The 71079-nt window shown below is 45.7% G+C and overlaps 3 protein-coding genes and 1 non-coding gene across 10 annotated transcripts; all 4 read left to right on the top strand.

The window, feature by feature from the left end:
• The first annotated feature begins 5896 nt into the window (after nt 1-5896).
• On the top strand, nt 5897-10803 carry LOC109731746 (putative disease resistance protein RGA4). Of its 2 annotated transcripts, XM_073511368.1 has the most exons (4): nt 5897-9287; nt 9447-9490; nt 9668-9921; nt 10330-10803. In XM_073511368.1, the coding sequence occupies exons 1-3, from the start codon at nt 5897-5899 to the stop codon at nt 9698-9700; spliced, it is 3468 nt and encodes a 1155-aa protein (XP_073367469.1). In that variant the 3' UTR covers nt 9701-9921; nt 10330-10803. The 2 variants fall into 2 exon arrangements, with proteins under 2 accessions (XP_073367469.1, XP_045089921.1); XM_045233986.2 differs by lacking the exon at nt 9447-9490.
• A 2328-nt stretch (nt 10804-13131) lies between these two features.
• On the top strand, nt 13132-29287 carry LOC109731744 (uncharacterized). The gene is made up of 10 exons (XM_073511369.1): nt 13132-16937; nt 18134-18218; nt 18835-18938; nt 19535-19594; nt 19819-19909; nt 20181-21106; nt 23083-23688; nt 25633-25812; nt 26530-26592; nt 27112-29287. The coding sequence occupies exons 1-10, from the start codon at nt 13284-13286 to the stop codon at nt 29026-29028; spliced, it is 7686 nt and encodes a 2561-aa protein (XP_073367470.1). The 5' UTR covers nt 13132-13283; the 3' UTR covers nt 29029-29287.
• Nucleotides 29288-35667: 6380 nt separating this feature from the next.
• Nucleotides 35668-42165, top strand: LOC109731742 (BTB/POZ domain-containing protein FBL11). 6 transcript variants are annotated; one of them, XM_040386050.3, is made up of 19 exons: nt 35668-35996; nt 36088-36214; nt 36496-36631; nt 36711-36760; nt 37455-37543; nt 37635-37743; nt 37898-37934; nt 38055-38200; nt 38575-39109; nt 39205-39288; nt 39397-39477; nt 39592-39737; nt 40134-40472; nt 40552-40792; nt 40865-40920; nt 41237-41317; nt 41488-41532; nt 41629-41697; nt 41803-42165. In XM_040386050.3, exons 1-19 carry the CDS (start codon nt 35764-35766, stop codon nt 41992-41994), a joined length of 2796 nt encoding a protein of 931 aa, XP_040241984.1. In that variant the 5' UTR covers nt 35668-35763; the 3' UTR covers nt 41995-42165. The 6 variants fall into 6 exon arrangements, with proteins under 6 accessions (XP_040241984.1, XP_040241985.1, XP_020146507.1 ...); XM_040386051.3 differs by having other exon boundaries at nt 39676-39737; XM_020290918.4 differs by having other exon boundaries at nt 38575-38748; nt 38869-39109; nt 39205-39477.
• Nucleotides 42166-42345: 180 nt separating this feature from the next.
• On the top strand, nt 42346-42429 carry TRNAL-UAA (transfer RNA leucine (anticodon UAA)). The gene has a single exon. It is a non-coding gene; the product is annotated as a tRNA-Leu (tRNA).
• The last annotated feature ends 28650 nt before the right edge of the window (nt 42430-71079 follow it).

Below are 71079 nucleotides of genomic sequence, written 5' to 3' on the forward strand. Positions count from 1 at the left end.
GTAAGTGTGTCATGTGGCTGTTAACCCTTAATCATGTCCAATGTATACAATCAGACACCGTGTACTTGTATCAGCCCAGCCAACCCAGGCAACCAAACGCTAGGCAAAATTTGATCCCGCAATGCAGCCAGCCTACATGCATGTAATCAAACGATGTGCAGATCATGATTATTTGTCTGATGCCTAACTAGGACAAGTATGCAAGGAGCAAAAAGATGCAGGTAACCAAACATGTCCATTTTTTAAAAAATATGGTAATTGTACCGGGCGAATGTTCGCTGTAGGGGAGATGGTAAGCGGACCATCTTTGCTGGCAGTTTTAGTTGTAAAACAAGACCAAACGACGGTAGATTTTAAACAAAGATTTGCCTTCTCGGGGAGAAAATTCCATGTCGCTGAAGAAACTGCCACCTCTCCCCACTCCCTCAACTAAAACTGCCACGGAATCGTGAAGCAACTTGTGGTTGGTTGGTTAGAGCAATTCTAGCAGACCTCGCATCCCGCCGACCCGCAAAACGCGTTTGCAGTTCGCGCAAAACAGCTTTTGCGGGCCGGCTCGGGCTGGCACAGATGCAGAACCCCAAAACGGATCCGTAAAAAGGTATATTCGTGGAATATGTTATTTTACGGGTTGGCTATGCGGGCTCTGCTCTTTGCGCCGCTGCATCCCGCATATCATCAGCCCGCAAAAATCAAATCCAACATAATTCAACAATCGAAAACAAACTGAATTATTCAATCGAACATAAAACAATAATCATCCGCATTACAATTAATTATTCAAATCACCGTAGCAAACTTGAATAATGCAAATACAAAACTTAGTCACTTGTCATGAATACAAATACAAATGAATACAAAAATTAGTCACTGTCCAGCCCTTTGCCAATGGTGCTCAATGAGATCTTCCTGAAGTTAAAAGTGTGTGTCAGCATTTTCAATCTCCTTGTATGTCTGAAGAAAAGCTCTAATGCGATTTGGGTCTCTTGCTGGTTTGACACGGCTACCCACATTGTCGTAAAAGAATCCTAAGTTCATTCCTCTCTCATTTTCAAGAATCATATTGTGCGGAATAACACAGCATGTCATGATGTTCTTCAAGGTTTTCTTATCCCAAAAACGAGCAGGACCACGGACAATGGCAAACCTAGATTGCAAAACACCGAATGCTCTTTCAATGTCTTTTCGGGCTGCCTCTTGCACCCTTGCAAATTCACATTGTTTTTTTTGTTTTGGATTCTTTGATGCTCTTGACAAATATGCACCAAGGAGGGTATATACCATCTGCAAGATAGTACCCCTTTGTGTATTCATGCCCATTGATAGTGTAGTTGCAAGCAGGAGCATCACCACTAGCAAGCCTAGCAACACAAATGAGAGTGTTGCAAAACATTGATATCATTGAGAGTGCCCGGCATACCAAAAAAGCAATGCCAAATCCATAAATCCTCGGATGCAACGGCCTCTAGCACAATTGTTGCATCACGAGACTTGCCACAATACATTCCTTGCCAAGCCTTGGGGCAATTTTTCCAATTCCAATGCATACAATCAATGCTACCTAGCATGCCAGGCCAACCTCTCCTCTCATTAGCCGCCATCAATTTCTTTGTGTCATCTTCATTGGGTGCCCGAAGATACTCAGGACCAAAGACACGGACGATCACTTTCGCAAATCTACGCATAGACTCAATTGTGCTATCTTCACCAATGCGAAGATACTCATCGGCATAGTCAGCCGGAACGCCATATGCAATCATCCGTATCGCTGCGGAGATTTTTTGATATGCACTAAATCCCTTTAAGCCCGCGGCATTTCTTCTTTGGGTAAAATACCGGCAATTTGCCTCGCAAGCTTCAACAAGTTTCACAAAGAGGGATCGGCGCATTCGGTACCTTCTGCGGAAGAGGTGTGCAGGATAGGTAGGATTCTCCGCAAAATAATCTTGCATCAACATCTCGTTCCCAAGATGGCGATTCCGAGGAATGCACAGACGCCCGACAGTAGATCCTCGTCTCCTCTTCCGGTATACTTGTCTTCATGCTCCTTCACGGCAAGCGCCATGACTAATGTTAGCTGCCGAAAGGTCGCAAGCATGGTCTCCACATCCGAGTCGTCCGAATCGGATAACAAGAACTTCTCGCACGGGGTCAACTCAATCTACACGCACACCGGCGCGTCAATCTACCACACAGCTCGCAAAAATCACAAAAAAGAGACTAACCGGTGGCGGGTGATCCCGGGCGGCGACGAGGGGGGTGCGCTTGTCGGTGGTCGGTCCCCAGCGGCGGCGGCGACGGGGGGAGGCTCTTCTCGCCGGATCCGGAGGGGCGGTGCAGCGGACCGGCGCGGGAGGGTGTGGGCGGCCCCGCGGAGCGATTCCGCTCGCAGATATGGCCGGAATCGCCGGCGGCGGGTGGGCGGAAGCAAGGGCCGGCGGCGGCGGAAGGAGGGGGAAAAGAGCGCGGGGCTGAAATGTCCCTCCCGCTAACTGCTTCTCTGTGATGCATGGCACCGCAGCCGCGGGGGCGAAACCCGCGTTTTCCCGGGTTGGGGTCGGGAATTTGCCGCGCCCCCTAAAAATTTTTGCGGGCCGGGGCGGGATGCGGGGTCTGGTCGGGCAGGCTTTCCGGCCCGTACCCGCATTTTGGCGGTTATTTTGCGGGTCGGAGCCGGATGCGGGGTCTGCTAGAGTTGCTCTTAGGAGGACAGTGGTATTCCAGCAAACCAGGGTTCACGTGGTTATTCCTGGGTTTATTCCAGACTTCTGGTGATGTTCGTTCAGTGAGAGGACACGTTTCCATCGACTGTGAGGCACCTATAATGACTTCGTAAAATCTCAATATGCTATGCCGGCACAGTCTCTTCGAGGTGCTCTATACGTGCGTGTGTTCATAGAGATGAGTGTATGCTCGTGTATGTGAACGACTTTAATTTTAATGTGTTAAGAAAACTGCGAGGAAATCATTCGCGAATGCCCCTCTCTCTGGCTAAGGGGTCCAAAATAAATAATGTTATCAGCTTGGAAACATTGGCTAAGATAAGATTCTTTTTGATTGGTATATACATACGTGGATGGATATGGTGCTTCCCACACAAAAATCCCCTTCCAAAAATCTCGTGCCGCCCGCCGCCGGACGAATCGGAGCGCGGCGCCGCCGGGTAGGGAGCAAGCCTCCGACCTCCTCGACAGTGTCGACACCCGGACCTCACCTAGCCCCTGGAGCTTGTCGGCGAGCCGGGCGCTGGGCCAACCACAAGGCAGCGCCGCCGGGTTCGGCACGAGACGGCCGCCGGGTTCAGCGCCAAGGTTCTCACCGTTGGGTGCGCGAAGGTACTATCCTCTGCTTCCATTTTTCTTCAGAAGCAATCATAACCAATTATTCACTGATAAGATGCCACTGAGATCCCGATATCTTCTCATGAAATCATTTCACTGAAAACAAAGGGCTCTATGAACTGAATTCACAGAATAATCAAGACAGATTGAACCGTATTAACACTGGTATATGTTGGTGCCTGGGAATATGGTTGAACTAGAATTTTAGTGTCACTCTTGTTGTACCTGGACCCTACGAAAGTGTGGCCATTTAATGGCATGTTCTAGCTTCGTGAGCGATGAAATTGTAACCTTTTATTCTAGTTGCCATGTGATTCCAAGCCTCACACTTTTGTTTTTCTTATTCACACGACGCAATTGTGCGATCTCAACTTCTACAAGCACAGTGCTGTGGAACTGTTCTGAAACCAGAGGGGCGTATAGTATGCTGGGGATGGCTTGTATTGTATCTTCTTCTATAGGACCGGTTTCTGAATGTTTACAAATACAGGCAAATTGCACAGTATGCGGTTCTATTTTCCGTTGAACTGAAAGTCTGAATCCACTTAATGTGCAAAGACCTAGGACCATCAGAGAATCAGTAGTACCATCCATTCTGTTCGAACAGACACATACCCTTAAAGTTACAAACTGCTACTACCTTTTATGAGGCACCAGATATTTCATTGCTTGCGGCAGTTGTTGTGGCTCCATGGCATTCACCTCCCAGGAGTACCTTCACTCTGAATATTCTCGAATTTTTCCAGCTCAAGTGTCATGCTATTTTCTGTTTGCACATGTGTCGCAATTACTTTGTTAGATCAGAGACAGTTCATTTGTCCCAGGCGTACGCTGTTCATTTGTGCGTTTCACCGAAACCAGTTAATGCAAAGTATAGAACTACAACCATCAGAGAAGTGCCAGTATAGAACTACAACCATCAGACTGTATCGTTGAACTGAAACCAGTTAATGCAAAGTATGGAACTGCAATCATCAGAGAAGTAGTGATCAAACTGCTAGCTGTAATGAGGCACCAGCTAAGTCATTGCTTGCTGCATTGGTTGTTATTTTGCATTTATTTCCAGGAACTACCTTTGGAGATGTTCTTTACTTTACTAGCTTGGACACCATGCTATTTGCCTATGTGTTACAGACTTACAGACTTACAGTTACCATGTTGTTACATGATCTCCCTTTCGTTTGCATTTCTGTTTTGCTAGATAACCCTGGATTTTGAGCTAGATGCAGCCTCTAAATGCAGGGAAATAATAGCTTGTATGTTTTCTGTAGAACCGGGTTTTGAGTGTTTACAAATACAAGGAAATGTGCAGTATGCTGTTCTATTTTCCGTTGAACTGAAACCACTTAATGTGCAAAGGCCTAGGACCATCAGAGAAGTAGTACCATCCACTCTGTTCACATAGACGCATACCTGTAGGGATACAAGCTGCTAAGTGCTATGAGGCACCGCACCACATATTTCATTGCTTGCTGCAGTTGTTGTGGTTCCATGGCATTAATGCCCCAGGAGTATGTTCACTATGAATATCCTCGAATTTTACTACCTCAAGTGTCATGCTATTCCCTATTTACCTATGTGTCACAGTTCCTCTGTTACATCAGAGAAGGTACATGTGTCCCAGGAGTATGCTGTTCGTTTGTATGTTGAACTGAAAGCAGTTAATGCAAAGTATAGAACCATCAGAGAACTAGACAAGTGTCGGTATCATCGTTCTGTTCACATGCCTGTAGGAATACAAACTGCTAGCTGTAGTGAGGCACCAGGTAAGGCATTGCTTGCTGCATGGGTTGTTATGTGTCATTTACGCCCAGGAACTACCTTTGGAGTTGGAGATGTTCTGGAATTTGCTAGCTCAGGGCTCAGGCACCATGCTATTTTCCTATGTGTTACGATACCATGTTACATGACCCCCCTTTGGTTTGCAGTTCTACTTTGCTGGATAACCCAGGGTTTTGAGCTGAATGCAGCCTTTTAATCCACAGGCAGTAAATCCGCTACATTCCAAGCGATGCTATTAATGCATCATTTATAGTAACATCCTGGTAATCTTACTTTGAGTACATATGTTTTGCAGACCCAGGCGACCAAGATACGCAATAGAGTATTCCAGTGGATCAGGAATCTACACCACCATTTTTTTCTCCTCCATCTTGGACTGCAGTTGTGTGTTGCGAGCTCAGATGGCAGAGCTGGTGGCCACCATGGTGGTCGGGCCATTGCTCTCAATCGTGAAGGACAAGGTGTCCAGCTATCTGCTTGACCAGTACCAGGTGATGGAGGGCATGGAGGAGCAGCACAGGGTGCTCAAGCGCAAGCTGCCGGCCATCCTGGACGTCATCGATGACGCCGAGCAGACTGCGTCCCACAGAGCAGGGGCCAAGGCTTGGCTCGAGGAGGTCAAGAGGGTGGCCTATGAGGCTAACGGGGTCTTTGACGAGTTCAACTATGAGGCGCTCCGCCGCTAGGCCAGGAAGAACGGGCACTATGGCGAGCTTGGCTTCAATGCAGTAAAGCTCCTCACTACCCACAATCGTTTTTCGTTCCGCGACAGGATGGGGAAGAAGCTGTGCAGGATTGTGCAGGCCATCGAAGTCCTTGTGGCTGAGATGAACGCCTTTGGGTTTAAGTATCAGCAGCAAGCACCAGAGTCCATGCGGTGGAGGCAGATGGACCATGTTATCTTCGATCCGAAGAAAATCATCAGCAGATCGAGAAGCCGAGATACTAAGAATATTGTTGGTACACTACTTGGTCAAGCCAACAATGCAGATCTCTCGGTCGTTCCCATCGTTGGAGTAGGGGGCCTAGGCAAGACCACCTTGGCACAGCTAATTTACAATGAACCTGAAATTCAGAAGCATTTCGAGTTGCTGATCTGGGTTTGTGTCTCTGACAGCTTTGATGTGGATTCCCTGGCTAAAAGAATAGTTGCATTTCATCTAGAAAAAGATGTAGTTGAAGCAGCAGCTTCCAAGAAAAGCCCACTGGATAGTCTTCAAGACGTACTAAGCGGGCATAGGTACCTCCTTGTATTGGATGACGTCTGGAACCGAGAAAGTGATAAGTGGGAAAAGCTCAAGGACCGCCTTACACATGGTGCCAACGGCAGTGTGGTTCTGACAACTACTCGTGATGAAGGAGTCGCAAAAATAATGGGTACAGTTAAACCCTATAATCTCGCAGCTTTGGAGGATAACTTCATAAAGGAAATTATCGAGACAAGAGCATTCAGTTTGCAGAAGGAAGAAGAAAGGCCTGCTGTGCTAGTTAATATGGTTGATGAGATTGTGAAGAGATGTCGTGGCTCTCCTTTGGCCGCAACAGCGCTGGGCTCTGTGCTGCGTACAAAGACAAGTGAAGAAGAATGGAAGGCTATATCAAGTAGAAGCAACATTTGCACCGAGGAGTCTGGAATTTTACCAATACTCAAGCTCAGCTACAATGACTTGTCATCACAGATGAAGCAGTGCTTTGCTTTCTGTGCTGTTTTCCCCAAGGATTACGAGATTGATGTAGACAAACTGATCCAACTATGGATCGCACATGGCTTCATCCAGGACCACAAAGAAGTTAGTCCTGAAACCATTGGCAACCGGATTTTCAGCGAGTTGGCCTCAAGTTCATTCTTTGTGGATGTGAAGCAAGGAAAAGCCACATCCTATGAACGCATGGTGGGGGGTAGTTATTACAAACGTACATGTAAAATCCATGATCTTATGCATGATGTTGCGCTGTCTACAATGGAGAATGAATGTGGTTTTGCACCCGAGGAACCAAATCGGATTGAGTGGCTTCCAGATACAGCTCGCCACTTACTTTTGTCTTGTGAAAAACCAGAAATTGTTTTGAATGATTCTCTGGCAAGAAAATCTCCAGCTATTCAGACACTTCTGTGTGATAGTTATATGGAACACCCACTGCAGCATTTATCAAAATATAGCACCTTGAAGGCACTACAGCTCCATACGCGGAGAAGTCCATTCCCCTTAAAATCAAAGCATCTTCATCACCTAAGGTACCTTGATCTCTCAAGAAGTGATTTTGAAGCACTTCCTGAAGATATAAGCATTCTATATAACCTGCAAACATTGAAAATCTCTGGCTGTCAAGAACTGTGTCGGCTTCCAAGACAAATGAAGTATATGACTGCCCTCCGTCACCTCTACAGTCATGATTGTCCAAAGATGAGCAGCATGCCTGGTGACCTCCGGAAACTCATGTCCCTTCAGACGCTTACGTGTTTTGTAGCAGGCCAGACTAGCTCTGAGTGCAGCAATGTTGGAGAGTTGCAGCATTTAAATCTTGGTGGTCAGCTAGAGCTAAATCAGCTAGAGAATGTGACAGAAGAAGATGCAAAAGCAGCAAATCTCGGAAAGAAGAAGGAACTCCGAGAACTGACATTAAAATGGACTATTGGTTCTAGGGATGATGCAAGGGTGCTTGAGTGTGTCAAGCCTCATGATGGCCTGCAGTCTCTAAGGATAGAATCCTACGGAGGCACCACATTTCCAACATGGATGGCTATGTCGCGAAACATGGTTGAAATCCATCTTTCCTATTGTAAAGACCTACAATGGCTATTCAGTTCTGGTGCATCCTTCAGTTTTCCAAATCTGAAGGAGTTTACACTTCGAGGTCTGGAATGTTTGGAGGGATGGTGGGAATCAAGTAACATGGAACAAGGAAAAGAGGCAGTATTTCCTCAGCTTGAGAAGTTGCATATTCTTGACTGTGCAAAGCTGACAACATTACCAGAAGCAACACTGCTTGGAGAATCTTACGGTAGAATGGAACGGCCAGCATTTCCTATGTTGAAGGTTCTCGAATTGAGATACTTGAGGAGCTTTAAGAGATGGGATGCAGTCGAAGGACCTCAAGGAGCAGAGATAATGTTTCCTCAGCTTGAGGAGTTGTATGTTGCACACTGTGGAAAAATCAAAGCATCATCAGGACAACAAAAGGTTTGTCCAAAGCTGACAATAAAAGCTGAATCACCAAAGCTACGTGTTTTAGAGATGCAGGGCAGTGAGGAAGAGATGTTCCTGTGGATAGCTAGAAATGTGACTTCACTGACCAATCTGAAGCTGCAGAACTGTGAAGGCTCGGAAACAACCTCGGCAGCAGCGGCTGATAATAGTTTGACACAAGCGATGAGCGCCATGGAGAATTGGAAACATCACGATTTCCCTCTGGCAGACATGGAGTTAATTGGCTTTAAGTCAGGCGTAACAGAGCTATGTGCAAGCTTTGTACAGCTCCAACGCTTGTGCATCAATGATTGTGCCGCACTTGTCCACTGGCCAGAGAAAGAGTTCCAAAGCTTGGTATCCTTGAGGAGTCTGAACATTATGTCCTGCGAACAACTGGTTGGATGCGCAGCCGAGCCATCAACAACAACATCAGAATCCTCGAGTCAGCTCCTGCCACGCCTGGAGTCTCTCAAGATATATGGCTGTACGAGTATGGTAGAGGTCTTCAGACTCCCCGCGTCCCTGAGGAAGATGACGATTCGCGATTGCGCGAAGCTCAGGTCCCTATTCAGCAGGAGGCTGCAGCAGCAGGGACAACCATCAGCATCATCTATCGTTCAAGGCTCACCAACTGTATATTCAGAGGTGCTCCCATGCTTAGAAGAGATAGACATACGTGGCTGCGACGGATTAACAGGGGCCCTTGATCTTCCCCCATCCCTCAAGCACATCAGCGTTTATCGGTGCGGCGGGTTGAGGTCAGTGGAATCTCACTCGGGAGAGTTCCCGTCGCTGAAGGTCCTCTCCATCGGGCTCTGCGAGACCCTGTCATCCCTACCGGATGGCCCGCGAGTGTACCCGTCTCTCAGAGTGCTCAAGGTCTATGACTGTCCTGGTATGAAGAGACTCCCTGCTTGCCTGCAGCAACGCCTAGGCAGCCTCGAGGGGGTAACTCTAGATGCCCATCATCAAGGTCAGTGTCCTCTATTTTAGCTGTTGCATTTCAGCAATAAATTCAGACATCCCCCCTTTTTTTCTTAGTTCCTTACAGATATACTACCGCTACTCCTAGAGCTGGATTTATTGCTCCCTCCAGCTAGCGAGATACCTAACTAAAAGAATCGTGTCTCAGTTTTTCCATGTAACAGCAAACATGTGTTGCGAAGGCATGTACAAGTGAGTATCATTTAATTGTTTGATATGAATGGTAATAAGTACTGCAAAACCCAAAATCAGAGCAGATGTCCTTCTCATGTAAATCCTTTGTTCCTCCAGCACACACTTTAATTTCATTGTAAACTTTGATGCTACGTTAATACTTAGAAATTTTCTCATGACATCATTTGTGACCAGGACCTATTCTGTCGAAGCCCAAGACATGGATAAATGGCATCTGCAGAGGTTAGTTGAGCTGCCGACATGTGTGTGACACCATCACCGTGTGAAGCTATCAAACAGTGGCAGGAGATGATGATGCCCCATACATATATTTTGAGTTACGGTGGAACTGTTTCCTCACACACAACCTAGGTGGAGTAGGACTCATGTCTGGATAAAGTTGGAGTATTTCGCGCTTTATGGCAAGAATTCCGTGACACTTGGTTTAGGTATGTCTCTGCATTTCTTGTTCCAAATAAGTTTGCCATGACGTTTATACGTCTCCTTCAGTATTGTTTCAGTCAGAGCTAGTATGTATAGAACTGACCTGGAACGTTCATATTTGTGTGCTAATTCTCAGTATATATACAACTCCTTTATCTTGGACTTGCTGGTCCAGGATTTACCTCCTGCTAGCCTTGCAATTGATTCCTGCATGACGTGTACAGCTATTGTCTTACTTTCTGAAAGAGAAAAGGTGCTTGAACAACGTTCTCAGAAAAAATGTACATATTATCCTTAATTGCGATGAAAGTAGGCAAAATATTTGAAATTCTCAACCAAATGCAGGGAGTAATATTAGTTTTATTTGCTCAATTTTCATCGCAGCCTAATTATTTTCTTTTCTGCATCATCAGGGCATCCATCATGTCGTCATCTCTGTTACAAGAGATATCCATTTGCTGGGATGCTACATGATTTCTGTTTTGCTAGGAGAAATTTGTGAGAATGTCACTGGTCTCCTGTCGAACTCTGGCACGTGCCTCCTGTGACGACCCATGGCCGGGGATGGCCGGCCTGAGCTCCACCTCTGCCCCCCTCCGATGTGCTGTTTGTCAGTGGTTTCCTCCTTGATATTTGGCCATGACAAGCGTATCATTCAATTATGTTGCTCACCTATGAAATATTGGCAAGGACTTTGGGCTTCTAGTGTAAGGTTACAGCCCCACAAAAAAAAATCCCCTTCCCAGAATCATTTTTTCTGAATGCGGTAAGGTTGTCGCAATGGCACATTGAGGGGTTAAAAAGTGGAATATACTCTGGTGAACTATCATAATATTATTAGGTTTCCAAAGATGTGGTAATAAAATTAGGGGTTTAATATTTTTTGGTAGCTGATATTTTCTTCCAATGATGCTTATTTTACCGTCTGATTAGACTATGAATCACCTTTTGTTTCTTCTCCTGGTCTAATTTTTTTCACTAGCAAGAATCCTCTGCTCCTAAGAGATTCCTCTATTTTCAAGCGCGCGATGGATATCTGACGGCTTCAGAATGCTCTGTTCTTGTGCCACAAAAAAGAGGAAAATAATCATAGTTTTAAATAGCCGGCTATAGCGCAGCAGGGTGCCGCTAAATGGTCGTCTTCACAAATAGCCCGATTTAGCCCGCTATAGCCGATTTGAAGGCCCGCCGCTATTTTTCATAGCCCGCTATTTAAAACATTGAAAATAATTCTGAGCTCTGAGATTCCTGTGCTGACATTGACTGACTGAACCACACCGGCTGTGCGAGGCGCTCCACGGCGGCACCACCGCATTCGCCCCCATCCACCTCCAATCTGGAGGGTTCTGTCCGCCTCCTCGACCACCTCTACCTCCTCCTGTCGGCGTGCACCGTAGCGGGGATCCACCTCCTCCGCTGCCGTGAGTATAATCTACAATGACGTCTTGGCCGGTACCTGCCAGCCATTCAACGGGAGTAGCCCCATCCAGGGCAGACCGACTTTCCGGCCAAATAGATTGGTTGATTGGTTGATTGGTGGGGGTAAATGTCTCTAATATATTTCGTCCAATTAGATCTGTGCAGTCATAATCAGGTTACTGAACTCTAGTTTCTTGCAGCGTTGTACTACTAGACTGTGTCCAGTATATCATGTGCTGGTTGTTCAACCAGAATCAGGAAATTTTCTGGCTAATAATCTGATAGTTAAACCAACAGATTTGTTCACTTCGATTCTGTTGGTATCTTCAGGTTAATCCAACTCCCAGTGCACACGGAGTTCAGCCACATCGGAAAATTGTATTCCAACTAGATCACAATACATAGCTACCCTTTTCGTCTTACGAGGTAGAGAGGAAAAGACTTCCTTTGTGCACATGTTGTGTTATGGAATGTCACACCTAATTTCTGCAAGGTATGGTGTTTCTGGTCTCTGAGTGTTACCTTCACTTACTCGATGGTGTTCATATAGTAAATTTTCTGGTTAGTATGAACCAAAAATGCGTAGGATGATCCACGGATAATAATCGATGACCGGGCGATAGCACAGTTGTACCTCAGGGCTCAGGTATCGTGTCTGCGTTGGTCAGACCAACTATCGTGATCTAACTAGTGTGCAGTTTTCCGATATGCTTCCTTTTAGCTGACAAAATATAAATTTTGTCATCTCTGAATGTTCTCCTTTTTTGTTCTGGACGTGTTTCAGCTTTAGGTGGAGCATATTGAAGAATTCAGTTGTATAGGGCCAGATCCCGTCGTACTTTTTTTGGTACTTCTTTCTCCAAATAGACTCAAAAGACCTGAATAACAGTCATACCATGGATCTGAATCTTTTTTGTTTTGTTATAAGCATACTTCTCATCCAATAATCTGGACTATCAAGGATCATGCCATAATTTGAGTCTAGCCTTTTTAGCTATTTATTACTACTTACAGTACAGAACTAACAAGGAAAGATATGCTAATGCAAAATGTAGAGAACTAATAAAATGAAGAAGGAAATTTCTGAACACATTGCATTTTTTAATAGAAACCAATATATATTGTTCCAAGTTTGTCTTTTGGTCCCTACAGCTTATGTTTCTTTTATTGGTGTGCTCCAATGTGTTCTCTGAATACCTCCTTTTCTACTAAGAAGGTGATAATCCAGTTATCCTTTATGTTCTCGAAAAAGATATATTTGATTTCTTCTCTGTGTAATACGTTTCATTGGCTGCACATATGTCTTGAACTGTTCAATGCATGATGATGCACATACGTCAGAAGGTTTGGTTAGCTGTCCCTGTTGTTATAGGCCAACCCAGAAATTAACAATGCCTTGCTGAGGTACAACTATTGCTGAGCTGTTGCAAGATTGGGTAGTTGACTTGTGATAAATTGCGATTGGTTGAAGAAGTGCAGATCAAAGCTCGACTCATCTGAAGGAGTATTTCATTGAGTACAACCATCAGTTTATATTGTGGTAAGAAATAAAGATGCCCCAGCTGTTAATGTGCAAAGTCAGAATAGCTGTCCCTATTATTCCACGTCAAACCAAAAAACAATGTCCGGTGCTGAGCTAAGAAGGCTAATTGTCTAAAATGAGTACGCAGTGCACAGCTAAGATTGGACAGTGACTTTTGATTGATTGGGCAGTGCTCTACTCCTCTGTGGAAGTGTTTTATTAAGTACAGCCAACACGGAGAAGAAGGTAATCGATCGATGGAAGCAACCACCACTTCTCCCCCAGAAAGTCAATGCTCGCACTGTCTCCCATTTTCCTCAGAAGATCTCCGCGTCTAGCTTGCTCGCACCACCGTTTTCTTCTCCACCCTGGACTGCAACTGGGATTCCCTGTGTTCTGCGTGTGCCGTGAGCTCTGAGCATTCCAATGGCAGAGTCGGTGGCCACCATGGTGGTCGGGCCGCTGCTGTCCACTGTGAAGGAGAAGGCGTCCAGCTACCTCCTGGACCAGTACAAGGTGATGGAGGGCATGGAGGAGCAGCACAGGGTCCTCAAGTGCAAGCTGCAGGCCATCCTGGACGTCATCACCGACGCCGAGCATGCCGCGTCCGACAGAGAAGGGGCCAAGGCTTGGCTTGAGGAGGTCAAGAGGGTGGCTTATGAGGCGAATGAGATCTTTGATGAGTTCAAGTACGAGGCGCTCCGCCGTGAGGCCAAGAAGAATGGGCATTACAGCAAGCTCGGCATCGATACAGTAAGATTCTTCGTCACTCACAACCGTTTTGTGTTCCGTGACAAAATGAAGAAGAAGCTATGCAGAATCTTGCAGGCCATTGAGGTCCTTGTGGCTGAGATGAGCGCCTTTGACTTTAAATATCAGCAGCAAGCACCAATATCCATGCACTGGCAGCAGATGGATCTTGTTATCTCTGATCCAAAGAAAATCATTAGCAGATCGAGAAGCCAAGATACTAAGAATATTGTTGATACACTATTTTGTCAAGCTAGCAATCCAAATCTCACAGTTGTTCCCATCGTTGGGATAGGGGGGCTAGGCAAGACAACCTTAGCGCAACTCATTTACAATGAACCTGAAGTTCAGAAGCATTTCGAGTTGCTGATATGGGTTTGTGTCTCTGACAGCTTTGATGTGGATTCCTTGGCTCGAAGAATTGTTGACTTTCATCTTAAAAATAGTATAATTAAAGCACCTTTTAAGAAGGGCCCATTGGATAGCCTCCAAATTGTACTAAGCGGGCGTAGATACCTCCTTGTTTTGGATGATGTACGGAACCGAGAGAGCGATAAGTGGAAAAAGCTCGAGGTCCGCCTTACACATGGTGCTAAGGGCAGTGTGGTTTTGGCAACTACTCGTGATGAAGGAGTCGCAAAAATAATGGGTACAGTTAAAGCCTATAATCTCTCAGCTTTGGAGGATAACTTTATCGAGAAAATTATCGAGTCAAGAGCATTCAGTCTGCAGAAGGAAGAAGAAAGGCCGGTCATGCTAGTTAATATGGTTGGTGAGATCGCAAAGAGATGTCGTGGCTCTCCTTTGGCTGCAGCCGCACTGGGCTCTATGCTGCGTACAAAGACCAGCAAAGAAGAGTGGAAGGCTATATCGAGAAGAAGCAACATTTGCACCGAGGAGTCTGGAATTTTACCAATACTGAAGCTCAGCTACAATGACATGTCATCACAGATGAAGCAATGCTTTTCTTTCTGTGCTGTGTTTCCCAAGGATTACGAGATTGACGTGGACAAACTGATCCAACTATGGATCGCACATGGCTTTATCATGGACCAAAAAGAAGTTAGTCCTGAAACCATTGGCAAATGGATTTTCAATGAGCTGACCTCAAGGTTATTCTTTGTGGATGTGAAGAAAGTCCGAGTCTCACGGTATGAATATGCGCGCCCGGTGGTGGGTGATTATCCCAAACATACATGTAAAATCCAAGATCTTATGCATGATGTTGCATTGTCTACAATGGAAAAAGAATGCGCTCTTGCACCTAAGGAACCACGTCAGATTGAGTGGCTTCCAGATACAGCTCGCCACTTATTTCTGTCTTGTGGACAACCAGAAACTATTTTGAATGAATCTGTGGCGAAAAGATCTCTGGCTATCCAGACACTTATGTGTGATTGTTATATAGAAATGGGAGTTCGGTTGCAGCATTTATCAAAATACAACTCTTTGAAGGCATTACGGTTCCTTTTAAATTGGGGCGGACAATTCCATTTGAAACCAAAGCATCTGCATCACCTAAGGTACCTTGATCTCTCAAGAAGTTATATCGAATCACTTCCTGAAGATATAAGCATTTTATACAGCCTGCAAACATTGAACATATCTTGCTGCTACTCACTTCGTCGGCTTCCAAGACAAATGAAGTATTTGACCGCCCTCCATCACCTATACACTCATTGTTGTCCGAAGTTGAGGAGCATGCCTGGTGGTCTCCGAAAACTCATGTCCCTGCAGACACTTACATGTTTTATAGCAGGTCCTACTGGCTCTAAGTGCAGTGCCATTGGAGAGTTGCTACATTTAAACCTTGGTGGTCAGCTAGAGCTAACTCAACTAGAGAATGTGACAGAAGAAGATGCAAAAGCGGCAAATATCGGCAATAAGAAGGAACTGCAAGGCTTGACATTAAAATGGATTGTTGGTTGTGCTGATGATGCTAGAGTGCTGAAGAGTCTGAAACCTCATGATGGACTGCTGGGTGTAAGGATAGAATCCTACGGAGGCACCACCTTTCCGACATGGATGGCTATGTCGAGAAACATGGTTGAGATCCAACTTTTCCAGTGTGAAAAACTGCAATGGCTATTCGGTTGTGATACCACCTTCACTTTTCCAAATATGAAGGAGCTTACACTACAAGATCTGCATTGTTTGGACAGATGGTGGGAAACAAGTAACGAGGTACAAGGACAAGAGATAATGTTTCCTCGGCTTGAGAAGTTATCTATTGTTAGCTGTGCAAAGTTAACAGCGTTGCCGGACACAACACTGCTTGGAGAACCTCATGGTACAATGGCACGGTCAGCATTTCCAGCATTGAAGGAACTCTACTTGGATTTCTTGGACAACTTTTGGAAATGGGAGGCAACCGAGGGAACACAGAGAGGACACATGGTATTTCCTAAGCTTGAGAAACTTACAATTATGAATTGTTCTATCCTGACAGCATTACCGGAAGCACCGGTTGATGGAGATTATAGTATGGCACGGTCAGCGTTTCCTGCATTGAAAGTTCTGAAATTGAAATGCTTGAGCAGATTCGAGAGTTGGCATGCAGTCGAAGGATATAAAGGAGAAAACCTAATGTTTCCTCAGCTTGAGCAATTGGTTGTCATACACTGTGAAAATATGACAACATTATGTGGACAACGGACCTTCCCTCGCCTTCAGGAGATCCGTATCGAGTTTTGTCCAAAGCTGACAACAAAAGCTAAATCACCAAAGCTCAGCATGTTACACATGGAGGGAAATGAGGAAGAGATGTTCCTGTGGGTAGCTAGACATATGACATCATTGACCAATCTGAAACTGAAGAACCTTGAAGACACGCAATCAACCTTGGAGGCGGCTGATCATAGTTTGACACAAGTGGTGGACGCCATGGAAAAATGGAATCGAGATGATTTCCCTATGGCAATTATGCACTTGAGTGGCTTTAAGTCGGGTGTAACTGAGCTATGTGCATGTTTTGTACGGCTTGAATGGTTGTACATCAATGATTGTGCTGCGCTTGTCCACTGGCCAGAGAAAGAGTTCCAAGGCTTGGTATCCTTGAGGAGTCTAGAGATTTCGTACTGCAAGCAACTGGTTGGATACGCACAAGCTCCTGCAGCTGAGCCATCAGCAACATTAGAATCCTCGATTCAGCTCCTGCCAAGCCTCGAGTATCTCAAGATATTTCAATGTGAAAGCATGGTAGAGGTCTTCAAACTCCCTGCATCCCTGAGGAAAATGGAAATTCTTGATTGTGCTAAGCTCAAGTCCATATTCAATAGGAGGCTGCAACTGGAACAGGCATCATCATCGAATCTTCAAGGGCGATCACCTGTATATTCAGAGTTGTCATCGTCGTCAGCTGTATCCAGGGCGGAGCATTCTCTCTTTCCATGTTTAGAATCTATATACATACGAGGGTGTCATAGCTTAACAGGGATCCTTGATCTTCCCCCGTCGCTCAAGGAAATTAAAATTACCATTTGTTAGTGCCGTGAGTTGAGATCAGTGGAATCTCACTCGGGAGAGATGCCATCGTTGTTGGAGAAACTCAAGATCGGAGGATGTGAAATCCTGTCATCCCTACAAGATGGGTCACAAGCATGTTCTTTACATTGGAAACTGTCCTAGTATGAAGAGACTCCCTACATGCCTGCAGCAGCGTATGAGCAGCAGTAGCATCCAGAAGAAATGTCTAGATGCTCATCTTGAAGGTACGAACGCATGTCAGTCTGGTTGTCTGTTAATCTTTCACATTCAGCAACAAATTCAAACATCCTTCTAGCAAATTATATTTTTTGTTAGAACTAGAAACTGTCCTTAGGTTCCCTAAATGCCTGCAGCAATGTCTAAGCAGCCTCGAGCTGAAATATCACATTAATTTGTCACATTTCAGCAACAAATTCAGACATCCTTCTAGATATACTACTGCTTGAGCTGGATCAGTTGTTCTAACTAATAGATGCATAATTAAATGAGGAGGTCTTGATTTTTTTTTTTGGTGTAACAGGAAACATGTACAATTGATAGTTACCACTACACTAGAGTTTATATTGAGTCAACAATAATATCACACACGAAGGAATCAAAGATAACAGTAACAGCATAACTTGTACTACAACCCGTCACCCATAATTGGAAGTAAACACTCCTTGTACCTATACTCTCTGTTCGTTCGGTGCATTCTTTTACAGTGTCAACTTTGATGCTAGTTTACATGTTTACTATATGTGACACCATTTGTGATAATTGATCAGGGCCTAGTTTACTGAAGCCCAAGACGTGGAAGTATACCATCCGCAGAGATTAGTGAGCTGTCGGTGTGCAACACCATCACCTTGGGAAGCATTGTTGGTAGACTTTCTGTTATGGTTTGCTACTTGTTTCAAGACTCCATTTTCTCAATGAAAATGTGGCCCTCTTTGATCGAAAAAAAAAATCACCATGGGAAGCTACCAAGCATCAGCAGTCAAGCAAGAGATTTGATTATATGCATGGGCCATCGCTATATTTTGGGATGTCTTCTGCAGGTGTTGATTGTGCACGGCTCTGCCTTTTCGCAGAACTGTTTCTGCGCATACAGCCTGGATAGAGTAGAGATCATGTTTGGAAAGAGTATGTATTGTTGTGATATCGTTTGCCAACATTCATATGCCAAGAATTCTTTGACATTTGATTTGGGCATGTCACTCTATTTCCTGTCCCAAAGAATGTACTACCAAGTTATGCCATGAAGGTGCGTGATGGCCTCTGATTTGAAACACTTGTGTGTGACCTTTATAATAATATCTCCTTGAGTACGGTTTCAGTCAGAGTGCCTTCACATTTTTTGAAAATCATACAAACATCTTTTTATATGGTATGAATATTTTTCAAAAATACGAGAACAATTTTTTTGCCATTTCACATTTCTTTTTAAAATTTCATGGAACATGTTTTTGAAAGGTATGACTTTTTTACAAATTAAACTTAAAAAAAATCACATTTTGTTTTAAAAAATATCATGAGCAGATTTTTAAACATGTGAACATTTTTTAATGATATGATTTTGTTTTTTGAAAATTATGTGAAAGACGAACATTTTAAAATAAATAGTAAAATAATTTTTGAAACATGTATGTTTTTAGAAGCACAATGGTATTTCCAGCCGGCAAGAGTTTAGTACTAGACTTGACATTGGTGCTCGTATTTTTTCAGATTTATTTCAGGCCTTTCAGTGATGTGTGTTCAGTGGAAGGAGACGTTTCCATCGACTATGAAGGCATCTGTGGCGACTTTGTCAATATCAAGATGATGTGCCCGGCTCACTCTCTTGGAGGTGCTCATAAGGGTATGGTATGCGTGCGTTCGTTCATAGCGGTGAGTGTATGTATAAGCGTCTATGTCTATACCATGTTGAAAGAAAGAAATAGAGACGAAATTAAGAAAAAGAATATAGGAAAAAACCGAACAAAACTAACGAAATGGGACCCAAACCCGTTCACTGTGTGGGCCGGTCATCGACTTCTTCTCCTCTTCTGTCGAGCCCAACCGAACCCAATGGATCGTACGAGAGGACTTCCACCCTATTGCCTCCGGCCGGCGGCGGCGATTCTGTGCTGCCGCCCCACGCCTCCGCCGTTGCCGAGCTGCCCCCCGCCCGCAAGTGCAATCGAATCCAATCCCTCTTCCCTACCAACTACGTAGACCGGAAGAATCGAATCCCTCTTTCTTTACCAACGGCGGCAAGCCACCATGATGCGCGCGCCGCTGCGAGAAGGAAAGAATCTTCTTTCCCCACTCCTCTGCTTTGGTGGACGGAGGCTGCGGCAAGAAGAAAGGAATCTTCTTTCCCCACTCCTCTGCTTTGGTGGACGGAGGCTGCGGCAAGAAGAAAGGAATCTCATTCCATGGCCTGATTTTATCTCTCTCGCCCACCTCTTTCTCCGCAGTGCTTCCTTCCCCGTCTGATGCAGCGAGCACGGCGACGCGACGGCATCCCCTTCCTGCTGGTAATTTTCTTTCGTCTTTCTTACTCTGCTCTGCTGGTGGATCTCTCTGTCACATCCTCTGAATCGCTTCTCTTCGTCCGTCTTAATAATAAGAACAATAGGCCATTTGCTAATTTCAGTCTCTAAATTCTAAATTATCTTTCTAGTTCGCCCCGCAGATCTCTGAAGTTTGGTCTCTTGGGAGAGAGAGATCTCTGAAGTTTGGCTAGTGTTGATGTTCACAGCTCCAACGCTGCATTCACTGTTTTGAGGCTGCTGTCACGGTGTCACCGCCGCAGTCTTCATCTTGGTCTCCGTGGCGTCTCATAACACCAGGTATGCTCTGTTTCCTCTTTTCTTATTAACCTCTGCAGGTTTAGCTCAAGGGCAGCCATTAACACCTATTCCTCCAATCGATCTTGTTTGCAGTACAGCCTCCATCAGTCACAAACAATTGATCAATCCACAAGCATCCAGTAAATGGAGGCGACCGCCATCAGTATCGGCAAGTCCGTGTTGAGCGGGGCACTCAACTATGTCCAGTCGGCTGTGGCCGAGGAGGTGGCTCTGCAGCTTGGTGTCCAGCGTGACCACTCCTTCATTTCAGACGAGCTCGACATGATGCGAGGTTTCCTGATGGCTGCAAATGACGAGCGGGATGACAACCTGGTTGTGAAGATATGGGTGAAGCAAGTCCGCGATGTGTCCTATGCTGTCGAGGACTGCCTCCTGGATTTTGCTGTCCGTCTTGACAAGCAATCTTGGTGGTGTCTCTCCCGCAAGGTGCTAGCCCGACGTTATGTAGCGGAGCAGATGAAGGAGCTCAGGGCCAAGGTGGAGGAGGTCAGCCAGAGGAACCAACGGTACCACCTCATCAAGGGCTCTAGCTCCAAGCCTACCTCAGCTGTTGGGCAGCCTACCATCTCCAGTGCGACGATGTCCGCCGCTGATGATGCAAGGCTGCGACGGCAGAAAGCAAAGATGGATCTCATTGAGTTGACCAATTGCAAGGATGAGGCACTTCGAGTTATAGCGTTGTGGGTCACAAGTAGTAGTGATCTGCAGGAGATGTCCATCATCAAAAGTGCCTATGAAGATCCCATGATACACAAGAATTTCGATTGCTGTGCTTGGATCACACTGGTGTGTCCTTTCAGTCAAGCAGACTTCATTCGAAGCATTGTTAGGCAAATCTGTGTTAATTCTCTTCAAGAGACAGGAGAAGAAGAAGGAAAAACAACTATTGGTGCCCAAGTTTTGAAGATGATGTCGACGACGAAAGAAGATGGTTTGGCTTGTGAGTTCAAGAGATATTTGAATGACAAGAGTTACCTAATTGTACTCAATGACATACACACCACTGAAGAGTGGGATTGCATTAAAACATGTTTCCCAAACAACAAGAAAGGAAGCCGAATCATAGTATGCACTAAGCAAGTTGAAGTTGCATGCTTATGCATAGAAGCAGAGGATGAAGCTCTAGTGCATAAGAAGTTATTTGCTGATCAGTCCCTTTATGCTTTCTACAGTAAGGTAATTTTTGAAGTCCTAAAAAAGACTTCTCTTTCTATTATTTTCGTTCAGTGTCTCAACTAATAGTTGACATAATTAACTACCAGACTTGGACTTGTGTTCTCATGAAAGTTTTAGGTGAAATAACCATTCTACATAGTTTACTTAAAAATAATTATATGTTTTCATCTTTTTCCTGAGGAAAAATTATAGGATTTATTACATTTCACTTATGCTCCAACTGAGATATAGAGTAACCTTCCTGCACTAGGTTGGCCCATGACCTTAACCTCGCCAGCAGCGGGTTGGTTGCAGGGGCGGGCCCACCTCAATTCAAGGGTATTCAGCTGAATACCTATTATTTTGGGAAAATAATTAGATATACATAGTATCTATACGTTCTGTATACTACTAGCCGGTTGGCCCAATAGCCCAACCTTTATTTCCCTCGACACCACGAGTCCATGACTTGGTCCAGTAGCGCCGCACATATGCACACGTCCATCATTGCCCAAAAATAATTCCATCGATCGGTCAGAGGCACAGACGAACCGGCACCTGCCTCCCTTGCCCTCATGCACGCATCAGTTGTTCTGTTCCCACGCGAGCCGCCAGTCTGCCGCCGGCCGGGCTAGTATATGTTGAACAATTTTCACAATTATATGTTGAACAATACCAAGTTATGATAAATTTTTATGAATATAATATAATATGAGATATCTTTTCTACATTTCGAACTAGTACAATATGCTGCTATAATCGGTTATACGTGCCAAAAGGAAGGCTATAGGCTTAAAAAAACTTTTCAAAATTTGAATACACAGTCTTCAATTCCTGGGCCCGCCCCTGGTTGGTTGGACACCAAACATGGTGAGCTTCTCTTGCTGGCCGGAGTTCCCCTCGAGCTTTTCTCACAGGTGGTTGTGCTCCCCCTCGCTTTGGTGGCCTGTGGTCTACTCCGGGGAGGTGCGGCCATGGTTTTGGTTACCGGGCGGTAAATTCGGTTACCACCCGATAACCGCGTTTCCCGCTGCCCCACGATAATTAAGATTCAAACTTTTTGAATTTTTTGAATTTAAACTCCTAACATCTAGTTAAATGAGGTATATCTCTAGCTCAAACACAAGCTTACTCGTGTCCTAGTGGTAAGGATCTTTGTCCGGCAACGGTGCGGCATGTGTTCGACGACAGCCTTTTTCCTTTTTTGATTTTTGAAGAATGCACGCCACACTCTGTGCTGTAATTTCTGAAAAAATTATGTGCGTGCGAGGGTCGAACTCGTGACCTGCATGTGCGCGGCAGTGGAGCAGACCTATTACCGCTGCGCTAGTACTACTACACAATACATTTAGTGTTCCAAACTTATGTATTCTGGTCTTGAAAAATTTGAATTCAAATTTGAATTTTAAATTTTGCTCGATTTTTTTGGGGTATTTCGTGGTTACCTTGGTAACCGAGTTTACCGCCCCCCCTCGAGAAAAATGTTCCATTCGGAATCCAAAACCTTGGGTGTGCTCTGGCAACGGAATTGCCCTTTGGGCGCACGGAAACAGCCATGGTGGCAGTGGCCAGATACGGTGCTGACGTTGGTCTGCGGTTGTGGGCCGGGTGTGGGCGGCAGTTTTGTTTCTTCCCTGCATGTCCGTAGTGCCTACGGCTTGAAGCTCTTGTGGCCTTGGGAATTCATTTTAATACATTCGCATAAAAGGGTATGTTGCCAAAAAAGTTTATGCTAGTGAATGTTTTTCATCCAGTTCTGTTAGGAGTATGAGGCATGGGAGTACATGTTACCATTACTATGTAGTGTAAACTATTAAGGACACATGTTTCTTATTGGTCAGAGTATGTATAATCTTGTTATATCATTTTGTATATATATACTCCGCTAATCATTATAATACATATGAAAGTGGATCTAAAATTTAACCATAATATACTCCTTTTTGTTACACTCTTTTTATAAGCATTAATTGTGTCCTTGTGTTTAAACTTCCCAGGAGAGAAGGAATTCGAAGGAAAAAGGGTCAATCCCATTTGTAGTATCTACTGGTGTTAACAGCTCGACACACAAGAACATCCTCACTCAAACGGAGGCAATGGCTACTCTAGAGGAATCTCGTCTCATCGGAAGAGGGAATGAAAAAGAGGAAATCATCAAACTAATCTCAAATAAAGATCTCCGGCAATTTCATGTGATCTCCTTGTGGGGAATGGGTGGTATTGGAAAAACAACACTAGTGAAAGATATCTATCAAAGCCAAGAGAATAGTAGCATGTTTGATAAGCGTGCTTGTGTCACAGTCATGCGTCCTTTCAATTTAGCAATGCTCCTTGAGAGCTTAATTATGCAATTCAGAGATAATAATGAGGCAGATTTAAGGACATGTTTAGAAGGAAAGAGATATTTGCTTGTTGTTGATGATCTGTGGTCCATAGTAGAGTGGGACGCTATAAAACCATATTTGCCAGAAACGGGAGCAAGCTGCATAATAGTCACCACAAGGGAAGAGAATATTGCTAAGCACTGCTCAAAGGATGAAACGAATATATACAAGCTCAAACATCTGGGCCCTGCTGACGCATGTACCCTCTTCACCAAAAAGGTACAAATGAAGTAGTTTCATGCTCAGTTAGTTGTTCTGGGAATCGCTCTCCCTCTTTTTTCTATTACAGTTATGGAATAGGAATACTATATGTTATCAATTTTTTATTTCGGTCAATGCTAAACTGCTTTAAACTTCACAAACAATATCTTTATGAGCACATTTACACAATTGTAGAATCAACTTGCTAGGCAGTCCACTATAAAATTGGATATGCAATAGCTAGAATAATACATATAAATTCAAAGGGCATCGGAATAGATAAACTCGATTACGGTGGAGACATGATAATCTATATAGTTATAGTTGTGTCGAACCCAATAATTTTGTGGAATTTTAGCTGTCAAAGTGAAGTAGGATATCCCTGTTTCACTATCGAACAACAAAGAAGTCAGTAGAGGCACAAATAAAGGTTCATCCTATTTGTACAAGGTACAATGGGGTGTGCATAGGCATTTGTTTGCTCATTATTGAAGTTATCGTCTCAGCATTTTCAGCCACCAAAATGTTACCACAATAAAACACATGCTTCAATAATCATGGATGAATATTCGATCTGCTCATAAGAATCTTTAGTCACTGTCTCTTCGGCTTTGTCGTTGGCTCTGTCCTCTTTAAATCAAGTCATTGAGTTTTTCCAGATTTGTATATGGTAAGCCAATTTGGACTTATATGGTTCATGTTTTTTCTTCTTCTCACGTTGGTATGGGAGTTTCTAGCAAATTTGTAAGTAGTGTAACTATATTGTATTTATGTATTTAGATAAAAGGAAACCATACATCTTGAAAGTACAAATGGATAAGTTAGTATTTTGATATTTTATTTTTGACATTGAGCATATTTCCGTATCTCCTGCCATGTTAACATAACAATACATGATTTGAAAGAATCTTCACCTGAAAAACATTTTTACTCCAGAGAGAAAGAGAGGTTCTGCAATATGAGTATTTGTAATGTAGCAGCATTCTGCTTGTACATGGCAACACTGCTCGTAACTTTTATCGGACATTATATATTCCTAGTTTCCTACATGAGTGTTGATCTGACAGAATATCATATAAGTATATTACTAATAATCTATTTGATCGGGCTTAAGAATTTTAGTAACCGGGAAATACATTCTGATTAGATAAGGAAGACATTATTGTCTTTGAAACTCATGGATAGCCCAAATCTATCATCCAAAACATTCGGCGCACCTGTGTTTTGTGCTTGATTGGTTGATTTTGTATTACACAGACAACGTACGAACTTGTGATACTTTTGATCATATTCTGTAGAAATTAAAATGTTTCATATGAAGCTCCTTTGAAATTCATATGCTACAAACGTACTTCTAAGAAAGCTAAGGCATGTTTTGTGTCCTGCATATGCAGTTGAACGAAATACACCAGGGCATGTGACTGGTTACATTTATTTTTACGTTCAGAAGTTTGGTTTTCAAGGAGTTTTCAGTAGGCATGTTTTCTAGATTTATATTAATGAAAGCCCCACTGGCAGAGTAGGATTACACAAAGTAAACCCTAGATTGGTCCAGAGACGCAGCCCGGACACGGCGAGAAGGATACATGATGTCATAAACAACAACCTACAAGTGTTAAGCTACATGCACTAGCCAACGCAATCAAAATTCCAAACTGATGAAAAGGGCTAGGCAATACACATATACACTTCAACACCCCCTCTCACGTCTTGCACCACCACAACAACTCACCTTTGAGCAAACCACAGCAGGCAACACACTACAACATAGCACTAGAATCTAGAAAACACAAGGCAACTACTAGCGGCTTGCAGTTGCAAGGTCTCCCTGATCTTGTGTTTTTGGGAGTTGGAGCTTCCGGAGGCTCGCTGCGTCCATGAAGCAACGATTGAGGCGCAAGGAGGATAGCTGGTATTGAGGGCCGCGTGAGCGAAACACCGTGATGCCCATCGAACGAGCAGGGCAGGGCCGCCCGAGCTGGTTTCGTGCCAACTCAGTGGCAACCTATTACTGATCTGGAGGACCCGGCCTGGGTTTTCACTCTCCGCCCAATAGCATGGCCAACAAAGGATAAGGCCGCGATGCCAACATCGCAAGAGAAGCTGGAAAGGTTGGTAGTCAATAGAATGCACAGTGCGCAGGTAGGTGGCACTCACCTTGTTGAACTTCCACTCTCGGAGTCGACGCCGGCACGCCACCAAGCTTCCAAAGAAAGACCATCATCAATTACACCTGCACCCCCATCGCCCTGTCGTCAGCCAGCCGGGCCGTAGGAAACCACCACCACGCAGCCATCTTAAATCAATGCCTCGCGGCCGCCCCTCCACCCTCACGGCTGGATCAACCAGACAACACCACCCGTAGCACGCCACGTTGAATGTGCCTTGACCTCACTACCAAGGGCCGCCGCCCCGGAGCCCAAGCCCGATCTGCCAGATCCAAATGCAGGGTGTTAGCACACCAAGTCATTGACAGGCGGGGAACAAAACCCTAACCCTAGCGGGCTGAGTCGGCACCCGAGTTGTCCACACGGGAGCGACGCGAGGCCCGAATCGTTTCTCTAAGAAATCTGGCAGGTAACACTTTTGTTGATTATATTGTTGCTATGGTGCTCTCCTTGAATGCCTCCACAATTATTCTGTGTACATGGGGTTAGCCAGCACTTGTTATACCTTTCTCACTTGTTTCCTTTCCTTTCTCATGTACAAGTAACCAAGGGAAGATGGTCAACACTCTCGTGGATCAATAAATTCTGTAGAATGAGTTGTTAAGGTGTAATAGGAGCACCACAAAAGAGCTGCTCATGTAGTAACAACATTGAAACCTTATGATTATGACAAATAAACACCATTAACTAGAGGCTAGACTATATCAAGTTAATGGCTGCTTATGTGGAGCAAATAAGAAAGAACCCTATCAATGTGAGTAGGGTAATTGATGTCCGATGAAACCAATTTTTAAGAATACGATTAGCTGTAACCATTTCAGAGGAGAGGTGCAACTGTAGAAGTAGAAGTATGATGGGAGAGGGCATTGCTTTGCTTGGCTATATTGGCGTGAAATTCAGATCGAGGCGATGGGTTCATTGCTTGATGGGAGGAAATATCTTTGTAGGAATAATAATGATGATATACTCCCTCCATGAAGAAATATAAGAGCGTTTAGATCACTAGATCTAGAGAGTGATCTAAACGCTCTTATATTTCTTTACGGAGGGAGTACTAAATAAAGAAGATGGATGACAGGGAAACTTATTAGCTAACAAAACTAGCAATGTCTCACTTCCACATCTTTATATTACATACTCCAATATATTCAACAGTGTAAGGTAAAATATGTGTTATAGAATAGTGCATATAAGATTTTTTCCTGAAGTACTAAATAACCTGGATTCCTCGCCAAAAAGAAGTACTAAATAACTTGATTGATGTGGATTTCAGGTATTTAAAGAGACCGTCAATTTGGACGAGCAATATCCAGAGTTGGTTGAAGATGCAAAACTGATATTGAAGAAGTGCAGAGGACTTCCCCTTGCACTAGTCACCATAGGTGGCTTCTTGGCAAACCAACCAAAAACTGCTTTTGAATGGAGAAAATTGAATGATCATATCAGTTCTGAGTTGGAGATGAATCCCAAACTTGGTATCATAAAAGCAGTCCTTATGAAAAGCTATGATGGTTTACCCTATCACCTCAAGGCTTGTTTCTTGTATCTAGCCATCTTTCTTGAAGATCAGCAGATTGCACGAAGACGCTTAGTGCATCGGTGGCTTGCAGAGGGTTACTCAAGTGAGGTGCGTGGTAAGTCTGCGGAAGAAATATTGGACGGTTACTTCATGGACCTCATAAGTAGGAGCATGATCCTGCCATCTCAACGGTCAGTTTATTGTAGGAAAGAAATTGACTCTTGCCATGTCCATGATCTCATTCGTGAAATTGCCATCTCAAAGGCTATGGAGGAAAATCTTTTTTTCATGTTGGAGGAAGACTGCAGTTTAAATAACCAAGGCACAGTGCGTCATCTTGCTGTAAGCAGCAACTGGAAGGGGGATCAGTGTGAGTTTGAGAATATAGTAGACTTGTCCTGTGTACGATCTTTGACAGTGTTTGGAAATTGGAGGCCGTTTTACATTTCTGATAAGATGAGGTTGCTACGAGTGCTGGATTTGGAGGGCGAGTGGGATCTATTTGATCATCATCTTGAGCACATTGGGAAGCTTGTACATCTTAGATATCTTTCTTTAAGGGGACATGCTGATATATTTTACCTGCCAAATTCGTTGGGTAACCTGAGACAACTCCTGACACTAGATATTTCGGGTACAGGCATAATAAAGCTACCAAGGACTATCATCAAGCTTGTGAAGATGCAACGCATTCTTGCTAGTGGCATAGGAGAGACACATGAGGATATATATGAAGATGCAGATGAGCAGTCGCGAATGAGTTTGCCTTCACATTTAGTTGCCTTTTGTTTGGCATGTCGTGATTTTGCAAGTGAAGACGATGCACAAGCACAACCTAACAGGCGTGATATGTGCACTGCATTCTGCTGCGGCATATTACCTTATTATGCAGCAGGACGACATCCAGGTGGTGTTGAAGTGCCAAGAGGAATTTGGAAACTGAAGGCCCTGCGCACACTGCGTATGGTGGACGTCTCAGTGGGGAAGGCTGTTGTTGAAGATATAAAAAAGCTCACCCGGCTGCGCAAGTTAGGAGTGACAGGCATCAACAAGACAAATGGTCAGGAGTTGTGTGCAGCAATTGCTGGTCTCAGGAGCCTGGAGTCATTGTCACTGCGATCATATGGAAAAGCAGGTTTATCAGGTTGCTTGGATGGCTTGTCCTCACCTCCAGAAAACCTGCAGAGCCTCAAGTTGTTTGGCAACCTGGTTAAACTGCCGGAGTGGATCCAGGGGCTTAAAAATCTCGTGAAGCTGAAGCTAGAGAGGTCGAGGATATTGGATTACGGTGCAGCCGTAAAAGTCCTTGGGAAACTATCAAACCTGGCCTCCCTACGTCTATTGAAGCACTCGTTCGTTGGTCAAGAGGTCCGTTTAAGATTTCATCGGGAGGCATTCCCGAGCCTGAAGGTGCTGCAGCTGCATTGGATAAACAATCTCAAGTCGGTGAAATTTGAAGAAGGGGCAACACCTAAGCTTGAGTTGCTGCAGTATTTTGATTGGAGCCGTCCCAGTTATGGGCTGTTTTCTGGGTTACCGCATCTCCCAAGCCTCAAGGAAGTTATGCTGCATAGGTCAGTCTGGCGTGAGACCGAGTTCAGGGAAGACCTGGGATGCCAGCTCGCAGAGAATCAAAACAGGCCCGTTTTGAAGAGGTGGAATGAGAAGTAGCTGTATTCAACTCTCGTCTTGTGTAGTAAGTATTTTTTTTTCTCAGTTTGATATTTTATTTTTGCCCAAGAGGCTGTAATAAGGTAGCTGGCTCTCTAGCTGCTCACGGAGCGAGTATGGGCCATGCATACTCAGCCTTTTGGCCGGATGGGGTGCCGGATTTTGTACACGCTTTGATTGCGAGCGACATGGCTGGTCGTTCTGGTTAATGGAATGAAGGTCATTCCGACTCAAAAAAAAAGTATTTTTTTTTCTTTCATGGATGAATCAAGACTTCCTAGCTAGGAAGGCTCATTTTGTATCGCCAACTGCATGTGCAAGGTGTCATTCCCTTGATTTGTTTCCGCGTGTACAACCTAGCTGGTGTAGTCTGGATAAAGTTTTGATGCTTTCATTTACCCGGCACTTGGCACTGCAAGCATTTCTCATCCCAAAAGCACCTACTCATGTTTGTGTGCTCTATGTGTGTATGTATGTAATGTAATGTAATGCATGTCCTGCTCAGCTAACAAAATATGTCAAAAAACGTCTTACATTATGGGATGGAGTAGTATTTTTGTTGTTGTTGAGAGGAATAGCTCCTATTCCATTAGACTTGGTGCACCAAATCAGTGTTCGCCAGTACCGAAACAAAGTCTAGTCGCTTAAACCTTCTTGGAGGTTAGGAAGAGGTGTCCTCCGTCTTCGTCCAATCTGAAACACAACGGGCATCTTCTATCAAGATCAATGTGCTTACGCTTGATGTTGAGTCTAGTCGGCAGACTGTTGTGTGCCAGCCGCCATAAGAACATGCGGACTTTGCCTAGGAGGTCCAGGTGATGTGCTGCCACTTCTCGGCTGTCATGTCCTGACCATTTGATGTTTCAGCGTCTTGGCGTCCCTTGGCCTCCATCAAATTAACCCCGAGCTGATAGGCAGACTATTTGATAGGACGGAGTAGTATTATACTACTCCCTCCGTGTCAGCGCCTCAAGCAGCGTCACACCACGGGGTGAGCGGTCTTTTGGGCCCGCTTGTGGACCGGACCGACAAAAAAACTGGCCGGTCCGGTCCGTGAAAAGGGGACCGAAAATTGATTGGTCCGGTCCTGCCTTGGCTCGGTCCGGCTCGGTCGGACCGAAGGCGACGCGCTTCTTCCGCCCGGCCGCCGGCGACGCCCTGCTGTGGCGCCGGTGAGATCCACGACGCTGCGTCCCCTCCTTGATCCAGTTTTCCTTTCCTTTCGTTGTGTCGAACAGAAATAAGAAAGAACGAAAGAGGAGGGGTCCGATCCGATAATCGTGGCATTATTCCACGTCCAAATTGATCCACTAATCAAGGCAAGGCCCGCAGAGACAAAATCGTGGGCTCATGCACGCGCTACACTACCTGCATGTACTCCGTAATAGGGGACATCCTGTGTGAGGATGGCGCGTGTTTAGATCAGGCACGGCTGTTACGCAAGGAATAAAGAGAGCGAAAACTGAAAAGCCGCACCCCAGTTGCACGTCCTGTGCGGGCATGCCGTTTAATTAGATCGGGCACCTCCCATGCGTGATGCGTGCATGCCCCTTAGATCGGCACGTCCCGTGCGTGGATGGCGTGAGTGTTGCAGGTTAATGGTTGGCAATGACAATGGCTAGCTAACGCTTGCGGTTCATGAATAACAACCGCGCCGCCCAGCGCACACCTTGCCGCCGGCGCTCACGCATGTAACCCACCTCGCCAGAGCAACCACGCACGTCGCACACCTCGCCGCCGCACCCGGGCAAGTCGTCGCCGGTGGCCGTTGGTCGGTCCGGCCCGGGCTTCATCGTCGCCGGTCCGGTCCCTGGAATCAGGACCGTGATGCTGCTCGGTCCGGTCCGGCCCGGACCGCCGGCGGCCGGTCCAAACGACGGCTCGGACCGGCCTGGACCGTGTCCACCCTGACACCTGATCAGGAAGCAGCGACAACAGGCGAAGACCCTGTTCATCATCAGGCAAGCAGAGGAAGGGCGGTAGAGTTCAAACCATCTCCTGGGCCTGCGGCACGGCCCACTCGAGTGAAGACGAAGCCCAGCTAGAACGCCGGCCCGGAATGACGTCCTAGTTTAAATACCACTTGTAACGTTCGGATAGAGTTGGCTTGGAATTGGACGGCGGCCTCGGCCGATTGTAACTAGCTGTAGCAGTGATGGAGGTTGGGAGGATAAACACGCTACCGAATTCTCCATTTCGCCATGAAACCTAGCTTCCTCTCGTAGAGCGATCGCGACCCTTACACTTGGTATCAGATTCGGCGGTCCTGGCGCTTCCCCAACATCACCACGAGACGCGTTGGCGGGGAGAGTCAGGTTGCAGCAGGGAGAGTCAGCATCATTGATTATTCAAGGGTCACCTGCATATTCAGAGGTGTCATTGTCATTAGCTATGACCAGGGAGGAGCATAACCTCTTCCCATGTTTAGAAGAAATAGACATACGGGAGTGTGACAGCTTAACAGGTCCTCCACATTGCACGATGCAAAACCCTGTCATCCCTACCAGACGGGCCGCAAGCATACTCATCCCTCCAATATCTTGCCGTTAAAAACTGCCCTGACATAAAGAGTCTCCCTGCATGCCTGCAGCAACGGCTAAGCTGCCTCGTGTCAAAATTTCTAGATGCCCGTCATCAAGGTACGCACGCGCCAGTTTGCTTCTCTATTGATTTGTGATATCTCAGCAACAAATTCAGACATCCTGTCCTTCCACATATACTATTCCCTCCGTTTCAAAATATTTGTCTTTTTAGAGATTTCAAATGAACTACCACATGCGGATGTATATAGACATATTTTAGAGTGTAGGTTCACTCATTTTGCTCCGTATGTAGTTACTTGCTGAAATCTCTAAGAAGACAAATACTCCCTCCGTCCGAAAATATTGTCATCAAAATGGATAAAAAATGATGTATCTAGAACTAAAATACGTCTAGATACATCTCCATTTATCCATTTTGATGACAAGTATTTTCGGACGGCGTACTACTCAAGCTGGATCTGTTTGTTCTAGCTTTGGTGATTTAGCTTAGTGAGCTCATATGCGTCATCTCGGTGGTACCCACCACTACTGCTGTACAATTAAGAGGGTCCTGTTTCATGATTTAGCTTACTAGTTACTACTTCCCCGTCCCAAATAAAGTGTCGTGATTTTAGTTCTAATTTTGTTCTAGTTTGAACTAAAATCACGACACTTACGACGGAGGGAGTACTTACTACTACACTAGAGTAGAGAGTGTTTAATCAAGTACTTCGATAACTGTAAGAGCACACACCAAAGAAAAGGATAACAGCATGACTAGTACTACAACCCAAAACTGGAGTAAATATTAATTCGACATAAATTCTTCATCTCTTCAGTGCACGTTTTTTTCTATGTAAACTTTGATCTGCATTAATATACTTAACAATTTTCTGTGACATCATTTCTGAAACAGAGCCTGCTGGTCTTCTGAAGCCCAATACATGGAGAAATGCCTTCCACTGAGACAAGTGTGCTGTCGATAACTTGATATGTGACACCATGCATCACCATAGAAATCTACTACCAAGCAGCAGCTGGGCATTCGATTCGATTATAAGCACGGGCCGTATTCTGAGCTTTCTTCTGGTGTTAATTGCGGGCGGCTCCTTCGCGGAACTCTTTCCTCTTCTAACAACATGTTTGTATGAAGTATGCGTATTGCCACGCTTTCAGTTAGCTACATTCATTGACATACCTAGAACAGACCGGCTGGAACTCAGATATATAGATGCCTCTACTAAATAGACTAGCTGTTTCCTCTTCTGCTGTAATTAAGCCGAAAGGGAGTCATAGAAACTTGCGTCGTCCCCTCCCCTCCCCACGTCGCTCCCGTGTGGCGACCGGGGGGGGGGGGGGGGGGGGGGGGGGGGGGGGGGGGACCCTAGCCGCCGGCTTCGGGCCCCCTCTCGTCCCTTCTCTCCCTCGCCGCCGCCGGACCACGCTGCCGGGCAAAGCGCACCGGCGCCGGTGACGGCGGGGCTCATCTTCATCCCGCTCGGAGGCTGTTGGTGCGGGGCGGCGGCGGACGGCGGTGCTCTGCGCTGGTGCGGGGCGCGGAGGCGCGGCGGCGGGCCCTGGCAGCGGGGTAGCGAGGGCTTGGTGGCGGCGCGGTGGGCTGCACGGGGCGGCTCGCGCTCGTGGCTGCGGTGGCGGCCAGGTCTGGCGGTCCGGCGGTCCGGCGGACGCGGACGACGCGCGGCGCCTCGCCGGCGGGCGCGGGAGCTTCCACTGCTGTGTGCAGTGCAGTGGTCGGGCTCGCGGCGGGCGCGCTGGCCGTCCTCCAGTCGGGGCTCCCCTGTTCTGGCCCCTGGACGGCGGCGAGCGGCGCGGGGTGGCTCTCCCGGTGAGTGCTCTTGGCTGCGGGTTGGCTTCGCGCTTCTTGTCGATGGTTGGGCGGGCTGCCGTTGGTGGCCTCGCGTCGAGCTGCGGCGGGCGCCATGGTGAGGCGACACGGGGGTGTGTCCGGTGGGGAGTTCTCAGGAGGGATGGGAGGCCCCGATGGCCACCCGTCGCCGGTGCAGGGGTGCACCGGTCCGGATGCGTCTGCTCCTCCTCCCCCTTTCCTCGGCTGTGTGCTCTTTGTTGGGGTTCTGGCGATATTCGAGGCAGGGCGGTTGCTGGCATCTTCATAGGCGGGGGCTGCCAGTCAGGCCAAAGCCAAGGCCTTTGGGTGTTCACGGAGTTGCTTGGATGCTGGGCGGCGGCCCTGGTGGCGGGAGACGCGGTGTTCGTGGGCGGAGCGCGCGTCTTGGGTGCGGTCGGGCAGCCATGGCCACGTAGGTGGCATGGTTGGTGATGTTTGGCGAAGCATGGTGGCTTGGTAAAGGGTTAACACCGGAGTACATAACTTGCCCGGTCTTCTCCGGCCGACGGTGGCGGCGCCGCGGGCGTCGTTTCCTTCATGAAGGCTCCGTCGTGGTGTTCTCTTCTCTTCATGTTGCTCCGGGTGAAAACTTGATCTCCGAGATCGGGCGGTGGCGACTTTCGGTGTCGTGCCCTTCTTGAAGGCACCGCCTTGGAGTCCATGCTTCGCCATTGTCCCGCTTCACTTCTTCTCGGTGGCTAGGTCACGGAAGGTCCTCGTCGGCCCCAAGTGTTTGGTAGTGTGCTTGGTGGTCGATTGGGTAGTGTTGCGGTGCATCGGCACTCTTGTATCTTGTCTTGGGTGTGTGTGGTGTGTGGGTGGTTGCGTGTTGTACTCGGTTTTGTATTTCTGGTCGTTGCTTTATATATAAAGCGGGGCGAAAGCCTTTTTCGGTAATTAATCCGAAATCTTATATTAGTCCTGCAACTTTTCATTTATGCTATCTCCCCAGATCTTGATGTTGATCTGTGATTCTTTAGCTCGAGCTTCCCCTAGTTGGGTCAGGCCTGCCTTTTTTTTCTCTTTTTTTTTTCTGAAACTGCGCAAAGATTTGCAGCATGTATTAATAGAGTGTTTGTGTTACAAGCCTGAAAATACAAATTTGATTCTCTCCCGGAATAATGGCCCCTAGCTTTTTGCCGCCCGCGGCTACCCAAAGTGAAGCCCCAAGCTTGATGTTGTTGAGTAAGATCGTTGGCAGAGAGGACTTGTTGGTGGAGAGGACTTGTTGCGAAATACTCTTGCATTTTGTTCATTGTAGCTAGAAAGAAACAGATCATTGAGAACAGGGGGCGCCCTGTTGGTTAGGCTCGCAAGGAGCGAGCTAGCTCACCTGTGTGGTGTTTAAACATTCATTATATAAAAATATCTCTTTAAGGACTGGTCTTGGATGGTCTTTTTCTAAAAAAGAAACAAATTCATTTGGGCGGGGCACCACTACCAAAAGTACCCTCAACCCCGCGTTCATAAATACAAAACATTTTACATTTTTCCAATTGTATATAGACACGTTTTAGTATGTTTGTTCACTCAATTCGGTCCGTATGTACTTCATATTGAAATCAAAGTATTTTATATTTGTGAATGAAGGGAGTACTAAATTGCTTGGTTTTGCTTGAGTTTTTAGAAAGAAACAAATAATAGGTTACGACAGGTGCTTTGAACTTCGGTGAGAATAAGATTATCTTACACTGATACTTTGACAAAGTCAACGTCAATGCTCATCACTCAAATAGATAATGTAAAATAGGCCGGAAGCACTTTTTACATCATCGAGAGGACAAATAGTTTTACTCGAGATTTGCTCTAGATGTAAAATAGGGCACAACTGATGCAAATTTGCATCACTTGATGCTCTAGAGTAAATTTTACATCACGTGGGGATCATGCGGCTCGAGCAAAATTTGCATCACCAGAGTGCAATTTTTACATCACTAAATGCTCCAACAGATAGTGCAAAATAGAACACCCACAAGAAAACAACCGTGATGTATTTTTACAACACTTATTTTGCATCATTTGTTTGAAATTGAAGATTTATGGTGATTAAAAAACCTCTGCTGCAATGATGAAGGTATCACTCGGCTGCTCGATGCGCTCCGATGGCTCGTGACCCGGGACGCGTAGCACGCCCCATTGTTGAGTTGATGAAGCTACAGAAAAATCTCCCCAAGAATAAAAATAAAGCTACAGAAAGAATACACGAACTTTGGTGATGATAATATATGGGCTTGGGCTGGATTGTGGACCGGCCCGGCCCGGCCCGTATTTACCTAGAGTGGACTTCTGTCATCCTCACTCTCAAATCCGCCGTACTCGAAACAAGCGGCCCGTATCCAGCCACGCATGTCCTCCGCCGGCGACGGGGAAGACGGCGGCGGCGCCGCCGCCGACACGGTGGTCCTGGAGATCACCGACGCAGCAGCATCCCCCTCCTCCGCGCCTCCACCTCCCCCCATCCCAGTCTCCGCGCTCGCCGCCCCACTCCCGTCCCCGACCGTCCTCGCGGTCCGCGCCGACCGGAGCAGGCTCATCGAGAGCTCCTCCTACTTCCGCGCCCTCCTCGGCGGCAGCTTCAGGTCAGCGAACGCCCAGCTCCCGAGCTAATGATTCATCTCCCAAGCAAGCGACTAAGCGAGTGAGCTCGATTTCTCTGAACGGTGGCTGCAGCGAATCGGGCAGCGGCTACGTGCGGATCAGCTGCGACCTCGCCGCCGCCGTGCAGGTCCTCCGGTACCTCTTCGAGCCCCCCGCGAGCTTCGCGATCTCGCATCACAACTTCCTCCCGCTGCTGGAGGTATCCATTCCATCCTCTTGTGCGTGGGCGCCGTCTAATCCTAGTGAAATCAGCAACTTCCTTGTTCTTGTCAGTAGCTCATCCTAGTGAAATCAGCATGCTCAGAGTTTTTCTTTTGAGCCTTGAATGCAGCTTTCATGTACTAATGTTACCAATCAGCTCGAGTGCTTGAGCTCTGTGGTCATTTGGATGATGCATTTTGCTTACTTACGGCTTCAGTTATGTCCTGCTGTGGTGCTTAGCTTCTGATGTGGGGGTGCGATGATGTCTTGTCCGCTCAGGGTGCTCTGTTTCTCGCTGTCGAGAGCCTTCTAGTGGACTGTGAAAGGTGGTTCAGAACCGTGAGATCTCGAAATCCCTCCATGGTGGTACCGTTGGATTTCATAATCGAGGCCTGGTACTTCGCTCCAAAGCATGGTGAGTGTGATGTTTCCGTAATGGTTTTCTTGGAAAAACGTTTTGCTCATATGTTTTTCTACTTTCTATGTGGTTGTAGGGGTTACTTTTGTTGAAGACGTATGTCCAGGATATCTAGCTCAGAATTTTGTAGGTACAACTATACTCTGTTTCAATGTTGTGTGTCTTTCTGTTTTCAGTGTTTGGTTTTGATGTGCTCATACATTATTGCGAACTCCCATTATTGCTTCCACTAGCAGTTTAAGATTAATGAACCGTTCTGGGTTTCAGTGTTGATGACTTATTATCTCTAGTTGACTTCTAAAAAAAAAGTTTGTCCCACTTTTTTAGACGTAGAAGCTCACCAAATTGAACCCATTAGAGAGGAAATATGTCTATATGCAGTTCCATCTACTTTTAGTCAGGGGTTGCTTTAGGTCAAACTTGATGATTCTGCATGATTTTAACATGAATGAAACATCCTTTTTGCATCATGCATAGTTAAATAAGCTATTGCCTTTTCTTTTCGAAAAAAAGCTATTCACCCTTAACATCTGGCATTTGTTCTACTCTGTTGCTTATTTTTTATAGGTAAACATATGACGTACCATGTCTTTGCTTTATTCGGCGCTGTTTTCTATAAGACATCCCAATTTTTCCGAAATTATGTTTTTTAATTAATGTGAGGCCAACTTACCTGTTTACTAGAAGTGAGGATTACTAGTTGATTAGAAGTGCATATGAGAATTCTTTGTAAAAACAGGCCCATTATGTTCTTCAACAGTTATCGCTCTGGCATGAGATGTCGCTCACTTGTAATTACTGTTGTGCGAATCTCATGCAGGTACAAGTTATCTCCAGTAGGTCATTTGTTCATATACCTTATGATCTGCTGTGCTCCACCATTGAATCTCCAAACCTGACTGTGGATAGGTCTGTTTTTATGTATTTTCAATGTTTTTTCTGTGGCCAGATTGCTATGCTTTCCTCTCTGCTGAAAAATGGATTTCCTGACCATTTCCAGTGAAAAGCAATTGTGTGAAGCAATTTTATCTTGGGTTTCCGCAAGTAGGCAATCCTGTGAACAATCAGTCTCCAACTCAGCAGATAACCAACTCTCCCTTCTTAGCAAGGTGCACCTTTCTGCAACATGAGTATTACCTGACTTGTGGCATCAAAGCTTGCTGCTACATTGGCATATTTATTGACTATGCACACACATTTGTAGTACAATTTGGTTGCAGATGTCTGGCCATGTTCATTGACGTATATAATTTTCTTTTGCAGGTTAGGGTATGCCTTTTACCTTTAGGATTTGCAGCAGGTATGCCTCCTTGGTTTGGAGCACTTGTTTTATGCAATTTCATAATTTATCTTTCTCTATATTACAATCCCCACACTTCTCTTTCATGCATTATGTTCTGACTCTTCAATCCTACTTTAGGTACAAAGAGAAACTGCTTTGAATTTGGGAACAATGCTGTATGTATGATTCTTAATCTGCTTAAGGACAGTTTGCAAACTCTACTGCATACAGTTACCGATGACAACTTGGATAGTTACCGTATTCGATTAACAGAATACTCCAAGGTTTTCCTCATACCCACTTCCGTGCATTATTGTTGCCGTATTAAATCTGAAACATCTAGAAATTGTGGTCTTTAAAAATGACTATTTTCCTCTTCTTGCTTCGCAAAATTATAATACTACGTTCCCAACTGGGTAACCATATCCAAACTGGGTACAACCTCTTCATAAATTTCCATCTTCGAACGACTGTTGTATATGTACTATCCATTATATGGCACTTTTGAAAAGCTTTAGGTTGAATATAAATCTTCTTAGAAGCTTCATGTGATTCGATATGACAGCTGGAATAATCTTGTGCTGCATTCTGAATTTTACTTTGGTTCTCCCTTTTCCGGATATTATACACTACTTTTGAAGATGACTTTGTTTTGCAGAAAATAGTACTTTCGGGATGTCCCCAGTTAACTACGCAATTCCTATACATATCGGCGCTCCCCACTGATCTAGATGCTGTATTTAAGAGAACTATAGTGAGCGATGTTAACGACGGATGTTTGAACCATTACAATGGGCTGGTGAAGAAGGCTAAAACCTTGTCATTTAGAAATGTACGCATTGTGGATCTCTCCAAATGTCCAAATGTACATTTTGGTGCAGTAATTTTATGGATGAAGTGGACATTTCCAGAATTGAGGACGTTCATAGCTTCCTATTGTTTACTCTTTCAGTTTGAAGATTTGCAGTGTTTGTTACTGAGATGCCCATGGATTAATGAAATCAATTTGAGTATTGATACAAGCATTATACTATCCAAGTACTCGATTATATCTTCTAGATCTGAAGTACGGCGTGACGTGAATCGAAATCTATCTAGCTATTACATGCAAAGTGGATTATATGGGACCTCAGGAAACCCAGTTTTCTCAAATATATCAAAATTGATACTGGAAGGCCGAAATGATATTACTGGTATGGGAAATGTCCTGTGATTTAAAAGTATGCATATTTTATTTGCGACCTTGTAACTGGGTTTCTTCTTATTTTGTGTCTGTCTTTGTGTACAGATATGAACTTGCTGGAGATATCCATGCTGAAAAGCTCTCTATGTTATATAAACATTAAACATTGCACCCTGTTGACAGATGATGGTATATCTACACTACTGTTGAATTGTAGAAAAATGCACTCGATGGTTCTTTCTTATACATCGTTTGGAAATCATTCAATTCAAACCCTATGCTCATTGGATCCTTCAGATAGCTTTTCTTACCATAAGGATGAACATGCTCATGTTATGGCATTTAGGTTGCAAGAATTGCATCTGGAAGGCTGTGAAGGTAATTATTAAATATTTAAAAATCATACCTTTTGTTCCTTATCCAAGGTTCTGTTGCAACTGAGCAATGACTTGGCATGATTAATCTGGGTAATGTGAGTTCTTCTATTTATAGGTATTAGTTGTGCTGCTATGTCCCAGCTAGTGAGTAATATGAATATTGTGAAGTCCTTATGCTTAAGGGAGACATCACTTGCAGATGGTGCTCTCTGCAACTTTGTTGGCTCTTCACTTGAGTATCTTGATATTTCGGAGACTGTGGTATGATTTTTTTTGAAAGAATGTCATTTTCCTAATAAATATTGTAATCTTCTTATGAACGAAACACTGTTTAGTTGATTGAACAAATATTGAGCTTGGAACTATAGACCAACAATATTACAGATTTTCCAAATATTTTTTATCAAGAACACATAACAAACTGTAGACCCTTTGAACGTAGGATTTTGATGATAAACTTTTGTGCTTTTATATTTGAATGACAGGACTATATAAAGTGTGTTGCTCTGATGGCTGCAAAGGGCAAACTTTGAAAGTGCAGTGCTAGTTCACTGTTAATCAGTTCTTTTATTGTTATGGCATGGCAGAACCATCACTGTGCACACTAATATGATAATATCTGGTTCTTATGTTTTTTTTCCTGGGACGAACTTACAGGTTTCTATGGTCTCATTGGCACCAGTTATACGAAGAAACTCTAATTTGAGCTGCTTGAAAACAGCTGGATGCCGTAACCTGCTGTTTGAACAGGGTGAGGTACAATCCACGAGTGGTAACAAGTATGGCAGGTTTCTTCAGGAGATAACCAGTACGTGCTATTTGGAGGATGTAGAAATGGGCTGGGCATTTTGCCCTGTTCGAGTTGATGACCTCATTCCTTCTTTTAGTAAAGTAAGGAGGATGACAGTTGGCCTTGGCACAACATTACCAGAGAATATCCTGCATGCTCTTCCTGAGATCTGCCCGTTTCTCGAGTCTTTGGTTCTTAGGTTTCAGGTGTGCCCTCCTCTGTACTATTAAATAATATAACTACCTGTTCCTTTCACTGTATAATGATTGTATGATCTGCATCCAGGTAATCTCTGACAGAGTTGTAAGAAATCTATTGGAATCGTCAACAAATCTTCAGGTGCTCTGCCTGCACTATTGCCTCGGCAATTTGACTTCATTTAGCTTTCAAACAATGGCACCAGCGTTAAGAATATTACGGCTCCAGTGGGTTACTCCATGGATCACAAATGATGATCTGACAATTCTTACACAGAATTGCAATTTAGTTGAACTTTTGCTGTCTGGTTGCAAACTCCTTGACACCAGTAAGTTTACTTTAAGTTCATTATATGAACCCATTTGTTATTTCGTTGATTCGAGTTTTTCTTGACCCACAGGCTCTCAAGAGATAATCTCTTCTGGGTGGCCAAACTTGGCATGTTTACAACTTGAGGTATGCATGAACTAACTGTGGTGGCGCACGTGCGTAAAATCATATCCAAGGGTGCCAATATAGATAGGGTACCCTCTGACCCTACTTAGCTCAACCAATTGAACTAAAAGTTTCAAAAATGAAGTGAATTCTGAAAATGTAATTCATTTGGTTGAAGTAAAGAGGGTCGGAGGGTAGACTCAAGGTTCCAAATTTACATGCCTACTTATATCTGTATGGGGGTACTTTATATCTATAGTTTTTATTTGGACACCGAAACTGTGGATTTCTCTGCTAAATCCAGTCTCTTACGGACCTCATGTTTGTTGATATACAGGAATGTGGTCAGATAACACTTGATGGGGTTGATTCTATTTTAGATTGTAAAGCTTTGGAAGAAGTCTTACTTAGGCACACCGTGAGTATGAAAAACTCCATACCTATGTTCAATCGAGCCATCACAACTAATAATCCAGCGGAAGAAGCAAGAATTTTACCCTCAAAGATTCGAATATCCTCCTAACCAGCTTAAAGTAGTTCGAAGTGTGAAGAGTTTTTTCTTCTGAATCTTGAAAATGAAAACTGCAGGGTAGAGGTATTGGAAGAACCATTATAACAGATGCTATCAGAGAGGTAGGTACCTACATCCATCTGCCTGCCTTCTCCAATCTACAACACATTCAGCCTTTGCACCACTGCAACCCATCACTAATTTGCTCCCCATCGCAGCTACCGCTCCTAAGGAAGCTGGCGCTGGATCTCTGCGACGCGTCCGAGGGAGGCTACGACACCCCGAACGTGAGAATTACAGCACCCCCAAAAGATTTCCCAAAGCAAGCTACTCGGATAGATTCAGAGAGGAGAGGATCTATGCGCTGACATGTTTTGCCGCTGTTTTCGAAGGTTCCGGAGGGGAAGATGATGAGGAGCGTGAGGATGAGCAGGTGCAAGAAGTCGGCGGCGGCGGCGAGGTCGTGCTTTGGAGAGGCGTCCTCCTCGAGCTCGAACCGGAAGCCGGTGCAGCACAGGGAGACCATCGTGCTGGAGTGGAGCAGCCGGCAGCTGACGACCACCGTAGTGGAAGAAAGACTCTAGTCGTGTAACGGAACTTCTTTCTTTCTTTGGAGAGAAAGACTGTAGAACAATTTATCTTTACTTGCATAATCGTCCAATTATTTGGCAGAGAAACCGGGAAAATGGAACAAAAGTGTTTTGTGACGTTGTTTTGAAGGTTTTTATAGTAATATGAATGGCACGTTTTTTTTACAGATATGTTAACCTAGACGCATGTTAGCTAAGCTTTACCTGAAATATCATCATTTAGATGACAGCCATGTATTTTTTTATGTTATTGATATACAAAAGGAAATATGTCAATAAATGTGCTATGCTGGTGCGACACAATAAGGTATATGTAAGTACGGGATTTGAAATATGGCCAAAGCAGCTGGTTTGCCCGAGTGGTTAAGGGGGAAGACTTAAGATCTTCTGCAGTCAAGCTGCGCGTGGGTTCGAACCCCACAGCCAGCACTCCGCCGAATTTTATTTTTTTAATCTTTCTGTTTCTCTATTTTTTTATTAAATGACCATTGTCAATTTATTTCTCTTTTTTTTTAAAACCACTGTCAATAATTTATCTTCTTTTCTATGATTGAAGAGGAACACCTCAAGAAAGAAAAAAAAAAATACTCGATGGAGAGGATCACAAACACTCGTCTCAACCCACCGCACCAAAATGATGTGTGGCACTCCGGCCCTGATGTTTTTCGATGGCAATTTCAATCAAGCAAGGATGTCAAATTTCAGTCACACGCGACAAGTTTCTGTCAAAAATAAACTGAAGCATGAAAGTTGACATGCTTGACAAGTAAAGTTTCAATCCTTGCGTAACTAAACTTATCTTCTAAATGGTTCGTAGTTGCCATGTGTTCGTACCCGACGTGTGGCACTTAACGGAATCCTAAATTTATATTTTTTTAGGGATGGGGAAAACTGAGGACCCAATTAAAAGAAACTCCAATGTGTTTCACAGAAACGGACTTCACCATATGTTCGGAGACATGTCCGGACATTTCTGCGAATGCGGATAGAGGCGAAGGCCGTCCAACCGCAATCACTAAATGTCCGCCCCTGGTTCGGCCTCCTCCATTCGACTTGCATATCTAGATCAATACTAATTTAAGCATATCTTTAATAATTGCAAACATATGTAATCATAGCCAAAAGGCATTGGATGTTCAATAAGTTTTTACATCCAATCGATTTCAAAAGTTGTCAGTCTGGTTGTCCATGCCAAAGACCTTCTTCAGATCCCAGCTCGGCTGTCCGTGGCAAATACCTCACTCTTCGGCTGGTCCGACACCCTCCACTTGCATGAAGCGCTTCAACAAGCCCGCAAAGTAAGCAAGGACAATCTTCGCACATCGAGATCTAAGTCCAACGTCTAGGAAAACAATGGATGATCAACAAGTTGCAACAAGCCACAAATCGATCGAATGATGAACACATAGAGCAACAAGCCACAAAACTTATAAGCTCTTGGATTGGCGCTTCACATGGCCACTGGGGTTTCACTTGATTGTACCCTGCCGGTCTACATCCTAAGCACTCCGGGGTCTTGGGCCCATCGCCCGTTGCACTCCGGGTCGTTGCGTGCAGGGCGGGTCCAGGCTCCACCACTACAAGGATGGTGCCGGCCCAGCCATGCTGCAATGCTGAACGAAACGTCTGACAAAGCTTCGGCTGATACCATATGATGCCGAGGCCCATAAGTATTCCCGCGTGGTGGTTAGTGCGTAACGGCCAGAGGCCAACTCAGAACAAATACCCAAACCTTTAGTGTATTAGGAGCTCGCGAAGACAAGCAGAGACTCACGATCGATGTGACCCCGCCGCCCCGTCTCGTGGACTTACGACAAGGGCCTAGAATGCCCGGCCGTGCCACGTAATTATCTCGCGGGTGCTCTCTGGGCCCGCCCGACTTTCACATCAACTCGCGGGTACCCCTCAGGGCCGACCCGACTTCAACAATGGTCCCAAGTAAAGTTCAGGTAACCGTGTGTCCATAACATCAAGGGGGAATCTGAGGAACCGCCCTCGATGGAATCCACTTGATGTAATCATCAAGCTGAACTTAGGAGGAATCACCCTCGAGGTTCACACTTGAGGTGTTGCACGACAGAGTCGTATCGGGAGTGGTGAAAGAGGAATCACCCTCGATGACCACGACCGAATAGCTACACTACATAGTCATCATCAGGAGTGCGTTACGAGGTATCACCCTCGACACTCGATAGTAGCTCTGTAGAGTCGAGCAACAAAAGGGGCGTGATGTGATGTGAGGTGTCGGGTCTGGTCGTCGATCACGTTGATCAAGTCGTCGATGATGAAGCAGGCGCAACAAGGACAAGGTGGGGGTCACTGATGGATCACTAACCAACCTATACTAAGCAGTTTAGGATAAGCAGGTAGGTAACAATGGCAGGTACAAAAGCAGGCTATGCATCAGAATAGGAGCAATCAATTACAGTAGCAAAATCTAATGAAAGCAAGAGAGAGAATGGAATGGGCGATATCGGAATGATCAAAGGGGGGGGGGGGCTTGCCTGGAAGGTCCGCTGAAAGGGAAGAAGGGTCGTCGTCGACGTAGTCGATCACAGTAGCATCAGTAGCGGTCTCGAGGTCTACCGGAGAGAAGAGGGGGAAGAAACAATAAATACAGAGCAAACAAGTGCAATACTATGCATGAGAAGACAATAAGCAGCGCTAGGGGTGTTCTAACACAGTGTTACACGATGCCGGCGAAGGGGGATAACATCCGAGAAAGTTTTCCTGAAGTTTGGCATTTTTCGGACAGATGAATCAGAGGGGGAGGTTGCATGTTCGCTATGCTAGGGACGTGTGGAAGACGAACGGACTGCGTATTCGGATTCGTCTTGCTATTCTGAGCAACTTTCATGTATAAAACTTTTTCATCCGAGTTACGGATTATTTTCTATGATTTATCGAAGTTTAAAGCATTTTCTGAAATTTCTGGATTTAATATAAATTCAAAAATAAAAGGATAAAATGCTACAGGTACACAGAGAGTGTACCCAGCAGTGTGTGTATGTGTATGACATGTGGGGATAGGGGGCTGAGTCAGCAGCCCAGTCAGCAGTCAAAGTTTGACTATTGGTTGGTCAAACTGACCAGTGGGTCCCCACTATCAGTGTGACAATTTGTTAACATGTTTTATTTATTTAAAATAGTCTAATGAGTCAGCGGGGCCGTTATGTCAGTGACCTATTTAACTAACAGTTTAAAGTCATTTTAATTAGTGGAGGGGCCCCGCATGTCATAGGGTCAGAGGGGGTTTAGCGTTAAATAGAGGGGGGGGGGGGGTTAGTCGTTAACAGCCCGGGGCCCACACGTCAGTGGCCCAGGGCGCGGTGGCGCGCTGGTGGCACCACGCCGATGACCAAGCACGTGGCGGAGGGGTCCGGAGCTCGCCGGGAAGAACCCTACAGGGTGCCCAAACGGGCGCAGGAAGGTGTGTTCGACAGCAGGTTGAGCCGAGCATCCATTCGCGGCGTCAGCGGGGGCTGGAACGGGCTGCACCGCCGGCGACGTCTAGCGCGGCGGCCCCGGCGTTCGGGCGTATGCGGATCCGTGGCCACGGGGATTGGGGAGGCGCACGCGTGCACGCATTCGACTCCTGGGAGCACTAGGAGTTCGCTGCGGGGTTCAGACGCGAGCTGCGGGGCTTGTGGCTACGACAGCGTTGCTATAGACGGCGGCAAGCTTGCGGGCGCGGTGGCGGGGCTATCCGTGATAGAAAAATGGAGGGGGCAAAGGGGAGCGTGCGTGTGTGCTCACAATGTTGACGGAGGCCCGGGGACGCTGGAGGAGCCCGAGGAGGAAGTCGAGGGGGAGAATTGATTTTAACCCCCCTGCGCGCTCCACTTCGATCTTGTACCCCCATGTTCGTGCGACTCGCTCTGAGCCCCCTGTTACGACTCGTTCTTTGCTGACTGCCCCCTTCCTGTTGTTATGCGTTCAGTTTGCTACTAATGAAAGAAAAACTGGTCTGGTAATATTTCTATTTGACGAAACTTCCCTCAAGACCCCAACACGCTAGATAAAAAAACCCTCATGCGAGACAGGGCCACCAGTTCGCTCGCGCCCCGCCGTCGCCCCTGCTGCTCCGCCGTCGCCCCTGCTGCTCCGCCGCCCTCCATTGCTGCCCAAGGTAAGGCAAGCTTCCCCCTTCCCTTTTCCATGGAGTTGGTGTAGTTCCCCTTGTATGGACGTCTAAATCTTAGAAACCCTAGGTACTGAGGGAGATGGGGATTTGAGTGAGAGGGGTTGGATCGGCAAAGGGGTGTGATGGATCTGAAAAGGTAACATCATATTCCCTTGTTTTGGTTTGATGTATGCATGAGTTTTGGTGTGAAATTTCTGATTTTTTTGTCTATATTGAATAGGATCGATGCAATGTCTGTGCATGATTCTAATCAATCCAGTGTGACAAACCTAACCACGGGGATGGTCTCGTGCAATGAAGTAGAAACCGTTGGTACCATTGTCGATTGGTCAAGTCTTGTGATCGAACCTGAAAATGATGGGGATGAAAAGGGGATTCCGGATGAAAAGCCGGCGGACGAGAAAGCCATGTTTGCTCTGTTGGGTTTGAAAATAGAGGAGGGCAAGGGAAAAACTAACCTTGGTCTTGTTGTCACTCCTACTCCTGATTATGACTTGCATGATGTCAAAGGGGCAGCTATTGCTGTTGATGATAATGCTCCATAGGAGCCACTTATTGCGTGGGATGAACGAAAACCAAAGATGGATATAGGGACCCCTTATCCTGATATGGCTTTGTTTAGAAAGGCTATAAAACAATTCGCTATCAATGGAGAGTTCGAATATGGCACTAAAAAAAATGAGCCGGCAAGGTTTTGGGATTTTTGTAAAGGTCAATCCATGATAGGCCAACCTTGCAAATGGTCCTTAACTGCTAGTTGGCGGAGAGACGAAAATTGTGTGATGGTAATAATCTTTGTTTCTTTGGAGAGTTCGAATATTGCTTTGTTTCTTTGCTTGTCATTGTAATGACCTTTCGATTTGAATCATTCTTTGTTGTAGGTTGTGAAGCATCAAACAGAGCATATTTGTAGTTCAACGAGTGGAAAAGTGACTAGCATGACAAGTCAATCTTGGGTGGTTGACAAGGCAGCAACTATGCTTAAGAAAGATCCAACCATTGGTGCTGTGAAGATACTTAAAGAGTTAAAGGAAGAGCATATCCTTACCTTAGGGATTACCATAATCTGTTATGGATGAGGTGCATGTTCAATCCTGACATCAAGTGTGACTACATAAATAACAATCTTGCTCAGTGCTTTAATTCTTGGGTGCGAGAAATCAAGGACTTACCGATTGTTCAGCTAGCTGATAAGATTAGAGAGATGATTATGGACCTATTTAGAAAGAGAAGAATGATTGGAGAGAAATTGGTAGGGAAAATACTGCCATTTGTCATACACCAATTAAATGCAAAGACTCGAGGACTAGGACATCTCAAGGCTAAAGCATCAGCTGATTGGAGTGGAGAAGTGAAAAATGTTAACAAAGGGGATGAAAGACATGTCGTCAAAACACTCACACATGAGTGTACATGTCTGCAATGGCAGCACACAGGCAAGCCTTGTGACCATGCACTAGCCTTCATAAATGTTTTGCAAGCTCGCAACTTTGTGAACATGGAGGATTATGTGCACGAGTACTACTCAGTTAGCAGATTCAGGGCAGCATATGAAGGTGTAATTGAGCCCCTTACGGACAAGAATCAGTGGCCACATGTTGATACAGGCTTTGTGTTGTGTCCACCAATTCCAAAAGGCAAGAAAAAAGGTGCTGGAAGAACAAGAAAACAGAGGATGAAGAGTTGGTGGGAAGGTGGATCAAGGAAGGGATCATTGAACAAATGCAAAAAATGCGGGGAGGTAGGACATAGAGAAGCCGGCTGTCCTCAAAATGGAACAAAGAAACGGTACAAACTAATACTTGTTGCTGTTTTCTACCTATAACACCATGGTTCTTTAACATGAAAATATCTCTAATTGCTTCTTTTTGTAGGAAAAGTATGGGGAAAAAGAATCCATCTTCATGGTTTGATGTCTCAATTAGCAATGCGATTCCATCTACACCAACCAAGAGCAAGAATGTTGCCACTTGTAGCAGTCCTGGAGCTGTGACAAGAAGCCAAGCTGCATCTCAAGCTAGTCCTGGACCTGTCACAAGGAGCCAAGCAACATCTGAAGCTGCTACTCCACCACCAAAGTCTCCAGCAAAAGGAAAGAAGAAGAAAATGACTCCAAAGAGGAAGAAATTAGGCGATCTGTGATGAACTCGTGTTATTGATATGTGTGTGAGGTGGAGACTCACTTTATTGTTCTGTATGTGAGGTGCAAACTCTCCTTTTGGTCCCTGTGTAAGTGAGGCAGAGACTCACTATTATTCTGCTATGTGTGTGAGGTAGAGACTCACTTTAATTCTGCTGTGTAAGTGAGGTGGAGACTCACCTTTATTTGTTGTCATGCAGTTCTGTAGAACCTTGCTGAACTTATTATATATGCTATCATAGAATCATTGTGAGACTATATTATTTGCATTCTGTTCGTTTGAAAGGCTATACATATACAGCAGAATTATACTTCTTTTTTTCTGTGAGAAACATAGCACAGTTGAAGCAAATCCTGTCATTTGAGAAAAAAAATTGTTGCTGGGACATCCAGACTAGGTACAGAGATCCTTTTAAACTGAAGGGTACTTCTGTCCATTCTTATTTCTGTTTGATGATTAGATACTAACCAATGTGTTAAACAGGCAAAAGGGGGTTATTAGCAACCACTAGACGGCCGGGGGGGGGGGGGGGGGGGCTCAGAGCGAGTCGCACGAACATGGGGGTACAAGATCGAAGTGGAGCGCGCAGGGGGGGGGGGTTAAAATCAATTCTCCCCGAAGTCGAGGTTGGGGTGGCGTTACGGGGCCGTCCGGCGCCGTGTGGCTCGATGTATATGATGAGGATGACGCTACGGTGTTCCTGGATTTGTCGGCGAGGCAAGGGGTGGACGGTGGCCGCGGGCTTCACCGGAGCGAGCCCATGGCGGCGCTCGGCGAGGAGGGATCTGGCGAGGGGGGGGGGGGGGGGGATGGAGCGAGAGGGTGTGGGGGAGAGGGGGCAAGTGGGGGTGAGTAGGAGTAGGGGCCGAGGCGCCAGGGGGAGGTGGAGGCCTTATCCACGCTGGGGCGCCGACGGCGAGGTGGGTTCGGCGGGGACGCGACTCGGGCGCGCACTGGGTCGGGTGAACAGAGAAGACGACCGGGGGGAGAAGATGGGATGGGCCTGGTCGGGTGGGCCGAGGCCCGGGGGTGTAGGGGGCTTTTTCTTTCTTTTGCTATAGCCTTTTCCTTTTTCATTTTATTGCCTCTGTTTTCTTTTATTTTAGGGCACTAAGCCACTTTATAAAAAGTTGGTTCACCACCAATATTAAGAAGTGAATATTTGTCACATGATCAACATTTTAGTTTTCATGTTTGTGAACTTTTGGATTTCACTTAGTATTTGAATTTGAATTTGAACCGGATTGAATCTAAGCGGGATTTAGCAACAGTAAGAGCGATGACATGGCATCATCAGCAGGGGATAATTGTAGCTTTAATTATCCGGGCGTCGCATGAACCATGCCAATCAATTTTCTGCCGACTTCACCATCTAGAGCAGAGAAAGCATCCGCTCTGTCGAGTAACCTTCATGTTATCTTCAGGTCTTGAACACGAACTGAACGGCTCCATGAAGCCCTATGCTTCTACTTCTGTACATACAATGGAGTTGAACCGGAGTTCATAATAAGAGTGAAGAGACGTTTAAATAGCTGAATTTACCTGGGGCAGACGGCCGACGATCTTGCGGAGGTACCACTTCTGCACGAGGACGGTGGGGCACTGCTCGTTGGTGTACATGAGGCCGCCGAAGCTTCGACTAAGGCGACATGTGCGAGCTTCTCGAGTGCTTGTGGAGTGACCGCATCGCTCTCGATCGTGTCAGACCTGAAGCTGACCGCGGTAGGGGTGTAATCGTCGCCATCGAGAAGTCCCTGCTAGATAAATGAGCCCGTAAGTGCTGCCGTCGAAGGGATGCCACAAGGACGAAATGGCGACGAGATGCTGAGGAATCGATGGTGGAAACCGGGGCGGGATCGCGCTGCTAGATAGCTCGAGGTCTCCTCTTCCATGAGGGAGCAGAGCAACGGGAAGGACCCGACGCCACTGGCGGCGGACGTGAGGTGGCCTCCGGCCGCGCTGCCGATGAAGACATAGGCGGGCACAACCGTACCGTGTTTTTGACGGAGCAACCGTACCGTGTGATCGAAGATGTTGACATGACATGGGTGGGGCGGCGGACAGCGGCGCTCTGGCGGGTTGCAGGGACTGGTCCAGATGGCGGCGGTGGACCAGAGGCTGGAGGCGGCAATGCACCACCGAGGAGACGAGGGATAGGCTGGGGCTGGTTGTGTTTCAGGGTTGCCTCGCGAGGGCTGGGCTTGGTGTGGTGAAGAGAGAGAAGGGCTACTGGGCCAACTCGCGATTGGGCGTAAAAATTGATCGGGAGGAAATAAACCGGCTGGGACGTGGTTTGACATAGGAAAAAAATCGTTGGTGGGGGTTGGCGATGTGGATCGACTGAGAGGGGTGGGAAACGAACGAAATGAGCAACGACCTAAGCACTGAGGCATTAAGAGTAGAGACAAAAGGCAAATATCAAGGCATTAGTAAAGTTAGGATTTAGAATTGATTGATTGTCATGAAACTGAATTTATTGATTGGTAACGTGCTACCGTTTCTTACCCATTTGTAACTTGTCTAGTTAGGAAATTTTGAAAAAGTTAGGAACATTTTTACTGTGAGGGTAAAAAAACCAATATGAGGAGATATGGTGGTGGGGTGTGAGACGAAAATAAACCAGACAAAAATAAACCAGGCAAAATATAACTAGACGAAAAAATTGTAGACGCAATCCTACCAACTACTTCTTTAAAAGTAGAGAATAGCTATTGTTTTTAGAAGAACTACATCTCTGCAGTCATTTTCGCTTTAAGACAATGATCATTATCTACTGCTTAGTGCTTACTATCAATGTCACTCCGTTCTTATAAGTACATGCTTTGCAAGTGCTCCATTCCTGTCTTTGGAGTCAACAGATCCTCATTATCGGGGACATTGATTCATTTGATATTTCTGAAAATCTACTAAGTTAGCATGTGTTGGTACGGCTTACTCCCTCTAATATTTTTTAAAAGGCTCCCTCTGATAGTCTTTGTACATCTATTTCTTTTTTTGCCAGATTTACTGCAATTGGGGATAAAACGGTCGGTCTGCTAGTAATTAGTAAGAGTGGCAGATAAGCTACGGCCCACAAACGGCATTACCCATTTACTGCTCTCTCTCTCTCTCGCAGATAAGCCTCACAAAAAAAATCTAAGTACTCTGGGCTATTAATGGAAAGATACTAAATCATTCCAACTTTCATGCATCACTCCGCACAATTAAAAGAGACAAAAGGAAGAAATCTGTCGACAGATATATAGCAAACCCCTAAAATAAATTTCCCATATAAAGTATATGCCTAGATCCATTACACACATGATCTTTTTCTTGCGTGGAACATACTCCATAACCATGAATCACACGTCAATTAATAAACTTGATCTTACTATTTCATACGCAAATTTCCATTTAATGTTTGGAAACGTACTCCTACAATCTAACAATAGGAAATAAATCCCACAAAGGACAACTTCCTAACGGCGCATTTGTATTTTGCTACCAAATTTCGGAAACTTGTGAGGTGTAAAAGGACAGAAATAATCTAAAACACACTATTTCCGCGCTCTGGGCTATTAATGGAAAGATACATAATCATTCCAATTTTATTGCTTGATGTTTTCTGCACGGGGCTGTATTCTCTCGATCTGTCTAGCTATATATATGTGTATGAGTCAGGTATTGATACCTCATACCTAGCAATTCTGGCCTGTAGTAGAAGAAATATTTCTCATCCACAACCATCATTGACGTAGGATGGACAAGTACGTCATTCACATCCTTGCAGTAGCTCTTCTGTTGCATCTCGTATGCTATGCTTCTGTTGTGCAATGTAAGAGCACGGTTATTTCTCTGGCCTTTCTTTTATTTCCTGTTAAACTTTTTGCTTGTTTGTTTACCAATTCAGAATTATTTGCATAACAGTGTTTCATTTGTTATTCCATAGGCCGAACCATCGCCGACATGGACAATGAGAAGGTCAAACTACCATATGGGTTGTGCGGCATAGAAAAGTGGTGCACCGGTGCTTGCTTCTGTTGCTTCACAACTCCGTATTGCTACAGTTCAAAGGATGAGTGCCTGCAAAACTGTAAAAATTCCGGGCCTTCAGAAAGTATTCTAGCGGCGAAGAAAACCACTCCTTTACCTGATTCTTTTCCAGCATAGTCAAATTGTTTTTCATATTAATCTGTCCCAGCATGTAATGCCTTATGCAAGCAAAAAACAGTTTGGAATAAGAGTATTACCTTAAGCTAGCAATACTATGCTTTTGTGCGACATGTGCCACATCAAAGTTGTACATTGGGCATTCGAACATCAAACCACCTTTTTCATACATATATTTGGTCCACATGCAAGTGTGTTCGTGTTTTGACCCTCTCCCGCGTTACTCTTTTTGCCAAATTTATAAACAGCACACAAGTTGGATGTAGAAACCGTCTGCGATTGAGTACGCAACAGACACAGTTCGGTCAGACTACCCTTGTGCCACGCCCGTGCCCTTGCAGTCACTCACATTAGCACAGTAGATTAGGCTCCATGAGGCTTGCCTCCCGCTCTTGAAAATATCTACTGCCTCGTAAGCTCAAAAATATCTACCGCCTGGAAGGTTTTAATGTTTGATAGCACATGATTAGTATGTGCGGACCGTGTGCGATGTCTGTTACTCCCGCTCTGCTGCAATCCCTTGATTCAAATTTTCAGTAACCCCGGCATTTTAGTCCCGCCTCTGCATCCCTCTCAATCTCAAAAATATCTGCTCGCTCTTGATTCAAATTTTTAGTAGCCCCGCCTTGTTACTCCCGCCTCTGCATCTCTCGTAATCTCAAAAATATCTGCTCGTCCTTGATCCAAATTTTCAGTAGCCTGTAATTTTACTCCAGTACTCCTGCCTAGTAAAATTTTCAGTTGCCGCGGTATTTCCTTAAACACCACCTTGCCCCCCCTCCACACACTCCTCAAAACCTCCGCTCACACATACACACACCACCCCTCCCTCGCTCGAAACCATTGGTAGGTCGCCGCCATCGCCGCCGCGGCCGCTGCCTCCATCCTCAACCTCTGCCTATGTGCCGGGGAGCTCGAGGAGCCAATGGCCCAAAAGAGGTTTATCGCGGCCTCTTTGCCCGACGCCGGCGAGGTGGCCACCGAGGTGTCCCCGTCGTCCTCCGCGGGCTCTTTATCGATCCGCCGTCGTCGGTCGCCCGATCCGCCCGCCGCCGCGCCCCTACGCCGGTTCTAGGACTTCCCCGTCCTCCCTCGGGCCCGGCCGCCGACGAGGTCCTACCCGGGGATCCGGCAGCAGTGGTGGGGGACGTGGGTCGCCGAGATTACGGATCAGGAGACCCACACTCGTCGGTGGCTCGGTATCTTCCACACGGCCGAGCACGCGGCCATGAAGTACGACCACTGGCAGGTCCGCTACCAGGGCGCGGTGGCTAGGCTCAATTTCTCCTTCGGCACACGTCTGGTCGACCTCGTTCCGCCGGAGCCAGGGGTGCTGAGCTCGGCTATGGAGCGGGAGGACCGCGAGCCATGGGAGCGCCTCGAGGTCGAGGCCACCGACGAGGCCTACATGCAAGAGCTTCGCCGGGAGCACCCGGAGCTCGTGGAGTTGGAGCGGGTGATCTTTGCCGGCGCGGAGGGCGGCGAGGTTATCGTGCTCTCCTCCAATGACGAGGTCGAAGGAGGCGAGGACGGCGGCGCGGAGGGCGTTGAGGTGGGCGGCGAGCACTAGTGCAGAACCGGGCTACAACACCAGTTCGTAAGGGCCTTTAGTGCCGGTTCTGTAACCGGCACTAAAGGGTGGGGACTAAAGGTCCCCCCTTTAGTACCGGTTATGCACGAACCGCCGCTAAAGGGCCACCACGTGGCATGAGCCGGCGCCGAGGGCGGGGAGACCTTTAGTACCGGTTGGTAACATCAACCGGTACTAAAAGGTTTGGGGGGTTTCGGGTTCAGGGTTTCTTTTTTCCTTTAATTTTGTGTTTTTCCATTTAATTCTTGTTCGTTTGCTGCTATTTTACGATACTACATATTGTACACGTTATGCATATATATATAAAAATAGAATTCCTCGTAGAACCGATCATATATATATATATATCATCGAATGTCTCGCACCACCATTCACACATATACATGTACGTATATATATACAATTTAGTAAATACAATTTCTCCTACATGGAGGCATTACTGCGGTAGCAGGTAATGGAATTCTCTTCTAGGATCTATGACCTGGTCGAGCAAAAATCCCGCTATTTCCTTTGCAATTGCTTGTACGCGATCCATTGGTAGGAGCTTCTCCCGCACCTCATTGAACTGTTAAGAAGGAGATCAATATGCATGTATTAGTTGTGTGACTAGATATCGATAATGATGTAAAAATTATGTATAGTGTTCTGGCAAACGTACCCATAGCTGTCTATCAGATGTGCTCCTTTCGGACGTCATCATGCAAATGTTCTCGCAAACGTAGTATGCACATAAATCATTCCCCGGCTCCTGCTTCATGGCATGTACGAGAATAGAGTTCAATCAAATAATAATTAATCAAGCATGATAATTAATGGTATTGAAACTAGAATTAAAGAGATTACATGGTAGCTAGCTAGCTAGTACTACTTAATTAATTACCGTGGGTCGATACCAATACAGATTTTCTCTGAACGGGCCTGGAACATCTTTGATGAACTTTTGCCAAGCCCTGCTGGCCCGCCGGCCAAGAAAATGAATAAAGCAGTTATTAATTAGTTGATATCAGGACATATATATAATGATTGAAATTACCTGTTGAATATCCCCTTCACGATTGAGTACTCTTTAGATTTTTTAAGCAGTGAGTCCAATACTTCAACTTTTCCTTCTTCAACTTTAATGTCTAACAAGATCCAGTGGTACCTGCATGCGCACGTTTGCATGTATAAATTAAGCGGGCATGTGCATAACACTCATCAACTAACCCTAAACCCTATACACTTATTAACATCTAGCTAGTAACAAAAACAGAATTTGTAGTACAAGACAGTGTGACCCACTGGAAGTTGTAAGGAAGTAGTATATCTCCATTGGTATTGAGGCGCTTCAAGAACTCTAGTATGTTATTCTCTACTTCTTGTTTATAATATTGAAATGACCATGTCTCTTCATTAATGGTATTTGGGTCAATGATGTTGGGGAACGTAGTAATTTCAAAAAAATTCCTACGCACACGCAAGATCATGGTGATGTACAGCAACGAGATGGGAGAGTGTTGTTCACGTACCCTCATAGACCGAAAGCGAAAGCGTTAGAACAACGCGGTTGATGTAGTCGTACGTCTCCACGATCCGACCGATCCAAGTACCGAACGCACGGCACCTCCGAGTTTAGCACACGTTCAACTCGATGACGTCCCACGAACTCCGATCCAGCAGAGCCTCGCGGGAGAGTTCCGTCAGCACGACGGCGTGATGACGGTGATGATGATGCTACTGGCGCAGGGCTTCGCCTAAGCACCGCTTCGATATTACCGTGGATTATGGTGGAGGGGGGCACCGCACATGGCTAAAAGATCAATGATCAATTGTTGTGTCTCCAAGGGGTGCCTCCCTCCCCGTATATAAAGGAGTGGAGGAGGGGGAGAGGCCGGCCCCCTATGGCGCGCCCCATGAGGAGTCCTACTCCCATCGGGAGTAGGACTCCCCCTTTCCAAGTAGGAGTAGGAGAGGAGAGGGAAGGGAGAGAGGAAGAGAAGGAAAGGGGGGCGCCGCCCCCCTCCTTGTCCAATTCGGACTAGAGGTGGAGGGGGCGCGCGGCTGCCCTGGCCGCCCCTCCTCTTCTCCCACTAGGGCCCAATAGGCCCAATAAACTCCCCGAGGGGTTCCGGTAACCCCCCGGTACTCCGGTATATGTCTGAAACCTCACGAAACACTTCCGGTGTCCGAACATAGTCGTCCAATATATCGATCTTTACGTCTCGACCATTTCGAGACTCCTCGTTATGTCTGTGATCACATCCGGGACTCCGAACTACCTTTGGTACATCAAAACACATAAACTCATAATACCGATCATCATCGAACGTGAAGCGTGCGGACCCTACGGGTTCGAGAACTATGTAGACATGACCGAGACACGTCTCCGGCCAATAACCAATAGCGGAACCTGGATGCTCATATTGGCTCCTACATATTCTACGAAGATCTTTATCGGTCAAACCGCATAACAACATACGTTGTTCCCTTTGTCATCGGTATGTTACTTGCCCGAGATTCGATCGTCGGTATATCAATACCTAGTTCAATCTCGTTATCGGCAAGTCTCTTTACTCGTTCCGTAATACATCATCCCGCAACTAACTCATTAGTTGCATTGCTTGCAAGGCTTATAGTGATGTGCATTACCGAGAGGGCCCAGAGATACCTCTCCGACAATCGGAGTGACAAATCCTAATCTTGATCTATGCATGCCAACTCAACAAGTACCATCGGAGACACCTCTAGAGCACCTTTATAATCACCCAGTTACGTTGTGACGTTTGGTAGCACACAAAGTGTTCCTCCGGTATTCGGGAGTTGCATAATCTCATAGTCATAGGAACATGTATAAGTCATGAAGAAAGCAATAGCAATATACTAAACGATCAAATGCTATGCTAACGGAATGGGTCAAGTCAATCACACCATTCTCTAATGATGTGATCCCGTTAATCAAATGACAACTCATGTCTATGGCTAGAAAACTTAACCATCTTTGATTCAATGAGCTAGTCAAGTAGAGGCATACTAGTGACACTCTGTTTGTCTATGTATTCACACATGTACTAAGTTTCCGGTTAATACAATTCTAGCATGAATAATAAACATTTATCATGATATAAGGAAATATAAATAACAACTTTATTATTGCCTCTAGGGCATATTTCCTTCAAATGAACCCAATGCCATAACGTCCAACTTTTCTCATTTCAGACATCTTCATCCTACATAATACCACAGAAAAGAATATAGTGAGGATAATTATAGGTAATGATCGACGAGAGCACTACAGCTAGCTTGAGACTTAAATTATAGAAAGAAATCACTTACAGACAATAGCAACTGACGATAGATTTGTCGAGTGCGTCATAATTGAATAACTGAAACAGTTATTCAATTCTCAATAGACAGAGCTAGCTTATGGAAGTAATCCTCTTCCTTGACTTTCACCATGAGGGACTCTCGATTGTGGGTCTTGCAAATTTCCATGTACCATTGAGGCAATTCATACATTCTCGTTGGGAGGTTCTTGAGCTGCTCAGGCTTGACCAAAGGTTCGCCGCGGAAATAATTTCCGTTTTATGTCCTCCTCTCTAAGCGGAGACATGGGCTCGATCTCGAGGAGTTGTCCAACAGTGATACCGAGCATTTCAGCCTGCCTTCTATGCTCGTCGGTTATTACCATCTGACCTGCGCCAGTACTCTCATGTGTTGGTACAACAAGTGGGGGGATCGATTGCGCCGCCTGTTCTCCCAGCCGGGGAACGGGTTTCCTGCATTTTTTGCCAGCTGCTTGGCTCGAGCTCGAGCTCGACTCCTTTTGTAATCGTGCTCGATGTGCCTTCCTGATTTGATGCTCATAGTCTGATTCAACAGGCTTGGTAGCTGGTGGTCTAGCCATACGAATAAAGTGGTCAATCTTTTCCTCAGGCACTTTCTCCCTTGGCGCTGGTGCCGGTTTTAGTCCAAAATGGGCGTCCACTTGGGCCTTCACTATGGTTGCGTTTTGCTCCTTGGTCATGTCGTAAGGCCTCTGAGGAAGAGGAGCGAGGCTTGGACCATATTTATATCGCTTGCCTCCACCCGTACCTCCTGTACTACCTCGAGTCGTACCGCTACGCACCATAGCTGCGGCGGCTCTCCTCCCCGATTGCTGAGGCGGCGGAGACGGCTGACGTGGCTGAGTTGGAGTAGGAGGAGTGGCCTGACGCTGTGCCGGACTTGAAGCAGGAGGAGTGGCCTGACGCGGTGTCAGACTTGAAGCAGGAGGAGTGGTCTGACGCTGTGCCGGACTTGGAGGAGGAGGAGTGGCCTGGCGCGTTGGTGGACTTGGAGGAGCGGGAGTCTGCTGACGCGGTGGCGGACTTCGAGGAGGAGTCAGCTGACGCGGTGTCGGTGGCCTTCGAAAGATGATGCAATCCTTTCTCCATAGGATGATACGATGTATAGCCTCTCCCAGTGTGTGCTCCTCGTCACCTTCAGGAATGTCAAGCTCTAGCCCCGAATATTCGTCCACCACCTCATCAACCACGACACGAGTATAGCCGGCTGGAATCGGGTTGCAATGGAAGGTTGCTTCGGGGGGATTTGTATAAGCAATGGCGTCCGCCACCTTCATGGATATGTTCTTCATTTTGAAGTGCAGCTCACAGTTAGTGTTCTCCATGATGTCATCCACAGGGTATCTATCTAGCAGTTCGTCGCCCGGGGCGGAACCAATGTTGCTTCTCGGCATGGATGAGACGGTGCGATCCAATGCTGGATCATCCGCTAGCTCCTGCCGCTGCTGAGACCCCCTTTCCTAGCTAAGTGAGTCGATCTACTACTGCTGCCGCTGGAATTTGAGTGCCAAGTCCGCGTGCGCTGATTCTAGGCCTTGAAGGCGTTCTTCTTCCTGCTTCCTCTACTCCTCCTCCAGCTTCCTCTTCTTCTCCTCCTCCATCTTCCTTCTTGCACGGCTTCTGTAGTCGGCGTTCCATTTCAAAAAGCCCTCATACCACGGAACAACGCCCTTGCCTCGTGTTCTTCCCGGGTGTTCAGGATTTCCCAGGGCGCGCGTAAGCTCGTTGTTCTCTCTATTGCGCGTGAACACCCCCTTTCGAGCATCTTCTATTGCTTCAAGTAACTTATCTTCGGCTCCTTTTAGACTTGCCTTCTTCGAAACCAGGCCTGTCTTCGGGTCCAACGCCCCCCCATGCGCATAGAACCAAGTTTTGCACCTGGGGGGCCAGCTCCTAGTAACTGGAGTGACCTCTGCATTCAGCATCTCTTGCTCAGACTTATCTCACTTAGGCATTGCCACCGCGTAGCCACCTGGCCCCATCCTATGGAACTGATTCTTTTTTGCGTCATTGGCCTTGTTTTTTCTCGACCGTTCCTTAGATAATTCTGATTCCTTGAATATCACGAAAGCGGGCCAGTGTTCTCGTTGCTTCTCCAGTGTTCCCTTGAATTCTGGAGTCTTCTTTCCTCCTTCGACATAGTTGGCCCATACAGTTTTCTTGTGGGTGTTGAATGCAATTGCCATCTTCCTAAGAGCAGCGTCCTTGACTTTCTGCACATCTGCATCAGTGAAATGATCTGGTAGGGTGAAATGTTCCATGAGAGATTCCCAAAGCATTTTTTTGCTCTCTCATCGACCCAAGTAAGATCTGGACGTTTCTTTGTTGGCTCTTTCCATTCTTCAATGGAGATCGGGAGTTGGTCCCTCACAAGGACTCCGCACTAACGAATGAACTTGTTCGCAATGTTCTTAGGCGTGCTTGGTTCGCCATTAGCTCTGATGGCATCGATGTTGTACTTTACACCCTCCGTCAACTTTTTGCCCGGGCCTCGCTTTGTCCTGCTGCCTGTAGAAGCAGATTTGCTCGATCCGGAGGGCTGAAAGAAGAAAGATTGATTCGTTAATATATCTTCAAATAAAAAAACATGTGATGATCACCAGATGCCTGCTTATATAAATATACCTCGCCGGTCTCTGTTATTTCGAGATCAACATTGTCGGCGTCATAATCATAATCATAGTTCATGACTTCATCAATTCGGTCGTCGCGACCGAATATCATATCATCACCCTCCCCGGTATTGTTCAGATATTCGGAGCCGTCATAGTCTTCATTCTGATCATCTGGCCCGCGAGGGCTGCGTATGATCTCGAACAGGGTCTCTTCTCCCTCTCTGCCGGTATTGTCCGCCATAACTTTTATTTAACTAATCCAAAAGAAATGTAAAACAATTTAGTATTCAAATTACAATGCATGGATGCAATCAATAAGGAAAAACTGAATCATAGTACATAATATGCATCGTCTCGATAATATATAATCTCGAATACATCGTCTCGAATAATATATAATCTCGAATACATCGTCTCTAATAATATATATAATCTCGAATACATCATCTTGAATATTATATATCGAATACATCACTAGCTAGCTAGCTAATAAAGATCGAATACTACAGAAGAATCTAGGCCACTCGCGGTTCCTGAGGCGCGGACGGTGGGCACCCAAAGAGAAGGAACCATCACAGGATCATATCTCCAGTCATCTGCCCAAAGAACCTGCCAGGCGCGTGCTCGTCCTCCTCCCTAACACGGCGACGCACCACCTCCGGTGGGGCCGGCTCCCTCTTCACCGAATGTGGCCCACGCGAACGCCACCAAAGGAGATCAGGGTCGACGACGGGACCCGGGGCCGGGTTCTTATATACAAATTCTAAATTTCTATAACTAAAATTATAAGAAACTAAAAAAACATCGATCATCGTCTAACAATTTGAAATTAATCTAAGTCATCTAGCTAAAACTAACATTTCTAAAACTTCTAACATTTCTATATACTAAAATTATAACATTTGTATAAAAAACAGAAAAAACCTTTGACATTATATTATAACTAACATTTCAATATATTATTTGACATTAATCTAATCTAATTAATTAATTCATCTAAAACTTTGTATGAAAAATAGAAAAAAACAGAAAAAAACAGAAAAAACTAAAAACTAAAAACAGAAAAATTGTGTGTGTGTGCGCGCGCGCGTGTAGTGTGTGTGTGCGCGTGTAGTGCGTGTGTGTGTGCGCGAGCGGCCGGCGCCGGCGGTGGCACGCGGTGGAGGGAGGAGATCGATGCCGGGGGAGGGGCTCACAGCGCGCGCGGGCGAGGTCGAGGCGACAGCGACGGCGAGGTCCAGGCAACGGCGACGGGGACGGGGACGGGGACGGGGACGACGGGGACGGCACGACGAGGGCGGCGACGGCGCACGGGATGGGGCGGCGACGGCGCGGGACGGCGGCAGAGAGAAGTGGGAGATGAAAAATTGAATTTTTTCGAATTGTTTCTTATATAGGATTGACCTTTACTACCGGTTGGAGCCACCAGCCGGTACTAAAGGCCTGTTTTCGCCAGGCCAACTGGCGGGAAGCGCACCCCCTTTAGTACCGGGTGGTGGCTCCAACCGGTACTAAAGACCCCCCTTTAGTACCGGTTGGATCCACCACCCGGTACTAAAGGGGGTGCGCTGCCAGGCGAGGGGCGCAAAGTTCAGTCCCACCTCGCCTAGCGAAGGGCAGCCGCACTGGTTTATAAACCCAGCCGCGGCTGCTCCTTCGAGCTCCTCTCCAAAGCAGGCCTTCTGGCCTACCTGTGCCGTGCTACCCCGTGGGCCTACTGGGCCTTGCGGGCCTGCATCCTGGCCCAACAACATGTTGGTTTCTAGTCGTATGCAGGCCGCTGTGGCCCAGTAGGCGGGCTTTTTTTCTTTTTTGCTTTATTTATTTTATTTTATTTATTTCTGAGTTGTTTTTTGCTGTATTTAGAGTTTCTTTGTGAATATTTTTTCTTTAGGTACAAAAAATTACAAACTTTCTGTTAGTGCCGGTAGTTTTCAAATTTGAATAGTTTAAATTTTGAATTATTTGAAATTTGTGTGAATCACTAGTTTGTGAATAACTTAACTTTAAAAATAGATTTTTCAGTGATTCTTTTTTCTTATGTTTAATATTAATGTGTTTTATCATTATATTCAATTTCGTAATGCTTAGGTTATTTAAAAAAATGAAATGCCTTTGTAACAGATGAGTTTTCGTCCAAAACCCTGATACTTCGAAAGAGGTTGTCCATTTTGTACACGAAGTGCATCCAGTTTTTGCGTAACCCTCTCTACTTTTTTTGCACATGCTATGTGGGTGAAATTATGATACCATGCCAACTTTCAACCTTTTTGGAGTTCATTTGAAGTGTTTTTCAATTTCAGGGTCATTTAGCTGAAAAAATCAGTAAATGCCGAAACACATAAGTACCCTAACTATTACAAAGATTCCCTCCTGGGTGTGAAACACAGAAGAAACTGATGATAGTGAAGCCGATCACATCCTAGATCTTTGGGTGTGAAACTTTTTCTTCGCGTGTGTCCCTTTGCGCCGTAACCATGGACAATCTTCATCATTTAACTGGATGCTCGGGTCAATATTCACTGTGAATGGAGCAATTTCATCAAACTTTTCATAATCTTCTGACATGTCTGTCTTGTCATCCACTCCCACGATGTTTCTTTTCCCAGAAAGAACTATGTGGTGCTTTGGCTCATCGTATAATGCATTCGCTTCCTTATCTTTTCTTTTTCTCGGCTTGGTAGACATGCCCTTCACATAGAAAACCTGTGCCACATCATTGGCTAGGACGAATGGTTCGTCTGCATACGCAAGATTGTTGAGATCCACTGTTGTCATTCCGTACTGCGGGTCTTTCGTTACCCCGCCTCGTGTCATATTGACCCATTTGCACCGAAACAAAAGGACCTTCAAACCACGTCCATAGTCAAGTTCCCATATGTCCTCTATGTAACCATAATATGTTTCCTTTCCCGTCTTGGTTGGTGCATCAAACCGAACACCGCTGTTTTGGTTGGTGCTCTTCTTATCTTGGGCGATCGTGTAAAATGTATTCCCATTTATTTCGTACCACTACTAGGAAAAGGGCTATAGCTAATATGGACATTAATGGCGCACCACATATGTGGTGCGCCACTGCTATATAGCAGTGGCGCACCATGTGTAGGTACGCCACTACTAACAATTTTTTTATTTTTCCAAAACTAGTAGTGGCGCACCAGGGCAAAGTGCGCCATTACTAGTTTTAACTAGTAATGGCGCACCACACACTCTGTGCGCCACTACTAACAATTTTTTTTTACTTTTTTTTTCAAAACTAGTAATGGCGCACCAGGGTATAGTGCGCCATTACTAGTTCAAACTAGTAATGGCGCACCACAACCACGGTGCGCCACTACTAACATTTTTTTTTGCAAAACTAGTAATGGCACACCACGTAACAGGTGCGCCATTACTAACCAGGGTTACTAATGGCGCATTATTAGGTGGTGCGCCATTGTTAACCTGAGAGCGGCTAGATATTTTGGACAGCCACCTACCACACTCACTTTCCCCACTTCATTCTCTCCACCTCCTCCTCCAAACTTGTCTCGGCTGCCTCCTCCTCCTCACCTCATTTGCACCATAGATTCGCCCAAATTAAGTGGTTAAATTTCCTTTTTTTGATAGGTAAGTAAGGGGGAAGTTCTTTATGTTGTAGATCTACTTTTTTCTCCCTCCAACAACGTGCACAGGCACTTTTTATGGCCTAGATCTACGTATGTTTGTGGTGTTGCATATGTTTGTGTTTGCAGGTACCCGTATTTGAAATGCGATAGTTGCCAATATTTTGCCGGAATGTTGATTCATTTCCGTTTCGGTGAGAATTTGTCACTATGCATTCTTTTTGGTCCTATTTTTAGGCAAAGTCATGCCAAATTTTTTTGGTTCTAAAATATCGTTTTGCTCTACCCCGCAGGCGACCATGGTCCGCACGATGACCGAAGGCATCGTGAATAGGTTTTTGAGCTCCGTGAAGGCCGAGATGCTTCAAAAGAACGAGACGGAGATAAGATGTCCGTGTCAAAGATGCAAGCTGAAGAGCCTTATTACGGACCCGGATTCCGGACAGGTGCGGGACCACCTGCTCTTGCGTGGTTTCATGGATGGCTATCGGTGGCATGGTGATGAAGATGACTATGAAGTCTTCCATGGGGGCCGGGCAAGAAATGAGGAAGGGCAGCAAGACAACCGCGGCGAGGGCGGGCGAGAAGACAAAGAATCTCCAGGACATGATCACAACGGTGATGCAGTACACAGTCATCATGTAGAAGATGCCGGACATGATGATGAGGAAGATCAAGACGAAGGGCATGATCATGAAGATGAAGATGCCGGAGCAGACGACGATGGACCATCGATGGGCTGGGTGCAGGACCCTCATATTCAAGAGCTGCTTCTCAAGCAGACGGATAACGCAAGAGCTGCCGCCCGAGAGAAAGCCAAGCTGGATCAACTGGAGATAGACGCGGTTACTCCATTGTATGAAGGATGCAGGCCCGAGGATACCCGCCTGAAAGTAACGCTCATGGCTCTGGAGATGAATGTAAAACACAAAATGACCGACGCATGCTTCGACGAGAGCATGTCATTCTGGCACGAACGTCTTCCCAAGGGGAACAAGTTCCCGACCAGTTTCGAGGAGGCGAAGAAAATCGTGTGTCCTCTGGATTTACCGCACGTGAAATACCATGTGTGCATGAACAATTGCATCATTTATCGGGACGAGCACGCGGAGTCTACCATATGTCCAGTGTGCGGCATAACTCGATACAAGAAGAGGAAGAAAGCTCCTCGAAAAGTGGTGTGGTACTTTCCGATCACTCCTCGTCTGCAACGGTATTTCGCGGACCCTAAGCTAGCAAAGCTCCTGCGTTGGCACGCGGATAGGGAGGAGAAGAAGCGAGAAGATGACGGAAATGGTCCGAAGATAAATAAAAAAGACAAGATGCTGAGTCACCCTAAGGATGCGAGCCAGTGGCAAGCGTTGAACTTCGAACACCCAGAATTTGGGGACGATCCAAGGAACATCGTGCTGGGCGCGAGCACCGATGGAGTCAATCCGTTTGGCAGCCAGAGAAGCACACATAGCACCTGGCCTGTGTTTGTGTGGATGTACAACCTTCCCCCCTGGTTGTGCATGAAGAGGAAGTACATTCACATGAGTATGCTAATTGAAGGGCCGAAACAACCAGGGAACAACATCAATCAGTATCTGGGGCTGTTGAAAGAGGAGCTAGACACGCCGTGGAAAACGCCAGCCAATACGTGGGACACCGCAAAGAAAGAATATTTCCCTATGAGAGCCGCACTGCTCATGACGGTGCACGACTATCTCGGTTACGGATATGTCGCGGGGCAGGTGGTCCATGGATTTTCTGGATGCGTCAGGTGCATGGATGACACAATGTATCGCCAGCTAGATAGAGATCCCGGGTCTTCGAAAACCGTGTTCATGGGACATCGAAGGTGGCTTCACGATGATGACTCATGGAGAAAACGCAAGGATCTGTTCGATGGTGAAACCGAACCCCGAAGACGCCCGTGTACGAGGAGCAGCGAGGAAATAGATGAGCTGTTGAAAAATTGGAAAGATTGCCCACTGCTGGGAAAGAAGCAAAAGGCGCCAGATCCGGGAAAGAAGCGAAAGGCGCCAGAGCCGCTACTGAAGGTATGGAAAACGAGGTCTGTTTTCTGGGACTTGCCGTACTGGAAGATCCTCCGTGTGCCTCACAGCCTTGATGTCATGCATATCACGAAGAACGTGTGCGAGAGTCTGCTTGGTACCCTGCTCAACATGCCAGAGAGGACCAAAGATGGGCCAAAAGCAAGGGCAGACTTGAAATCAATAGGCATCAGGGAGGAGCTTCACGCTAATGATGATGATGAGGCGAAGCAGGACACGGAAAGTCGTCGCAAAGGCAAAAATGCCAAAAAGATCGGAAATGACTACCCTCCTGCGTGCTTCACTCTAAGTCAGGAGGAGATCGAGCAGTTTTTCACTTGCCTCGTAGGAGTAAAACTTCCTTACGGTTACGCGGGGAAGATAAGCAGATACCTAGACTCAGCGAAGCAGAAGTTCAGCGGGATGAAGTCTCACGACTGTCACGTGCTGATGACGCAGATACTTCCAGTTGCAATCCGTGGGATCATGGACGCGCACGTCCGTGAAATGCTATTTGGCCTATGCAACTTTTTCGACGTCATCTCTCGGAAGTCGGTTGGCGTGAGGCAACTCCGAAGGCTACAGGAAGAGATCATGGTGATACTATGCGAGCTTGAGATGTACTTCCCGCCCGCATTCTTCGATGTTATGGTGCATCTGCTGGTCCATATTGTGGAGGATATCATCCAACTCATGCCGACGTTCCTGCATAGCATGATGCCGTTCAAAAGGATGAATGGTGTCATCAAAGGATATGTTCGCAACATGTCACGTCCAGAGGGAAGCATAGCCAGGGGCTTTCTGACCAAAGAGTGCATCTCCTACTGCACGAATTATCTAGGCATCGAGAACCCCGTTGGTCTGCCCGTCAACAGGCACCTCGGCAGGCTCGCTGGATGGGTTCACCGCGATGGTCGCCGCGAAATGCATGTCGACTTTGAGGGTCAACTCGCCGACTTTGAAAGAGCAAACCTAGTCGCGCTACAACACATAGACGTGGTCGATCCTTGGGTGGTAGAGCACAAAACCTTTATTGAGAAGACGTACAATGACCGAGGCCAACAGAGGACGGACAGAGATATAATCAAAGAGCACAACTCATGTTTCACGCGTTGGTTCAAGGAGAAGCTTCTGTTGTACCCTTTACATGAGGATTCTTCCGCGGAAGAAAAACTCATATTCGCCTTGTCACAGGGCGCCGAGCACAACCTGATGACCTATGAGGCATACGATATCAACGGCTACACATTCTACACCGAGGACAAGGACATGAAGAGCGATGGTTATCAGAACTCCGGGGTAACGATGGAATCCTACACTGGTAACGACAAGGACAGATACTACGGAAGGATCGAGGAGATCTAGGAGCTGAGCTACGCTGGAGAGAAGGTCCCGATGTTCCATGTCAGATAGGCCAAGAGCGTCCTAAAAGAACACCGGTTTTTCACCACCATGGTTATACCCGAAGCCAAATCTAAGACCGTGGGTGCAAACGTCACCGCGAAAAATGAGCCATGGGTACTGGCTTCCCAAGTGGACCAATGCTTCTTCATTACCGACCCGTCAAAGCCCAGTCGTGTTGTCGTGAGGAGAGGCAAAAGGAAGATCATCGAAATGGATGGAGTCGTCAATGAGCAAGACTTCGACAAGTACGGCGACCCGAAGATGGAACATGATGACGACGATGAAGTGTCATACACCACAAGAAGAAGTAGGACCACCCTACCTAAAGGACATCCGTTCAATAGAAGAACTACATTTGCGAAAAAGAAGGGCAAGAAGATTGTGAAAAGATAGCTAGCTAAGATCGATTGTATTTAAATCGTAGTCTTCATTTCTCGATTGTATTTTGACATATTGAAATGATATTTCTTCTGTTCTAGTCCTCATGAATATTTATTTATGTTTATTCTGGTATTGAATTTCTAACTCACAAAAAGTATTGAATTTGTTAATATTTTTTGAACTCATGAATATTTTTAAATTTCATGGGCACTTTTTGAATTCATGAATATTTTTTCAAATTTGATGATATTTTTCATATTCATAAATGTTTTACCAATTCACAAATGAATGCAACTAAAAATCCAAAAAAAATTTGATGATATTTTCAAATAACAAATTTGATGATATTTTTTCATATTCATAAATATTTTCAAATAACAAATTTGATGATATTTTTTCACATTCATAAATGTTTTCAAATTTGATTGTCATTTTCTAAAAAATTATTAGATGCAACTAAAAATAATAATAAAAAAAGTTACTAATGGCGCACCAGGAGAAGGTGCGCCATTGCTATCAATGTACTTATGGCGCACAGGTGCGCCATTGGTATACCAATTTTTATGATATTTTTTTAAATATTTTCAAATAACAAATTTGATGATATTTTCAAGTAACAAATTTGATGATATTTTTTCATATTCATAAATATTTTCAAATAACAAATTTGATGATATTTTTTCACATTCATAAATGTTTTCAAATTTGATCGTCATTTTCTAAAAAATTAGCTTCATATGGTTGAATTCTATTTAATGAAGCCAAATTTCTAAATGGTCCACGTTCCTTCCGCAGGACACTGAAAGCAGTAGCGCGGGGTCGTCTAAGAGCTCCCCTTGGGACACCACTTTAAATAGGGCGTTGAACGTAATGAAAAATAAGGATAAGCTCAGTAAGCTGTCGTCAGCTGGTCGTGTGGCCGGCAAAGGCTTGTCCACGAAATGGTCGGAATACTATACCGCTAGGCGAAAGGAGAGAAAGACCAGCTCAGAAAGCCAGGAGCGCGAGGTTCAAGAACTCAAGGCACAAGTGGCGTGGATTCCGGAGATAGTCGAAGAGCAAGTGCGAGACCAACTGGGAGCGACGATCACCGCCATTGTGCCTACCTTGATTGAGGGGCTGCAGGCGTGGATGGCGGGCGGCCAACAGGGACCGCCCCCGATTCCCAGCTTCACGGGCAGCAACTTGCGCAATGCGCCGGCGGCGCCATTGGTGTCTCCGGCGGAGGCGCCATTGGTGTCTCCCGCGTCGGCGCCGGCATTGCAGCTTAATGCACCCGGGTGTGGGAAGAATACGCCGGCCGGCACCTCGGCAGCAAACGGCCCCTCCGTCACTTGCATGCCCGCCGTTGGCGGAGCCTCGACATTAGCCGAGCTCGACGCCATCACGGTAACTAATTAAGCCTCTCGGCCGATGACTTCATCTCCTTGCCTTTGACTGGGCATCCCTGACGCCCTACATGTTTTCGCAGAGCGCCGCCAACGTTCCATGCACTCTCCTCCACTTCATGGACGGCGAGTTGATCGATGTCGCCAAGGCCAGAATCGTTCAACCGGGCAGCCGCGTGTTCCACGGTAATCCGATGCCACCCACCGTGCATAGTGTTCAACTGGTTCGAGTGCTGATAACCCACAAGTATAGGGGATCGCAACAGTTTTCGAGGGTAGAGTATTCAACCCAAATTTATTGATTCGACACAAGGGGAGCCAAAGAATATGCTCAAGTATTAGCAGTTGAATTGTCAATTCAACCACACCTGGATAACTTAGTATCTGCAGCAAAGTATTTAGTAGCAAAGTAATATGGAAGTAACGGTAACGATAGCAAAAGTAATATTTTCGGTGTTTTATAGTGATTGTAACAATAGCAACGGAAAAGTAAATAAGCGAAGAACAATATGTGAAAAGCTCATAGGCATTGGATCAGTGATGGAGAATTATGCCGGATGCGGTTCATCATGTAACAATCATAACATAGGGTGACACAGAACTAGCTCCAATTCATCAATGTAATGTAGGCATGTATTCCGAATAGTCATACGTGCTTATGGAAAAGAACTTGCATGACATCTTTTGTCCTACCGTCCCGTGGCAGCGGGGTCCTAATGGAAACTAAGGGATATTAAGGCCTCCTTTTAATAGAGTACCGGAACAAAGCATTAGCACATAGTGAATACATGAACTCCTCAAACTATGGTCATCACCAGGAGTGGTCCCGATTATTGTCACTTCGGGGTTGCCGGATCATAACACATAGTAGGTGACTATAGACTTGCAAGATAGGATCAAGAACTCACATATATTCATGAAAACATAATAGGTTCAGATCGGAAATCATGGCACTCGGGCCCTAGTGACAAGCATTAAGCATAGCAAAGTCATAGCAACATCAATCTCAGAACGTAGTGGATACTAGGGATCAAACCCTAACAAATGTAACTCGATTACATGATAAATCTCATCCAACCCATCACCGTCCAGCAAGCCTACGATGGAATTACTCACGAACGGCGGTGAGCATCATGAAATTGGTGATGGAGGATGGTTGATGATGACGACGGCGACGAATCCCCCTCTCCGGAGCCCCGAACGGACTCCAGATCAGCCCTCCCGAGAGATTTTAGGGCTTGGCGGCGGCTCTGTATCGTAAAACATGATGAATCCTTCTCTCTGATTTTTTTCTCCCCGAAAGCAAATATATAGAGTTGGAGTTGAGGTCGGAGGAGCTCCAGGGGGCCCACGAGGCAGGGGGGCGCGCCCTAGGGGGGCAGGCGCGCCCCCACCCTCGTGGCTAGGGTGTGGGCCCCCTGGTCTTCATCTTTTGCAAGGATTTTTTATTATTTCCAAATAGACGTTCCGTGGAGTTTCAGGTCATTCCCTGAACTTCTGTTTCTGCACATAAATAACACCATGGAAAGTCTGCTGAAAACAGCGTTGGTCCGGGTTAGTTCCATTCAAATCATGCAAGTTAGAGTCCAAAACAAGGGAAAAAGTGTTTGGAAAAGTAGATACGATGGAGACGTATCAACTCCCCCAAGCTTAAACCTTTGCTTGTCCTCAAGCAATTCAGTTGATAAACTGAAAGTGATAAAGAAAAACTTTTACAAACTCTGTTTGCTCTTGTTGTTGTAAATATGTAAAGCCAGCATTCAAGTTTTCAGCAAGGATTATGACTAACCACATTAACAATAACTCTTAGGTCTCATGTTTACTCATATCAATGGCATAATCAACTAGCGAGCAATAATAATAAATCTCGGATGACAACACTTTCTCAAAACAATCATGGTATGATATAACAAGATGGTATCTCGCTAGCCCTTTCTGAGACCGCAAAACATAAATGTAGAGCACCTTTAAAGATGAAGGACTGACTAGACATTGTAATTCATGGTAAAAGAGATCCAATCATAGTCATACCCAATATAAATTAACAGTAATGGATGCAAATGACAGCTGCGCTCTCTAGCTAGAGCTTTTTAATAAGAGGGTGATGACTCAACATAAAAGTAAATAGATAGGCCCTTCGCAGAGGGAAGCAGGGATTTGTAGAGGTGCCAGAGCTCGGTTTTTGAAATAGAGATAAATAATATTTTGAGCGGCATACTTTCATTGTCAACACAACAACCAAGAGATGGTGATATCTTCCATGCTACACACATTATAGGCGGTTCCGAAACAGAATGGT

The sequence above is a fragment of the Aegilops tauschii genome, chromosome 3 (assembly GCF_002575655.3).
Source record: "Aegilops tauschii subsp. strangulata cultivar AL8/78 chromosome 3, Aet v6.0, whole genome shotgun sequence".
NCBI classification, from domain to species: domain Eukaryota; kingdom Viridiplantae; phylum Streptophyta; class Magnoliopsida; order Poales; family Poaceae; genus Aegilops; species Aegilops tauschii.

Bases quoted from the DNA above. Each gene is read 5' to 3' on its own strand.
- LOC109731742 (XM_020290916.4), top strand. From the start codon at position 35,764: ATGTCCTCCGCCGGCGACGGGGAAGACGGCGGCGGCGCCGCCGCCGAC. The intron at 39,110-39,204 runs GTATGGGAAATG...CTTTGTGTACAG, and splicing joins AGGCCGAAATGATATTACTG to ATATGAACTTGCTGGAGATA. The intron at 39,738-40,133 runs GTATGATTTTTT...ACGAACTTACAG, and splicing joins TTGATATTTCGGAGACTGTG to GTTTCTATGGTCTCATTGGC.
- LOC109731744 (XM_073511369.1), top strand. From the start codon at position 13,284: ATGGCAGAGTCGGTGGCCACCATGGTGGTCGGGCCGCTGCTGTCCACT. The intron at 18,219-18,834 runs GTATGTATTGTT...ATGTGTGTTCAG, and splicing joins AGAGATCATGTTTGGAAAGA to TGGAAGGAGACGTTTCCATC. The intron at 19,595-19,818 runs GTAATTTTCTTT...TGATGTTCACAG, and splicing joins ACGGCATCCCCTTCCTGCTG to CTCCAACGCTGCATTCACTG.
- LOC109731746 (XM_073511368.1), top strand. From the start codon at position 5,897: ATGGGGAAGAAGCTGTGCAGGATTGTGCAGGCCATCGAAGTCCTTGTG. The intron at 9,288-9,446 runs GTCAGTGTCCTC...ATCGTGTCTCAG, and splicing joins TCTAGATGCCCATCATCAAG to TTTTTCCATGTAACAGCAAA. The intron at 9,491-9,667 runs GTGAGTATCATT...ATTTGTGACCAG, and splicing joins TGTTGCGAAGGCATGTACAA to GACCTATTCTGTCGAAGCCC.